The 72,089-nt window shown below is 36.2% G+C and overlaps 3 protein-coding genes across 3 annotated transcripts; 1 reads left to right on the forward strand and 2 right to left on the reverse strand.

The window, feature by feature from the left end:
* Positions 1-9,129: 9,129 nt before the first annotated feature.
* LOC130589860 (uncharacterized) lies at positions 9,130-10,469 on the reverse strand. The gene is made up of 4 exons (XM_057391474.1): positions 10,304-10,469; positions 10,008-10,183; positions 9,602-9,911; positions 9,130-9,425 (listed from the first exon to the last, which is right to left on the reverse strand). Exons 1-4 carry the CDS (start codon positions 10,467-10,469, stop codon positions 9,130-9,132), a joined length of 948 nt encoding a protein of 315 aa, XP_057247457.1.
* A 17,622-nt stretch (positions 10,470-28,091) lies between these two features.
* LOC125493336 (uncharacterized) lies at positions 28,092-28,574 on the forward strand. Its single transcript, XM_048636590.1, has one exon. It carries the CDS (start codon positions 28,092-28,094, stop codon positions 28,572-28,574), a length of 483 nt encoding a protein of 160 aa, XP_048492547.1.
* Positions 28,575-30,783: 2,209 nt separating this feature from the next.
* On the reverse strand, positions 30,784-43,327 carry LOC104899125 (pyrophosphate--fructose 6-phosphate 1-phosphotransferase subunit alpha). The gene is made up of 19 exons (XM_010686262.4): positions 43,133-43,327; positions 40,805-40,977; positions 40,067-40,179; positions 37,257-37,331; positions 37,058-37,171; positions 36,880-36,947; positions 36,581-36,664; positions 35,829-35,882; positions 34,794-34,874; positions 34,580-34,673; positions 34,429-34,502; positions 34,132-34,242; positions 33,993-34,037; positions 33,851-33,907; positions 32,738-32,842; positions 32,546-32,662; positions 32,314-32,417; positions 31,957-32,122; positions 30,784-31,290 (listed from the first exon to the last, which is right to left on the reverse strand). Exons 1-19 carry the CDS (start codon positions 43,220-43,222, stop codon positions 31,162-31,164), a joined length of 1,854 nt encoding a protein of 617 aa, XP_010684564.2. The 5' UTR covers positions 43,223-43,327; the 3' UTR covers positions 30,784-31,161.
* Between the last annotated feature and the right edge of the window lie 28,762 nt (positions 43,328-72,089).

Below are 72,089 nucleotides of genomic sequence, written 5' to 3' on the forward strand. Positions count from 1 at the left end.
CTTTATCATCATCAATTGCCCTAACCCATCGAACTCTTCACACTAGCAGAGACACAAATGGCACCCAAATATCTAACAAAAAAAAAGCTGCCTAATATAGTCATTAAATTTACTAGCTACACGAAAACAAATCTGCCTGTAATTAGCTTCAGTATCCAGAACAATTCCACTATAAATTTTTGCATTCCTTTGGAGCCAAATCTGGTACATTGCTTCTACAAACATCAAGCATTATAACTGGGCTATAGCACCTTTTACTCTTACACTTCATAGCAACAACCTGAATTTCTTCATCAAATTGTCTTCTGATCACAACAACCTTCAAGTGCCGCTGACAGACAGTTCAGATGCTTTGAGAGAATGTACATTCAAAGAATAAGTGGAGATAATCTCACAAGTTGCATTGCAAAGTGGACAACAATTATCCACTGTGACCCCCCAGGAGAACAATATGTCCTTGGTAGCAATTCTTCCATGGAGAATAAACCAAGTTACAAATAAAGTCTTAGGGCTTGCTTTATTGTTGCAAACAATTCTCTTCCACCTCACATGTTCATGCTCACCTTGCATTTGTAAGTAAAGCCTTTTGATAGAGAACTCCGCAGAATGGAGCATATGCATAGCTTGAAGGTCATGAAAAACCTCTCTGCTCTCAAGGACCTTCTTCATGGACCATGACAGCCTATTAGGTGCCGCCATAGTAAGAATATTTTGTTGTTTGATTAATAGTCATGCAGCCATTTAATCATAATTTGTCTTGCTTTTGACAAACAACCCAAAAGTGCTTTGCAATAGCAGCTTTATTCCATATAGCAAGATTTTTGATGCTCATACCCCGACAACTTTTAGGTAAGCACAGAGCTTCCCAAGCTATGGAAGCTTTCTTGGAAGAAGAATCCTGACCAGTCCATAGAAAAACTCTACAAATGTTTTGGATCTCTTTAAAAACCTTCTTAGGGAGTACAAAGATTTGACACCAGTAGAGTTGAAAACCATGAAGAATAGCATTAACAAGCTGTAGTCTTGCAGCATAAGAAAGCTTTTCAACAAAATAAACTCTAACACTAGTCATGGTCTTTTCAATCAGTGGTTTACACTCATTATAGAAAAGCTTTCTAGTTGTGAGTGGCACCCCTAAATACTTAAATGGAAAACTCCCACGAGGAATGTGCACAACAGATTGAAGAATATCTCTATATTCATCTCAACCCCTCCAATGTAAAGGTGACTTATATCCAAGTTTGCTTCCAGACCAGAAGCTTGTGAAAACTTAGAAAAAGCATCAAAAACATGCTGAAAGGAAGCACTATCTGCTCTAGCAAACATCAGGAGATCATCAACAAACATCAAGTGGGTAATGTTAATCTTTTAACATCTAGGATGGAACTTGAAGGTAGGAAAAGACTTCAACTGTCCCAGGCATCTAGACAAATACTCTATTCCTAAAGCAAAGAGGAAAGGAGACATAGGATCTCCTTGTCTTAAACCTTTTTTGGCAGGGAAAGGTTTGCATGGAATGCCATTTATAAGAATGGAGAAAGAAACAGAAGTAACGCAGGCCATAGTCCACTTCACAAATTGAGAAGGAAAACCAATCTCACACATGACAGTTTTAAGGAAGGACCATTCAATGGAGTCATAAGCTTTTTTCAAATCAACCTTCAACATGCATCTTGGAGGGACATGTTTAGTATTATAGCTCTTAATAAGCTCTGTAGCAACCAATATGTTATGTGATATATTTCGGCCAGGCATAAAGCCAGCTTGAGCCAGATCAACAACACTTCCAATCATACTCTACATCCTTTTTGTCAAGATCTTAGCAATTATATTTTACAACATTATACAACAAGCTATAGGTCTAAAGTCCTTAACAAGTGATGGGTTGAGAACCTTAGGAATAAGGGTAACAAGGGTACAATTAATTTCAGGCAATAGTACACTTGAATCAAAGAATTGAAGCACAGCAACACAAACATCATGTCTTACAACATGCAAGGCTTTCTTAAAAAAGTGGTTGTTAAAGCCATCAATACCTGAGCTTTATCATCATCAATTGCCCTAACCCATCGAACTCTTCACACTAGCAGAGACACAAATGGCACCCAAATATCTAACAAAAAAAAAGCTGCCTAATATAGTCATTAAATTTACTAGCTACACGAAAACAAATCTGCCTGTAATTAGCTTCAGTATCCAGAACAATTCCACTATAAATTTTTGCATTCCTTTGGAGCCAAATCTGGTACATTGCTTCCACAAACATCAAGCAATATAATTGGGCTATAGCAGCTTTCCTATTACTCTTCATAGCAACAACCTGAATTTCTTCATCAAATTATCTTCTGATCACAACAACCTTCAAGTGCCGTGACAGACAGTTCAGATGCTTTGAGAGAATGTACATTCAAAGAATAAGTGGGAGATAATCTCACAAGTTGCATTGCAAAGTGGACAACAATTATCCACTGTGACCCCCCAGGAGAACAATATGTCCTTGGTAGCAATTCTTCCATGGAGAATAAACCAAGTTACAAATAAAGTCTTAGGGCTTGCTTTATTGTTGCAAACAATTCTCTTCCACCTCACATGTTCATGCTCACCTTGCATTTGTAAGTAAAGCCTTTTGATAGAGAACCCGCAGAATGGAGCATATGCATAGCTTGAAGGTCATGAAAAACCTCTCTGCTCTCAAGGACCTTCTTCATGGACCATGACAGCCTATTAGGTGCCGCCATAGTAAGAATATTTTGTTGTTTGATGTAATAGTCATGCAGCCATTTAATCATAATTTGTCTTGCTTTTGACAAACAACCCAAAAGTGCTTTGCAATAGCAGCTTTATTCCATATAGCAAGATTTTTGATGCTCATACCCCGACACTTTTAGGTAAGCACAGAGCTTCCCAAGCTATGGAAGCTTTCTTGGAAGAAGAATCCTGACCAGTCCATAGAAAAATCTACAAATGTTTTGGATCTCTTTAAAAACCTTCTTAGGGAGTACAAAGATTTGACACCAGTAGAGTTGAAAACCATGAAGAATAGCATTAACAAGCTGTAGTCTTGCAGCATAAGAAAGCTTTTCAACAAAATAAACTCTAACACTAGTCATGGTCTTTTCAATCAGTGGTTTACACTCATTATAGAAAAGCTTTCTAGTTGTGAGTGGCACCCCTAAATACTTAAATGGAAAACTCCCACGAGGAATGTGCACAACAGATTGAAGAATATCTCTATGATTCATCTCAACCCCTCCAATGTAAAGGTGACTTATATCCAAGTTTGCTTCAGACCAGAAGCTTGTGAAAACTTAGAAAAAGCATCAAAAACATGCTGAAAGGAAGCACTATCTGCTCTAGCAAACATCAGGAGATCATCAACAAACATCAAGTGGGTAATGTTAATCTTTTAACATCTAGGATGGAACTTGAAGGTAGGAAAAGACTTCAACTGTCCCAGGCATCTAGACAAATACTCTATTCCTAAAGCAAAGAGGAAAGGAGACATAGGATCTCCTTGTCTTAAACCTTTTTGGCAGGGAAAGGTTTGCATGGAATGCCATTTATAAGAATGGAGAAAGAAACAGAAGTAACGCAGGCCATAGTCCACTTCACAAATTGAGAAGGAAAACCAATCTCACACATGACAGTTTTAAGGAAGGACCATTCAATGGAGTCATAAGCTTTTTTCAAATCAACCTTCAACATGCATCTTGGAGGGCATGTTTAGTATTATAGCTCTTAATAAGCTCTGTAGCAACCAATATGTTATGTGATATATTTCGGCCAGGCATAAAGCCAGCTTGAGCCAGATCAACAACACTTCCAATCATACTCTACATCCTTTTGTCAAGATCTTAGCAATTATATTTTACAACATTATACAACAAGCTATAGGTCTAAAGTCCTTAACAAGTGATGGGTTGAGAACCTTAGGAATAAGGGTAACAGGGTACAATTAATTTCAGGCAATAGTACACTTGAATCAAAGAATTGAAGCACAGCAACACAAACATCATGTCTTACAACATGCAAGGCTTTCTTAAAAAAGTGGTTGTTAAAGCCATCAATACCTGGAGCTTTATCATCATCAATTGCCCTAACCCATCTAACTCTTCACACTAGCAGAGACACAAATGGCACCCAAATATCTAACAAATAAGAAGCTGCCTAATATAGTCATTAAATTTATTAGCTACACGAAAACAAATCTGCCTGTAATTAGCTTCTCTATCCAGAACAATTCCACCATAAATTTTTGCAGTCCTTTGGAGCCAAATCTGGTACATTGCTTCCACAAAAATCAAGCAATATAACTGGGCTACAGCTTTCCTATTACTCTTCATAGCAACAACCTGAATTCTTCATCAATATTTCTGATCACAACAACCTTCAAGTGGCTGCGACAACAGTCAGATGCTTGAGAGAATGTACATTCAAAGAATAAGTGGGAGATAATCTCACAAGTAGCATTGCAAAGTGGACAACAATTATCCACTGTGACCCCCCAGGGGAACAATATGTCCGTGGTAGCAATTTTTCCATGGAGAATAAGCCAAGTTACAAATAAAGTCTTAGGGCTTGCTTTATTGTTGCAAACAATTCTCTTCCACCTCACATGTTCATGCTCACCTTGCATTTGTAAGTAAAGCCTTTGTTATGAGACTCAGCAGAATGGAGCATATGCATAGCCTGAAGGTCATGAAAAACCTCTCTCTCTCAGGCACCTTCTTCATGGACCATGACAGCCTATTAGGTGCGCCATAGTAAGAATATTTTGTTGTTTGATGTAATAGTCATGCAGCCATTTAATCATAATTTGTCTTGCTTTTGACAAACAACCCAAAAGTGCTTTGCAATAGCAGTTTATTCCATATAGCAAGATTTTTGATGCTCATCCCCGACACTTTTGGTAAGCACAGAGCTTCCCAAGCTATGGAAGCTTTCTTGGAAGAAGAATCCTGACCAGTCCATAGAAAAACTCTACAAATGTTTTGGATCTCTTTAAAAACCTTCTTAGGGAGTACAAAGATTTGACACCAGTAGAGTTGAAAACCATGAAGAATAGCATTAACAAGCTGTAGTCTTGCAGCATAAGAAAGCTTTTCAACAAACCACACTCTAACACTAGTCATGGTCTTTTCAATCAGTGGTTTACACTCATTATAGAAAAGCTTTCTTGTTGTGAGTGGCGCCCCTAAATACTTCAATGGAAAACTCCCAAGAGGAATGTGCACAACAGCTTGAAGAATATCTCTTTGATTCATCTCAACCCCTCCAATGTAAAGGTGACTTTATCCAAGTTTGCTTCCAGACCAGAAGCTTGTGAAAACTTAGAAAAAGCATCAAAACATGCTGAAAGGAAGACATATCTCTCTAGCAAACATCAGAGATCATCAACAAACATCAAGTGGGTAATGTTAATCTTTTAACATCTAGGATGGAACTTGAAGGTAGGAAAAGACTTCAACTGTCCCAGGCATCTAGACAAATACTCTATTCCTAAAGCAAAGCGGAAAGGAGACATAAGATCTCCTTGTCTCAAACCTTGTTTGGCAGGGAAAGAATTCCATGGAATGCCATTTATAAGAATAAAGAAAGAAACAGAAGTAACACAGGCTATAGTCCACTTCACAAATAGAGAAGGAAAACCAATCTCACACATGACAGTTTTAAGGAAGGACCATTCAATGGAGTCATAAGCTTTTCTAAAATCAACCTTCAACATGCATCTTGGAGAGACATGTTTAGTATTATAGCTCTTAATAAGCTCTGTAGCAACCAATATGTTATGTGATATATTTCGGCCAGGCATAAAGCCAGCTTGAGCAAGATCAACAACACTTCCAATCACACTCTGCATCCTTTTTGTCAAGATCTTAGCAATTATATTTTACAACATTGTACAACAAGCTATAGGTCTAAAGTCCTTAACAAGTGATGGGTTGAGAACCTTAGGAATAAGGGTAACAATGGTACAATTAATTTCAGGCAATAGTACACTTGAATCAAAGAATTGAAGCACAACAACACAAACATCATGTCTTACAAGATGCCAGGCTTTCTTAAAAAAGTGGTTGTTAAAGCCATCAATACCTGGAGCTTTATCATCATCAATTGCCCTAACCCATCTAACTCTTCACTGTAGCAGAGACACAAATGGCACCCAAATATCTAACAAATAAGAAGCTGCCAAATATAGTCATTGAATTTACTAGCTACACGAAAACAAATCTGCCTGTAATTAGCTTCAGTATCCAGAACAATTCCACCATAAATTTTTGCATTCCTTTGGAGCCAAATCTGGTACATTGCTTCACAAACATCAAGCAATATAATTGGGCTATAGCAGCTTTCCTATTACTCTTCATAGCAACAACCTGAATTTCTTCATCAAATTATCTTCTGATCACAACAACCTTCAAGTGCCGCTGACAGACAGTCCAGATGCTTTGAGAGAATGTACATTCAAAGAATAAGTGGGAGATAATCTCACAAGTAGCATTGCAAAGTGGACAACAATTATCCACTGTGACCCCCCAGGAGAACAATATGTCCTTGGTAGCAATTCTTCCATGGAGAATAAGCCAAGTTACAAATAAAGTCTTAGGGCTTGCTTTATTGTTGCAAACAATTCTCTTCCACCTCACATGTTCATGCTCACCTTGCATTTGTAAGTAAAGCCTTTTGATTGAGAACTCACAGAATGGAGCATATGCATAGCTGAAGGTCATGAAAAACCTCTCTCTCTCAGACCTTCTTCATGGACCATGACAGCCTATTAGGTGCGCCATATAAGAATATTTTGTTGTTTGTATGTAATAGTCATGCAGCCATTTAATCATAATTTGTCTTGCTTTTGACAAACAACCCAAAAGTGCTTTGCAATAGCAGTTTATTCCATATAGCAAGATTTTTGATGCTCATCCCGACATTTTAGGTAAGCACAGAGCTTCCCAAGCTATGGAAGCTTTCTTGGAAGAAGAATCCTGACCAGTCCATAGAAAAACTCTACAAATGTTTTGGATCTCTTTAAAAACCTTCTTAGGGAGTACAAAGATTTGACACCAGTAGAGTTGAAAACCATGAAGAATAGCATTAACAAGCTGTAGTCTTGCAGCATAAGAAAGCTTTTCAACAAACCAAACTCTAACACTAGTCATGGTCTTTTCAATCAGTGGTTTACACTCATTATAGAAAAGCTTTCTAGTTTGAGTGGCCCCCTAAATACTTAATGGAAAACTCCCAGAGGAATGTGCACAACAGATTGAAGAATATCTCTTTGATTCATCTCAACCCTCCAATGTAAAGGTGACTTTATCCAAGTTTGCTTCCAGACCAGAAGCTTGTGAAAACTTAGAAAAAGCATCAAAACATGCTGAAAGGAAGCATATCTGCTCAGCAAACATCAGGAGATCATCAACAAACATCAAGTGGATAATGTTAATCTTTTACATCTAGGATGGAACTTGAAGGTAGGAAAAGACTTCAACTGTCCCAGGCATCTAGACAAATACTCTATTCCTAAAGCAAAGAGGAAAGGAGACATAAGATCTCCTTGTCTCAAACCTTGTTTGGCAGGGAAAGGTTTCCATGGAATGCCATTTATAAGAATAAAGAAAGAAACAGAAGTAACATAGGCCATAGTCCACTTCACAAATAGAGAAGGAAAACCAATCTCACAAATGACAGTTTTAAGGAAGGACCATTCAATGGAGTCATAAGCTTTTTCAAATCAACCTTCAACATGCATCTTGGAGAGACATGTTTAGTATTATAGCTCTTAATAAGCTCTGTAGCAACCAATAGTTATGTGATATATTTCGGCCAGGCATAAAGCCAGCTTGAGCAGATCAACAACACTTCCAATCAACTCTGCATCCTTTTTTCAAGATCTTAGCAATTATATTTTACAACATTGTACAACAAGCTATAGGTCTAAAGTCCTTAACAAGTGATGGGTTGAGAACCTTAGGAATAAGGGTAACAAGGGTACAATTAATTTCAGGCAATAGTACACTTGAATCAAAGAATTGAAGCACAACAACACAAACATCATGTCTTACAAGATGCCAGGCTTTCTTAAAAAAGTGGTTGTTAAAGCCATCAATACCTGGAGCTTTATCATCATCAATTGCCCTAACCCATCTAACTCTTCACACTAGCAGAGACACAAATGGCACCCAAATATCTAACAAATAAGAAGCTGCCTAATATAGTCATTAAATTTACTAGCTACACGAAAACAAATCTGCCTGTAATTAGCTTCAGTATCCAGAACAATTCCACCATAAATTTTTGCAGTCCTTTGGAGCCAAATCTGGTACATTGCTTCCACAAACATCAAGCAATATAACTGGGCTATAGCAGCTTTCATATTACTCTTCATAGCAACAACCTGAATTTCTTCATCAAATTGTCTTCTGATCACAACAACCTTCAAGTGCCGCTGACAGACAGTCAGATGCTTTGAGAGAATGTACATTCAAAGAATAAGTGGGAGATAATCTCACAAGTTGCATTGCAAAGTGGACAACAATTATCCACTGTGACCCCCCAGGAGAACAATATGTCCTTGGTAGCAATTCTTCCATGGAGAATAAAGCCATGTTACAAATAAAGTCTTAGGGCTTGCTTTATTGTTGCAAACAATTCTCTTCCACCTCACATGTTCATGCTCACCTTGCATTTGTAAGTAAAGCCTTTTGATTGAGAACTCAGCAGAATGGAGCATATGCATAGCCTGAAGGTCATGAAAAACCTCTCTACTCTCCAGCACCTTCTTCATGGACCATGACAGCCTATTAGGTGCTGCCATAATAAGAATATTTTGTTGTTTGATGTAATAGTCATGCAGCCATTTAATCATAATTTGTCTTGCTTTTGACAAACAACCCAAAAGTGCTTTGCAATAGCAGCTTTATTCCATATAGCAAGATTTTTGATGCTCATACCCGACACTTTTAGGTAAGCACAGAGCTTCCCAAGCTATGGAAGCTTTCTTGGAAGAAGAATCCTGACCATCCATAGAAAAACCCTACAAATGTTTTGGATCTCTTTAAAAACCTTCTTAGGGAGTACAAAGATTTGACACCAGTAGAGTTGAAAACCATGAAGAATAGCATTAACAAGCTATAGTCTTGCAGCATAAGAAAGCTTTTCAACAAACCAAACTCTAACACTAGTCATGGTCTTTTCAATCAGTGGTTTACACTCATTATAGAAAAGCTTTCTAGTTGTGAGTGGCACCCCTAAATACTTAAATGGAAAACTCCCAAGAGGAATGTGCACAACAGATTGAAGAATATCTCTTTGATTCATCTCAACCCCTCCAATGTAAAGGTGACTTTTATCCAAGTTTGCTTCCAGACCAGAAGCTTGTGAAAACTTAGAAAAAGCATCAAAAACATGCTGAAAGGAAGCACTATCTGCTCTAGCAAACATCAGGAGATCATCAACAAACATCAAGTGGGTAATGTTAATCTTTTAACATCTAGGATGGAACTTGAAGGTAGGAAAAGACTTCAACTATCCCAGGCATCTAGACAAATACTATATTCCTAAAGCAAAGAGGAAAGGAGACATAGGATCTCCTTGTCCAAACCTTTTTTGGCAGGGAAAGGTTTGCATGGAATGCCATTTATAAGAATGGAGAAAGAAACAGAAGTAACACAGGCCATAGTCCACTTCACAAATTGAGAAGGAAAACCAATCTCACACATGACAGTTTTAAGGAAGGACCATTCAATGGAGTCATAAGCTTTTTTAAAATCAACCTTCAACATGCATCTTGGAGAGACATGTTTAGTATTATAGCTCTTAATAAGCTCTGTAGCAACCAATATGTTATTTGATATATTTCTGCCAGGCATAAAGCCAGCTTGAGCCAGATCAACAACACTTCTAATCATACTCTGCATCCTTTTTGTCAAGATCTTAGCAATTATATTTTACAACATTGTACAACAAGCTATAGGTCTAAAGTCCTTAACAAGTGATGGGTTGAGAACCTTAGGAATAAGGGTAACAAGGGTACAATTAATTTCAGGCAATAGTACACTTGAATCAAAGAATTGAAGCACAACAACACAAACATCATGTCTTACAACATGCCAGGCTTTCTTAAAAAAGTGGTTGTTAAAGCCATCAATACCTGGAGCTTTATCATCATCAATTACCCACAAAGCTGATTCAATTTATTGCACTGTAATGGTATGAGTTAGCATGGCAGCATCACTAGGGTGAACTTGAGGACCAGACCTCAGTAGTGAAATGTCCACAGTAGGAAGATTTGTAGCAAAAGTACCAAGAAGACTATGATAAAAATTAAGCACCTCAGCTTCAATATCAGGAGTAAAAGTTAACTTATCCCCAACAACATTATAGAGAACTTCAATACTATTATGCATAATTCTCTCTTTCATAGCATGAAAAAAGAATTGAGTATTAGAATCACCATGATTCAGCCACATAATTCTAGATGTTTGCCTTAGAGAAGACTCTTCCACATTCAAGAGTTTATGCAGTAACAGAGTGCACTCTTTTTCAGCATGAATGAGCTCAAGACATGAAGGAGACCTCTACAACTGAGTTTGAACACTCTGTAAACCCTCCCTAGTATTATCAAGCCTTGCACTCATATTTGCAAACTCAGCTTTGTGCATCATTTTAAGCTTAGATTTAACATTTTTAAGCTTTGACCACACTATCTTCATCCTATTCCCCCCTCTGTCAGGAACAGACCACTGCTCACTAACCACTTGTAAAAACTTTGTATGATCAGCCATATGGTTGAAGAATTTGAAGGGCCTACCTTTGCCTTGAGTCCTCTTAGCACAGTGAAACATCAGAGGAGAGTGATCTGAAAGTCCAGGATTCATGTAATCCACTACCAAATGAGGATACTTAGTTAACCATAGAGAATTAACTAAGGATCTATCAATTCTACTACTGATTCTAATATCACCATTACCTTTATTGGACCAAGAGAAAAAGTGACCACAGGATTTAAATTCACTAAGATCAGAGGTATTGAGCAGCTGATTAAAATCCTGAGTTTCATAATTAGAGACTAGAACACCATTAACCCTATCCCCAGCTGAAAGAACAACATTAAAGTCACCCATAATACACCAGGGCTCATGAATACTTTTATCAAGATTATTGAGATCCACCCAAAGACTTTTTCTATCATCCACAATGTGAAGGCCATACACCACTGTGAACAACCACTGATCACCTGACTATTTATCACCCACCCTACAATGCACTATTTGAGAAGTTTACACTGGCAGAATTCCAAGCAATCCAAATTCTTTCTCTACTAGAAGCTTCATAATTATGCACCCAGTTCCATCTATTACCAAACTTCTTCACTACTCTATATTTATTATGAGCTTTAACACGAGTTTCAAGCAAAGCTATGAGAGACACATGATGTTTTCCCATGAACTTTTTTATTTCACCTAGCTTGAGAGGGCTATCCAACCCCCTCACTATCATTATCCTTGAGTAAGAGTGAATGAGCTACTCCCAACTTCATCCACATTGTGAATAACCACACCAGGTCCTTCACCTTCTGTAACATCTTTTCCCTTCTTCCCTCTAGTGACAATATTCTAAACTGGAGCTTGTGGAGGAGCTTCACTCCTTAGAGCCTCACTAATAACCCCAGCTACTACCTCTTTAGGCTTGCCCTGAATCACTGCAGTAGCTCTAGTTGATTGCTGAACAACATCAACTGTAACAAACCCAGCTGCTACCTCTTTAGGCTTGCCCTGAATCACTGCAACATCACTAGCTGATTGCTGAACAACCTCAGCTACCTCCCTAATCATCTCTTGGCTACTTACATTAGCCCTTGCAGAGGTGACCTGTGCTATTTTAGGGACCCATCTCTAAGTTGGCTTGGACTCTTCTTTTCCTTGTGCAACTTTCTTTTTAGCACAATCATGCCCAATGGTGTCACACTTAATACAATAAGAAGGAGCCCACTCAAAATGAACTTTTTGTTCAATAACTCTCCTAGTACCATCTTCTATACTCACACTTTTAGGCATATCCTTAGTTACATCCACTTCCACCAACAGCATGGCAAAGGTAATTCTCTATTGTTGAGTTGTACATTCATCAGCAAAGAGAGGAACTTCAATCATACTACCAATTTGACTTAGAGATTCAGCACCCCAATAAATAAGGGGAAGATTATACAATCTAATCCAAAGAGGCACAACCCTTAAAACTTCAGCTTGAAAGTCAAAATCAGGGGACCAAGCCTTAATTATCATAGGTCTACTATTGATCATGTGAGGCCCAGCATATAGGATCTCCTTTCTATCATCAACTGAAGCAAACTTAATGATAAAATACCCTTTATCATGAAGGAATATCCTAGGTTTGCCTACATGATTCCAATGTTGTTCTATAAACCTAGTAAGAGCCCCAATAGAGGGAGTCTGACACACAACATACAAAATAACAACAGTAGACCAAGCTTCTGAAAGTGTGTCAACTTCAGATTGATCAAGTTTAGAAATTTTCTTACCTTCTTTGAGCGGAGGAGGAACAAACTTGAGAGACGCTCCCTTGGAAGTGAGAGACTTACCCGCTGCAACGTCAGCCCATTTTGGAGCAGAGACAGTCCTCTTAAGAACACCATTTCCCCCCATACTCACATTATGACTGCCTTCATTCTTCTCAACTGCACTCTCCATATTCTCAGTATGAGTATTCTCCTGCACCTCATTACCATCGGATAGAGGCAGAGGTCTTTCAGGTGTACTAGTAACCTCCACTTCATGGGTGCTAGTAGTAACTGCTTCAGGGGATTTACAAAGAATAACCGAAACCACCGGAGTTATGACAGCTTCTGGAGTGGTTTTATGAGCTCTAAAAGCCTCATTAATGGCATTTATCGCAGCCTGAATCGCAGTAGAAGAATACACAGGCAGCTCCCTGGTTACTGTTACATTGCCATGAGGATTCTTCTAACTCCCTAGTTAATGTTTGTGGCTCCTCACCTTGCTCAGATTGTGGAGGAAGTTGGGGTTTTTCCGACGGCCCATCGATGGTAGGCAACGGCTAGCTTAAACCCTACGTTATCGCCCTTTTACCATGGAGAGAAAACCCTAATATAAACTAAGATGTCTGATTTTTTCGATCCTGCCAAGCAAGTTAGTAGAGTTGCCAGGCAACTTAATAGAGTAGAAAGCCATCATGATCCTATTATAATAAGTGATGATGAAGGTGTTGGGAATAATACACCAGACCTAAGAGATATGTCTATTATAATACTGAGGACATAGATGAGTTTGAAAATGAGATCTTCACGCCTGAACGGGACAAGGAATCTAAGGACAAGAATGGTAATGTTGTACCTTAGATTACTATTTATGTATTTATGTTAAGGAAAAAAATTATAATATAATAATGTTTGATAGTTGGCCAACAGTGATTAGATTTATTTTATAGTACTTTTGTTTTTATTTTTAGGAAATATAATGTTATTACAAAAATTATTTAATAATATCCTTTTGGAGGAATAAAAGTTAAAAATTTATTTATTCGAGTGAGCAAGAATTTATTTTGGGCACGTGTTGGAAATCGTTTTACTATTTAAATTTTTTATTATGTGATTAGATTCTTGTTTGTTTCCATGTGTGTGTTTTGATGTGAATATTTTCTCATGGATGATTATGTGGTTGCTAAAGAACAATTTATGTTGTACTTGGAACTGTTTGAGAAATTGTTTGTTGATGTGATCTTGTTGATCAAATCAAATGTTCCCGTCTTAGATTGGCATATAAGTTATATTGAAAACTAAAGTAGAGTTACATTTATTTCAGGTCGCACAATAAGATGGCTAACAACAACGACCTAACTGCTGATATTCGCCTCTTGACGAAAAAATTGACTCAGGATAGAGCTGAGCGTCCCGATATTGCTAGGGACATGTTTGAGAGTTTCGATAAGGTTAAGCCACCATACTATAAGGGGCAATATGATCCTACCTTCCTAGAAAACTAGATTAGGGAGTTTGAGAAAATCTTTAGGACTGAACTGTCTTGAGGGTATGAGAGTAGGTCAGGTTGTGATGTACCTTAAGGATGAGGTTGACTTATGGTGGAGAGAAAATGGAGATAGATTGAGTGTTGTGGAAGGATTCACTTGGGATGCTTTTGTGATTGCCTTAAGGGGGAAGTTTTACCCTGCATTTATGAGGAAACAGAAGGCCCGGGAGTTCATTAACCTTAGGATGGGTAGTATGACATCTCTGAGTATTATAGAAATTCATAGCACTGTCGAGGTTTGCACCTTAGGATGTAGCTATTGAGGAATAGAAGGCTCGGAGGTTTGAGCAAGGGTTGACTGATTTCACCTCTAGGCTCCACGAGCTAATTATGCCAGCTACTCCTGTGTTTTGGATATATGTTACAAGAACTGCAATCTGCAACCATTACATTATAGTATAAATTTATGTATTTTATTTTTTGATAGGATTATGTATTTTGTTAGGCATACAAGTGGCCATGCAATATAATTGCACAGCACTAGGGAATGATCAATTGATCATGCTAATTTCGAATTTCGTATCCTACACTATGGTGTAATACATTATAGTATAAATTTATGTATTTTGTTAGGCATACAAGTTACCGTGCAATATAATTGCATGGCACTAGGGAATGATCAATTGATCATACTAATTCCGAATTTCAGATCCTGCACTATGGTGTAATACATTTTATCACATTTTTCTCGTGTTTATGAGATCATGTAAAATTGCACTTGGGGTCGGGTTTCATTATGGGAATATACAACATCAGTAGTTGCACAACCCAATAAGACAATAACATTCGGGGAACGCGGGCGTCAGCCAAGAGTGGGGATTGAGGCACAACTAACAAATTCCTAGCAGGTCAACAGATCCGGACAAGTGGGTTGTTAAATTTCGAATTATATGAAATGGGTCTGGGTAATCCAAACAAGGAGAGGAGATATTTGGTCCACTTTATAAGTCCAAAGGAGGTTTCATACTAAAACCAATTGGTGATAGTAGGAGTAACCCCTCTACCTTATAAAGTTTAACAATCTCTCCTCTTTCTCCAATGTGGGACACTCACAAGTGGGCTTTCAATGGGTTTCAACACACCCCCTCACTTGTGTCCTTAGAAATTCAGAACTAACTTGAAATGTTAGAGAAATAATCCTCTTAGGGGCTGGACATCCCTAGATATTGTGTACGGGAGAGTCGTCCACATTTATGGACTCTAGTCGAGGCGGGATAAAAAGAATGTTGTCGTAGGTAAGAAAAGGAAGGATTATAATGCCGAGGGAAACCAGGGGAATTTCAAGAGAAACAGGAATGGGAATTTTCAAGGGAGGAACAACCAGGATAACAACAATAGCGGCTAAGCTGAAAGCGTATATCACTGCAAGAAGTGTAACAACAAACACCCTGGTAGAGACTATAAGGGAGAGCAAGTGACTTGTAACTACTACTAGAAGAAGGGTCATAGGGAGTATGAGTGCTTTACTAAGCAAAAGAAGGAACAAAATGGCAATGGGAGTGGTAACTAGGTCAGATCGGGTTTTAACTATCAGGAAATCAAGGTTCTAAGCCTGTAGGGTCGCAGAACAACCAAGGGAACTATAGTAAGCCTGCAAGTGAGAACTTCAACCAGAATAAGGCTGCAGGTAGACTATACGTGATAAGTCGCAATGAAGCTGAAAGATATGCCGACGTAGTTTCTAGTACTTAATCTATTAACTCCGTGCTTGTTAAAACTGTTTGATTCAGGGGGGGACTTATTCTTTTGTGTCGCCATCTGTCCTTGAGAGTCTGGGGTTAGTAGATTATGAAGAAATTGACTTGTCTATCAGTATACCTATTATGGAGATCATAAGGTGTACCAAAGTATTTAAAAATCTGCCTCTAAAGATAATAGACTGTGTATTTCCATCTGATTTAATATAATTCAAATTGGGAGACCTAGATGTTATTCTTGGGATGAACTGGTTAAGCCTCTGCAAGGCCAATATAGACTGCAAGGTTCAGAAGGTAGTGTTGAGAAACCCTTTAGAAAATTGACCTCCTATAGACGTTTTAAGAAGCCTAAAAACTTTGGGGTTATCTGTGTGATTCAAGTGAGGAAGTTGATGAAAAAGGGGTGTGAATTATTTTTCTAGTAGTGTGCAGGATGTGAATAAGGAAGTTGGGGTGAATATCGAGGATGTCCCAATCGTGAAGAAGTTTATGGATGTACTTTCGAGCGAGATTTCGGGTATGCCACCTGCAAGAGCTATTGAGTTCACCATAGACTTAGTTCCTTGAACTACACCTATATCTAAGGCACCCTATAGAATGGCACCACCTGAGATGAGTAACCTGAAGATGCAATTGCAGGAGTTGCTGGAGGAGGGGTATATTAGGCCTAGTGCATCACCTTAGGGACCTCCTATGTTGTTTATGAAGAAAAAGGATGGGAGTATGAGGTTGTATATCTACTATAGGGAACTGAACAATGTAACTATCAAGAACAAGTATCCTTTGCCTAGAATAGATTACCTATTCGACCAGTTAAATGGAGCGAGTGTGTTTTTGAAGATTGATTTGCATTCGGGGTATCACCAGTTGAGTATAACTGATAAGGATGTACTTAAGACTGCCTTTAGGACATGTTATGGTCACTATGAGTTCACTGTAATGCCATTTGGGTTAACCAATGCTCCTGTCATATTTATGGACTTAATGAATAGGATTTTCCATGAGTTAATGGATAAGTTCTTGGTAGTTTTCATTGATAATATACTGATACATTTTAGTAACGAGGTGGTGCATGATGAGCACTTGAGAATTATTTTGGACACGCTTAGGAAGAATCAACTACATGCAAGGCTCTCTAAGTGTGAGTTCCGTTTGGAGAAGGTAGCATTTTTTGGTCAGTACGAGTCTAAGGAATGAGTCTCTATAGATCCTGCTAAGATTCAAGCTGTGAGTGAGTGGCCAACTCTAAAGAATGTGTTAGATATTCAAAGTTTCCTAGGTCTAGTTGGCTATTATAGGAGATTTGTGAGAGGTTTCTCGAAGATAGCAAGACCCATGACCAATTTGATGAAGAAAGAGTCAAAATTTGAGTGGAGTGAAAAGTGTGAAGAAGCCTTTCAGATTTTGAAGAAACGTTTAATATCTGCACCTGTTTTGACCCTGCCTTATGGGAATGAGGGATTTGAGGTGTATACTGATGCTTCAAAGAATGGTTTGGGATGTGTGTTACAACAGAGTGGGAAGATACTTAAGTATGCGTCACGTCAATTGAAGCCTTATTATGAGGCTAATTACGCTACCCACGACCTAGAGTTTGCTGCATAGTGTTTGCATTGAAGATTTGGAGACATTACCTCTATGAGGAAACTTGTAAGATATTTACCGATCATAAGAGCTTGAAGTACATTTTCACCCAAAAAGACCTTAATATGAGGCAGAGGAGATGGTTGGAATTGATTAAGGATTATGACCTAGACATCTAGTATCATGAGGGGAAAGCGAATGTAGTCGCCGATGCCTTGAGTAGAAAGTCGAGTCATAGCGTGAGTGCCTTGATAGTCCCTGAGGAGTTGTGACGAGATATGTAAAGGCTGAGCCTAGAAATTTTAAATCCTGGGGAAAGTGAGGCAAGACTGAGCCCTTTATCTTTGGGGTTCTCAGTTTTCGACGAGATAAAAAAGGGTCAAGTTGGGTATGAGCACCTAGATAAGATTAAGGAGAAAATGAAGCAAGGTAAGGAAGACGAATTTAAGATCCATGATGATGGAAGTTTGAGGTTTAAGGGAAGGTGTTGTGCAGCACAAAAGTGTCAAGACCTTAAGAGATGTCTTATGGATGAGGGGCATAACACTCCATATTCCGTGGACCCTTGGGGTGACAAGTTGTACAAAGACCTTAAGGGTATCTATTGGTGGCCAAACATGAATCGTGAGGTAGTCGAATATGTGTCTAAGTGCCTAACCTGTCATAAGGTGAAGATAGATCATAAGAGACCCACAGGGAAGGTTCAATCCTTAGAGGATCGTGGATGGAAGTGGGATTCTATTTCTATGGATTTTGTGACTGCTTTGCCTAGGACGAGGAGTGGTAATGATACTATTTGGGTTATTGTGGATAGATTGACGAAGTCCACCGTATTTATACCTATTAAGGAGACATGGAAAAAGAAGAAACCTGCAAAGATATACATTGGCATGTGGTGAGATTGCATGGGGTTCCAAGGGATATTATTTCATATCATGATTCAAGGTTTCTGTCGAAATTTTAGAAAAAGGTCCAACTAAATCTTGGGACAACATTAAAGATGAGTACAGCCTTTCACTCTGCGACTGATGGTCAGATTGAGGGGACTAACCAAACCATGGAGGGTATGTTGAAAGCGTGCACTATTGACTTCCAAGGTAGTTGGGAGGACCAATTAGACCTGATCGAATTTTCTTATAACAATAGCTATCATGCGAGAATTAAGATGGCACCTTTCGAGGCACTATATAGACGGAATTGTAGAAGTCCCATTTGCTGGAATGATTTTAGTAAAAATATAGTCTTGGGGACAGAATTTATTGAGGAAATCGTCAGTAATGTCAAACTAGTTCAGGCTAGAATCCAAGGTGCTCAAGATAGGCAAAAGAGTTATGCCGACCTAAAACGACGCGAAGATAAGTTTGCAATTGGTGATAAGGTATTTTTGAAAGTATGACCAACTAAGGGCGTCATGGGATTCGGGAAAAAGGGCAAATTAAGTGCCAAATATGTAGGCCCATATGAGATTTTGGAGCGAATTAAGAAAGTAGCCTATAGGTTGGCATTGCCAATGGAGTTTGAGAAGATGCATGATGTGCTCTATATCTCCAACTAAGCGATATATCCCTAATGAGTGTCATGTTTTGGAGACTGGACGGATCCAGATCGATAATAGCCTCATCTGAGAAAAGACCTGTTAAGATTCTTGACAGGAAGGTGCATTATGCACGCAATAAGGACGTCCATATCGTAAAAGTACTTTGTTTTAACCACGAGTCTGAAGAGGCAACGTGGAAGCCGAATCTGAAATGAAGAAGAAATATCCAGACTTGTTCCTTACGAGGGCGTAACTCATTTTTCTTTAAAGGGGATAGAATGCGATAGAATTTCGCGCGTTTTGCCTACTTTTATGAGATTTTTATGGATTTTTATACTTATTTTGGCGATTTGCACATATGGGTGCCAAATAAATAGAATTTCCGCATAAAGAGCATGTTCAAGAAGTAATGCAAGTATTTCTCAAATGAAAATTTAGATCAAATTTTTCGAAATATGGGAATTTTGTGTTAAGTTTCGGGACAAAACTTCTTTTGAGAGGGGTAGACTGTAATCCCCCGTAAATTTATGGATTTTATAAATATATTTTAGTATATATATACTTACATTTAAATATAATTTAGTTTAAAATAATTATTTATTTAAAAGGAGACTATTTTGAAAGTCAAAGGAAGTTAAAGTATTTTGTTAGGGCATGCTTCGTAAAATACTTGAAATACTAATTGGATTTGAAAAGGGATTTTAGATGGGTTTGAGTATTCCAAATACTAATTGGACTAGGAAAAGAAACTCCTAGTAATGTTAGGAGTTTATTCATCAATCTTATTCTTTGTTCTATCCTACTTAGGATCCAATTGCCTTTTTCTAAATCCAAAAGGAAAACTTGCCTATAAATATCATTAAGCCCAAATATTTTACCCACAAAAAAATATATATTCTCTCTCTCCTCTCCCTTCCACGTGATTCCTCTTGCTTTCTTTTCTTGTATTGGTTTGATTTCTTTTCTTCTTCCTCAAGTTTTGATTCAAGATTATGTTTTTATGTTTTGCTTTAGTACTAATTATGATTAGAAGCTTTAATTTACTGTATTAATGAGGAATCTATTATTATACAAATTATGTGTTGAAAGAATAAAATTTCAGATTTGGTTATTAGTTTACATTGGATTTTTAATCATCAAAGCATGGATTTTTAGGGTATTAAAAATTGCAAAATCATAGTAGCATGTTAAAAACTATGAAATTGATTTAACTATGTTTAAAGAGAGTTTTAATAGTTTATAAGTTGCTGGAATTTTAGAAAGATTGTTATTAATGGAGTTTTACGAATTTTCATGACTAAGTATAGTAGTACTATGCTACGGAATATGAGTAATTGAATTTTTAATGATAAAAACAACTTTTAAATATTTTGAAAGGAAATTTGAAGTATTTTAAAGTTGCTGGAATTATTTGGTATAAATTCTATTGGTTGTTTTAGGCGAGATTACTTTGTAGGCGACTTCTAAAGTGTTGAAAGTGGCCTATCAATTTGTCTACACATGGTATGTACATACCTATGTGTAGTTTGATGGAGTATCATAATTTTAGGAAGGACAAGTTATGTAGTATCATGTATAGGAACTCTGTGAGTTCATATATGATTACTATTATGATTGGATTTTACATGTTTTATGTCTGTGTGTGAACATGTTAAATATTAGATTTAATTAAGAGATACATATCATGTTTGTATGGAATATCGATGCAAGCATGTTGGTTGGGAACTTTTTATTAATTAACATGGGGGAATTAATATATTTATCAGTTGGATCATGATTGAATCATGTGGGGTCCCTTATATTATTATTTTCACTACTATATGAGGATTGTGGGCCTTATTTGGTAAGTTAACAATTTCTACCTTTGAAAGGTAAGTTGGTTGTTGGCTAGGTTCAACAAATAAAAAAGAATTGGATTAAAGATAGAATTAATCTTGGGTTGTAAGTTGTATGATCATTTATTTAATCCTAAGATAAAAAGGAATAAAGTTGTAAATGTTTGATTATGTATTATCTGTATTCCTTGTGTGTCATAACAAGTAATAGTTGGTAAATCATGTAAAGTGAAACTTGGATAGTAATAAACTTTAGACTGGTGCACGTCTGAAGTTGGACAATCAGATGTTGGGGTTCACGGTGGTCGTGCCATGGCTTTTTCTGGGAATTGGATCGATCACTGTTCCTATTTTTATTAAAAGGTTCCTGGATATCGTAGGTCATTATGGAGTACGGAGTCGCCCCCGTATTTCGTCTTTCAAAGGGAAGGCTTGTTTTAGATGACACAACTTGGTCCAATAACTATTCCATTAAAGTAATAAAAAGAGTGTTAAAGTTTAGTTCAAGAAAAGTTATCTGCAGCTTATTATGTTGTTATCTATTCATGCTTGTATTTATTAGTATCATGTTAGGAATGTTTATTTATTATTATGTAGTACTCATCTTTGCTGACTACGTGTTTTGTTTGTATATGTTGATCATGGCTTTGCCTTATTGATCTTGTGATGACCCATTCTTGGTGAGCAGATTCTTTAGTGCATTGACATCTACAGGTCTGCAGATGTTGCATCATGAGAATTTGGGAATGGAGAGCTTGTGTAACAGATTGATCTATTGATTATTTTATATCAGATATATTTACATTTAAGTTTGGTTTGAAGTTAAAGTTAACAATGTTGTATAGTTTTAAAGTTATTTCGTTATTTATTATATATTCTAATTTTAAAGTTCAATTATATTTTTCCACTACAAAGTTCTGAATAAGCCGATACGTTATCACACGGGCGATAATGCTTTGATGACTCTCTAAGTTTTATTTTGAATAGTATTTTTGAAAATTATTTAGAGAATTATCGGGATGTTACTAAGTGGTATCAGAGCTTTAGGTTATTTTCAAAAAATTTAGGCGCCTAACATGATCCAAACAAAGCACGTAGTCAGCAAAGTTGAGTACTACATAATAATAAATAAACATTCCTAACATAATACTAATAAATATATCCTTGCATGTTATTTATTAGTATCGTGTTAGGAATATTTATTTATTATTATGTAGTACTCAGCTCTGCTGATTACGTACTTTGTTTGTATGCATTGATCATGGCTTTGCCTTATTGATCCTGTGATGACACATTCTTGGTGAGCATATTCTTTAGTGCATTGACATTTATAGGTGTGCAAATGTTGAATCATGGGAATTTGGGAATAGAGAGCTTGTATAACATATTGATTTATTTATTATAGTAGATACATTTACATTTAAGTTTGGTTTGAAGTAAAAGTTAACAATGTTGGTTGGTTTTAAAGTTATTTCGTTATTTATTATATTTCAATTCTAAATTCAGTTATATGTTTTCCGCTGCAAAATTCTGAATAAGCCGATACATTATCACACGGGCGATAATGCTTTGATGATTCTCTAAGTTCAATATTGAAAAGATATTTTGGAAAAGAGAGAATTATCGAGGTGTTACACAGGTACTACCAAAGGGCAAAAGAAAGAAAAATACAAAAGCCTAAGAGCTCAGGGGAAGGTCAGATGCGCTGTCACCGACCAGCTCACTAGATCGGGCCACCTCGGTTGATGCATTGCGACTCGGGTCGGCCAGCGGATTCTCCTAGTCAACACCCTCGGCTTCCTCGGAGCCCTCCTCCTCTTCCGGGGACATCTCCGCCCGGATGGCAGCGTCCTCGACCTCAACAAACGCCTTGTACTTGGACCAGATCCGTCGGCCTAGGCTAGCTCAAGGTGGGACTCGACCAGTACTTTCTTCAATCAATCCAAGACCTCGTCCTCGCCCATCTTGTGAGCCTTGCTGCCCACCTCATTGGCGTAAACCTCGTAGGCCTCGGTCTGCTACCAGCCCCTGAACCACTGCTCCTGGGTTTTCACCAGCTTCTCAACCTCTGCAAGCCGACCCTCAAGATCGGTCACCTTCTGCTCATCCACCTTCACCTTGGCCTCAACATCGGCCTTAGTAGTGACAGCAGAGCCACAACAAGGATAAGATTGGCCTTCTCCTTGGCCCATAGCTCTCGTTCTTCTTTAAACCCCTGTTGGTCGACCTTAATGGCCTTCTCGGCATCCACGAGCTTAGACTCGGCAATGTGTTGGGCCTCCTTTGCCCGATAGAGGTCATCAAAGTGGGTCATGCCCTTCGCTTTCAGGACCTGCACCTCCTTAGCCAAATGAACTTGATTTTGGGCGACATTGGCCAATCGAGCGGAGAACTATCAATAGAATAAAACCACAGTTAGGCAAATGAAAAATCAAAGGGATTTAGTCTGAACGAAAAAAAGGAACTTACCTCAACCCACGAGCAGAACAACTCGTTCGTATCATTCTCCCCTCTCCCCCGTCCCCCCCCCCCCCATCGAATTGAAAGGTTCCTTTTTATTTTTGATGAAATTTTATGTTTTGAAGTCTAAAATCAGCTATCTTTAGAAACAAAAATATGATTTTTATAATATCTATGAATTAAGAAAATATTTATTAATTATCAAGAATATAAAAATTTATTAAAAAGACAATTAATTATCAGCAATGATTCATTGGGTTTATGAAAATGTGCTTGAAAATACAATAAATTATTATGAATAATTAATTAGGCTTTTAAAAGTGGGCATGGAATCATTTTGAATAAATAAATTTTTTGATGTTCCTCAAAATGGTTTTGCGCTTTAGCTTGTGTAGTTTCTCTGCCTTTGAACCGGACCAATTAGGACGACGATATGTTTCATCATCGGTTACTCAATGGGGAGACACGACGTTGTGTTTACAGCTATATAAAAAGTTGATAAATAATAATAATAATAATAATAATAATAATAATAATAATAATAATAATAATAATAATAATAATAATAATAATAATAATAATAATAATAATAATAATAATAATAATAATAATAATAATATATGGGGGAAATGATACAAGTTTGCTTAAAATTGACATAGAAATTAGTAAAACAAACACAAAAATAAATAATAATGATGTGATACCTAAATAGTTGACAAATAATAATAAATAGGGGGGAATGATAAGTGTGCTGAAAATTGACAGAGAAATGAGTAAAAACAACACAAAAATGAGTAACAATGATATGGTATATTATTAAAAAAAACTAATATGAACTGTGTCCAGTCTTGATGCGTATGAGAAGTGTTAATTATGTAGTATTCTAAATCTTTTAGAATTCTATGTAATTTAGGAGTTTTAATTTTTAGTTTGTTATGAGTTTGTTTATTTCCTAATTCTAGTAGGAATAGGACTCTTAAAATCCTAATCCTAATAGGATTAGAACTCCTAGTTTTGTTAGGAGTATATTAGTTTATGAATTCTAGTTAAGTTAGAAATCCAAATCCTAGTTGGATTAGGATTCCTAATTGGATTAGAATTATAGTTAAGTTAGAAAGTTATGTTATAGATAGATAGATTTATGTTTTACAAGATAAACATGTGGCTTGTACATGTTATCTTTAGGCGTGTGATTAGTAAGAGTTAGATTAGGATAAGTTTATGTTTTCCTAGTTAGATTAGCATAGATCTTTTATCTAGTCCTAGTTGGATTAGTATAGGTTGTACCCTATATATAGGGACCGACTTATTCAATAATAGATATAGATTAGATTTTGCTTAAAACCTTCTTGATTGTTTGCTTGCTTGCTTAACAATTGAAATCATTAATTATTCTTCAGGAGTGTTGAATACTTAGTGTTAAACATCTTAATTCAGGAGTGTTTTGAGAGTGTTTAGAGTCTTTATTTAAGTTTCAGGAGTGATCTTGAGTAAATTCATATCCTTGTTCGACTTTTATGCTTGGTTATTCGAAGTTCTTGGAGTTAATCTATTCAAGATTCACATTCATACTTGATTATTAGACTTCTTGGTTTAGTAATCATATCAAGTATCATGTGAGTTGTAATGATTACAACTCTCACTTTTTACCGCGTTCAGTCTTCCACTCTTTCTTCTCTCTCCTCTGATAACTTTTGTCTCCTTCTCTCTCCTATGATAACTTTTGTCTCCTTCTCTCTCCTTAGCTTCTCTCTCCTTCTCTCTCCTCTAATAACTTCTCTCTCCTCTGATAACTTCTTCTAACTTCGTTCTCTTTATAACTTCTGCATTTTCGCTCTCATAAATTAACTTCTTCATTTTCTCTCTGTTCAAGTTCGTACTATGTCTTTGAGTTTTTCCATTCATTTCTATTTCATTATGAAATAATTTAGTGTATTTTGAAATAATATAGTGTATTTTGAAATGATATATATAATGTATTTTGACATAATCTTGTTTTGCTGAGTTTTTTGGCGTGTGTTTTGCATGGTATAGTGTGTATTGACATGATAGAGTGTATTTTAAAATGATAGAGTGTATTTTGAAATGATATAGTGTGTTTTGACATGATAGTGTTTTGCTGTTTTTTTTTGGCATGATAGTGTTGCATGATATAGTGTATGTGGACATGATATAGTGTGTTTTGACATGATATAGTGTATATTGAAATGATATAGTGTTTTCCCGTGTTTTTTTTTACATGATAGTGTTGCATGATATAATGTATATGGACATGATATAGTGCATGTTTGTTCTAAACAATTGTTTTTGTATTATTGAAGAGAGAAAATCGCAACTTTTGGAAAATGGTAGTGAGTAGTTTGTAGCGGGTCGTCTGAGCCTGGTGCACAATATTTTTAGTGTGAACCGGGCCCACGCAAGTCGGATTGGGTATATTAAGAGTTTACAAATAATATAAAAGAAAATATGAGAAAATGATGTGAAAATGATGTAAGTTTGCTAAGAATGAGTAATAATGATATGGCTGGTATATAAAGAGTTGGCATATAATAATTAAGATGGAGAAAAATGATACAAGTTTGCCGAAAATGATATAGAAATGAATAAAAATGACATTGAAATGAGTTGAAAATTAATAATAAAATACGGGAAAATGAGATGAAACAGCTCCAAAATTATATAAGTTTGTTGTTATATGTCATAGAAGTCAATAATAATGATATGAAAGTGTTTTATAAATGACATGAGACAACTCCAAAATGATTTGAGATACACCAATAATGACATAAAATCAATAATAGTGATATGAAACCATCATATTAGTTAATACATGTGAGATGTTGCACGATAAGCTATGATGTAACATGTTACTCCCAAAAAGCACTAAAAATGTAATTGAGTTGTCTCAATAAAACTTGTCTAAAAATGACCCGATTCGAGAAGCCGACCTGACCTAATATGGCCCGATTTTCTTACGTTTTGAACAAAAGTTTTTGACCTAAAATTCAAAATGACTTGAGCCCAATGAACTCGTTAATTCTGAGTTAGAATTATGATTGAACTCAACATGACCTGGTTGGCTCTAAATTCTAACTAAATGTTAAACAAAATATTTTGAAAATGTATATTTGCATGAAATACATGCTGATTTTCACATTAACTTCCACATCTTTTTTTTTTTTTTTTGACATCAGATAAACTTGCATTAATAAAACTGAATTACAACCTAGGACATAGTAACCAAACATAAGGAAATCATCTTGAACAGGAGTAGTTACTAAAACAGGGGGGAAGGGGCATAACATTTCTTCCGACAAGGATAGCAGACGTCCTCAGTAAAGCAGTATGGACTTCGCTTGAGTCCAATGCGCACCCTGCAAAACAAAGGGTTAGAAAAAGAGGTACTTCGACGCTTTACCGTATTATGTTGGCTTTTGATATTGGAGTGCACACGAGAGGAGATTTTCATCTTGCTGGTAGACTGATTGTTGACCCGTGAAGTAGACTTTGCCGACGAACAAAATGAGGTGCTTGGAGGTAGTAACAAAGAGACGCAAGACGACTTTTCGGAATCCATACTTGTAGCCGCTACATCGGGGCTGAGAATACCATTACCATTATAAAGTTTACCAATTTTATTGGTTTAAAGCGTATATCTGTTACTAATATGAACGTCATATCAATGATATCATAATATTAAAGATTAAATAGCTGTTATATACAGAGCAATCATATTCTCATACCGGTTATGTGCCAATACCATGACATTTATGTAATTTTTATGACAAAAGTAATATTAAAAAATTATTTAAAAAAAATTCATTTTTTTTTTTGGGGGGGCTTGTTAGTTGAAATCTTAAATCATATCTGGGCTACATCAAATCATATCAGTTCGCTATTAAATCATATCTGAGCTACATCTAATCATATCAAGTAACTGATATGGGAAAAGTTGTCCCATACCGGGTATGGGACTATACTTTCTTGTTATATACACGAAAATACTCTTTTATATGATAAAATAGAAATATAAAAAGCTAATAAAAAAATAGTCATTAACATGCATTTTGACTTAAATATGATCCGCAACCTATATAACTGGCCAGTATTCTACCTAACCCAAAATAAACCTGACCTCCATTCACCGAACCAAAAACTTGCTCGCCCGACTTGTTAGATAGATAGTATATATTTTTCAAAATATCATCCTTTTATAATCTTTAATGATAAAAAATAAAGATATTATTGATCAAAGTCAAAAGACGAACTGATTATTTACTACCATAGGGTTTCTTCAATATCGTCTTTTATTATGGCGATCCCTCTAAGAGCTAGATGTTTACAAGACGAATTAACTTGGGCGTACTCTAAGGATGGCACTTATTCGGTGAAAACCGCTTACATGTTGGGTAAAGGTGGGAAATTGGATGATTTTCATAGAGTGTGGAACATCTTGTGGAGCTTAAATGTGTCGCCTAGGGTTCGTCATTTCATGTGGCGCGCTTGCACAAGCTCACTCCCGGTAAGGGCAGTGCTTAAGCGATGTCACCTCGTCAAAGAAGCTATTTGCCCCTGTTGTGCCAGAGAGGATGAGACGCAATCACATCTATTATATAGCTGCTCGATGTCGCTAAAGTTGTGGGAAGAGCTGGGTTGTCATATGTTATTGCAAGGGGTGGAAGATGAAGCCATGTGTGATACGCTCGTCAGATGGAGTGAGATGGATGCAAATGTGGTTCAAAAGGGCTGTTATATCCTATGGAATGTTTGGGGTGAAAGAAACAAGAAAGTGTTTGAGAATACTAGCCATCCCGCCACTGTTGTGTGCCAGAGAATAAGTTGATGAATTTAATTGCTATGTTGTGAGGATTTATGGTGGAATGCGATCCATAACAGCTCCGAGCCCAGCCCCATGGTATGCCCCCCTGCTGGAGCTATTAAATTGAACACAGATGCCAGCTTGGCCGATGAAGGTTGGGTGGGACTTGGCGTGGTAGCCCGCGATTCGGAAGGTAAGGTGTGCTTTGCTGCAGCTAGACGTGTGCGTGCCTTCTGGCCTCCCGAGGTAGCTGAATGTAAGGCAATTTATATGGCAACCCGCTTGGCCAAAACTCATGGGTATGGTGATTTGATTTTCGAGTCTGACTCTCTAGTAGCTACAAAAAAATTAACGAAAGCAGCAATTTTCTTCTCAGATTTAGATGTAATACTTGGGGACATTGTTTCTACGTGTAATGCCTTTTCTTCTGTTTCTTTTTCTCATGTTAGAAGGGATGGGAATTATGTTGACCATAACCTCGCTAGAGTAGTGTCGTTTGGTGTTGAGCAATGTTGGGAGCGTCATTGTCCTAGTGCTGTAACACCTTATGTACTTATGGGCACCTTGTCCCTTTGATTAATGCACTTCTCTTTCCCCTAAAAAAAATATCGTTTTTTTATTTTCAGTCTTCAATTCTTTTTGAAAAATAAAAACAAAAATAAGAAACCCAAATAAAGTAGTTTGTAGTCTATTATTATCAGCTTTCAAAATTGACATGTTTAGCATAAGTATGACTAATTTTAAGTGTATCACTAGTAGAATAAATGATATTTGCTGCGGTGGTATTGCTGCGGTTTTACCCATACGCAGCAATATATCACGTAAAAATAAAAGGAAAAATATAAAATAACCATATTGCTGCGGTTTCGGTCGAAAACCGCAGCAATATGGTTTCAACAGAAATTTTTTGAAATTTTTTTAACCATTTAACCAATCATATTGCTGCGATTTTTGACAAAAACCACAGCAATATATTAAAAAAATATTCTTTGGACCTATTGCTGTGGTTCCTACTAAAAACCGCAGCAATTGGATCTTAAAAAATTAAATGGATCCATCTAGGGTTACTCCTTTTCCTCTTATAAGTTACACGCCTTTCACTCTCTCTCCTCCTCTAATCCTCTCATCAATTACACGCCTATTTCTCATCTCCCCTCATCTTATCTCTCCCTCTAAACCCTATCATCCTCACGCCGGTCACTCATCTTCTCTCTCCCTCTAAACCCTCGCATCCTGTCACCCTCTCATCCACGCATCCTGTCACGCCGGTCGACCTCTAATGAACTTGCGAAAAAATTGCAGACCTCAATAAGCCAAACAATAGGTTTGGCATAAATGTACCCTTTAATTTACTAGAGTAGGAGAAAGAAATGGTCACTTAATAAAGTAAAAGGAATTTTCACCAAGTATCCCTTAGGTTTTACTAACTTTATGAGGTACCCTATTGCTTCAAAAACTTATTAGATAACCCTTAAGTTTGCATATAATGTACTAGACACCCTCTATAACTTAGTGGTGTTGATTTTGTTAACTTAAGTTTGCATATGAGGTATTCGAGGAGGACCGTTGTAGATTTTAAATCAGTGGTTGAGAATGCATAATAGGAATAAATAGAAGGATTTTATTATGAATAATTCACCAGATAACCTCGTGTAATTTGAATTTCACTAAATACCCTCCAATCATTCAAAATTCACCATATACCCTCAAATTCTGTAAGATTGACCATATGTCCTTGATGACTAATAACTATTGATTTTTTTAGTCACTAATCTCTAATTCCTTTACTAAAAAGCTAAATTCACCGCTATTGGACACATTTACCTTAATTGACAATTACAAAACAACTTCTATGGCTCCTTTTTTCACGCTTCATTTGTAACTCTCTTTCCTCATTTTTGGCCATAGATGTTTTAATGGTAGTTTGTTAGAGTAAATAATAGAAGTATACTAACTTCATTCTTTTTCTGTTACAATAATAGAGTTTTCACACTGTTAATAGCAATTTTAATTATTAATATCTTTGACTATATTTTAGTAAAAAAAATACAAATTAGATATTTTGAAAATATAATTAAGATGAACCTAACAAAATCGCACATGGCTTATATTTTTCCTTATGTAAAAATCACAAAAGATAATAAAAGTGTGGTGAATGAATAGTCTCATTATTATAATAGAAAAATAACAGAGGAAGTATATAATTGCGACTTTTTTAGCACTTCATTACTCAAATATACTTGGTCTAAAATCTGTTTGTTTTTATTATTAGCTTAAGGATCATTTATTTAAAATAGAATATGGATTAAAGAAAATGGAAATAATCGTAAGACAATTTGTCAGATCGAGAGATATTGCTACAATTTTTATCATACATTTGGGTACATAATGATCATGGTACGCTCAAAAATTATTTTTTGATCATTACTCATAACCTCCCAAATGTGCCAAAATTGCACAGTAGGAATAACTCCAAATGAGAAAAGGAGAAAAAAAAAACAGCTTTCGATGCTCCTTGCATATTCTACATCTGAGTGTACAAAAATACAATCATTGTATGATTGCCCAAAAAATTATTCGTTGTGCTGCATTGCCTAGTGCCAATGGCGAGACGATTATATAACCACCAACAAATATTGAGACGATTGTTTTCACTATCCATGGAGACAAATCTCCAAGGACAATTAGAATTTCTAGCCAATTCTCCAAACACTACAGGACACCGTAGAACATGATATGTGCTCCCTATGCTTTCCTAATTTTATTGGAAGATGTAAACACCAACTACAGCAAATACTAGCCCATCTGAGCTCTGTATTCAGGACAATTCATTCATTTCCTTAAATCGATGCCTCAAACTGACACAGATAATTGGACACTTAACCAAACAAAACAAATGTGCAACCATTTACCTGCAGTACATCTCGAACGGTTGGTTTTACAATGACCATCTGGCATTTATACTCATTGCAAAACTGCAATCTGTCCTTGCATAAATTATTTCACCCGGAATATCACAAATCTACAAGGAAAAAATTTAAATAGAAAAACAGGCTCCTAATGCTTATCAGATTTCTAACATAGCAACTCCTAATTCGACACAGAAGAAGACTGAAATAAAGCTGCTTTTGAAGATCTTCACAAACTGTATAGTTCACGTCAATTAGAGGACCTTTTGCCAACTGTTGGAGCTTGATGACATAACAGTCAGAATTTCTGTCACGGAAGCCATGGCACTGAGTGCTGCTTTCAGGACATCTTGTGGACATCCTGGCTTTACTATGGCTCGTACCTGGAAATAGCATTTGAAGTTGAGAAAACAATGAATAAGGTGCAGAAAGCGAATGCGAATTGCCCCCCAAAAGGAAGGGTCTCAACTCTCCACTCACGAGTGAAATAAACACAGTCGTGAGCATCATAAACGAGTGAAAACGAAGCCAGAATGTCCATAAAATTACTGCATGATTGCAAACGACAACAACATAATATGTATGTCTCTACAGTAAAAAAAATTAGTGTGGAGGTGAGATTTTCACAGGCCATATTCTACAAAGTGCAAACATGCTAGGTGTAGGAAAGATGGAAAAGTCATTTCTAGTTCAAAAGGGTCCCACTCACAAGGTGGAACAAGTGATCCAGTGATATGGATGAAATAAACTGTATTCCAATAAGAGTATTTGGAGAGAAATGAAGAGGAGAGAGAGTAATAGTTCCTCTATATGTATTTGAACTCGGAAAAGGTTAAGGGACAGAATATGGAAATATCCAATTTCCTTCCCCTTTTGATATCACCAAATCATTCCAAGTACGGAAAGATACTGGACAGCAAACCCACTGCTCCTTCCACTCCCCTCCCCTCCTTTCTTTCTCTTTATTTCCTCCCTCGCACCCAAGCAATGCTTATATAAACAGAGTAAGAGAGTAGTTAGTGACATCGTGTAGTCAAATGATCATGTACCTTGTCTAAATATTCTTGCAGCTGCTTGATACGGCCCATATAGTCCTGGTCTTCCACACAGAGGGTAACAGCCTTAGCATCAGCACCAGGACCATCAAATTGCAGTGGACCTGGATTTCTGTAGATATCTTCGACCAAAAATCTTGCAGCGTTCTGTCTCAAAAGCCTACAAAGCAGACACTAAATCAATACATATATTACAATGGAAATATAGGGTGACTGGGTGAAAGAGAATTGTAGAAGATAGTCTAGCATCCATGTGTTCACATACATTGGGAAAAGGTAACACACTACCGCTGCATAAAAATCACATGACTAAAATTTATTAGCATTTCCACCTGGATATGAGAGACTTACTCATATGCTTTTCCTTTCACATCCACTGTTGCAGGATGAATAGCAGGTTTCCCAATAGCCAATGAACCAGGACCTCGAGAATAGCGTTTCACAGTCATCATTGCCTGGATTATCAAGAAGTAACAAACAAGTTATAATTTTTTATAGTTCGTAAAGTTAGTCACTATATAAACTATAGTTGAATTATAAAACACTAGGCAATAAGATTGAACAGACAGTAAGTGAGCCTTACTGTCAAGGGAGCAGCACCACATTTCCACTTGTTCAAAGGATTTTTAAGGTTGGTAAGAGTTGCCATATAACCGTTTAAGCCAGCAGCAAGGACATGGTAGCATATATGACCAAGAACCTGCACAGATTCATTTAATTGTAAGCAAATTGCATACCACTGAAAAAACCGAATCTATAAGGATTCAGGGCATACATAAGCATAGTCACAGTCGAATTTTGATGGTAGAGAACCACGAGCTTGATAGCCAAAAAAGTGACAGATTGCATTGAACTTCTTTCCCTTGTATGTGCCTTCTTTCTGCCAAAGAAGTTAGAAGGGCCATTAAGGCATGCCAAAGCAAGATTGATCAAAGACCGCGGGAAATCAAAAGGCAGAACTAGTAATTCAACAGCCACCTAAGCATCACTCAATACAAGTGACCGCAACGGAAATGATAGCCTGAAATTTGTGGACCAAAAGCAAGCACACATTTTGGAAGCCTTCATTATAAAAACAGGTCTAAAATTCTTATATCAACGAGAAAATTGTCCAGAGCCCCTCATGGACTATGTTAGATAAAGATAAATGTCAATATGCACAAAAGACCCATTTCTGTTAGAAAATGTATTTGTGAAAATGCATGGATGCACAGAGAATCTAGCACATAGAGTACATTAGACGATAACGTTATTGATTATACAACTCTATTCATGCAAGTTTTTCCATGCACATTTTACTGTTTAAAAAAAACTGCATATAATTTAACTTGCATGCACAAATGTCACTTAATCAACACTGAGTTAAGTCACTTCACCAATTTCTCAGATTAGCCAAAACTATACATTTTTTACTTTAGGCACTTCAATTTTAAGCGAAACAATGCTGTTCCACAAAATCTTGTTACGGAACGCCAAAATTAAAATCACACAATTCTCACCGCGTTGCCCATTCCGTAACGTGAACTCGCCGCGTCAGAATGTTTTTATCCCCGTTACATCTATTCTTTTCAAACATTGGCCGAAAATATTTTATGAATTAATTATATAGTTGATGAAACATGATATTATGATAGATTTGATTATATTATGTTGTAATAATGCTTCATAAACTAAAACAATACAAATAAGGTTAGAACATATTAATGACCCGCGTCAGCCGCGATACGTTCCATTCATCTGTTATAAGCCGCTTCCACGATGACGCAAACATTGCCGAGACCGCATCAGCGAATTATTTCCTTGGTGCAAACTTAAACAAGAGTTCCAGGTAGCAATAAAAACCAACAGAAAAGGCATAAAAACCACCTATTATATTTAGTTTTCGTACCACACGTTTATTCATTTCTGCCTCCACAAGATGAGCTAGAAGTTTTTCTGTCTCAATCTGCATAAACAGTTAAAATTTCAATTTCATAAGAGCAACTAATAACTCAATTTACTTCAGAATACCAGAAGCTCTAAATCAGAACCTGTGACAGCTGTGCAGAATCATCTGATTCAGGGTGAAGGAGCAGCTGCAACATAATATTTCCTGTATTAGAATAATTACTCATGCTATAGACAGAAATTTCCAAATCCTAAAGAGATTTTGTATTAGGAATTCCAAACCTGTTTCTTAATGAAAGGTGGCAAAAACTCAAATAAGGCAGATGCCCAGGGAGAAAGCTGAGAAGACATAACGTCAACAGATACACCTTCTCGATGAAGACCATGAATTTCCTGCACCGTATCATCCGAAAACAGTCAATAACAGCAAAGACCAAGAAGCTTCAACAATGACAGGCCTCTGAACAAATAAAGGCTTAAGAAAAGTATCCCTCGCCTCTACCACTAAGTTCATTTAACCAAAACAAAGAAAAACATGGAGAAAATAAGATGCCAACAATATATCTTCGAATCATATACCTGCAGGAGAGCATAAATTTCAGGAATACTTTCAATAAGCCCCTCTGGAAGTAGGATGACCCCATGATTCTTATCTGGAATACGAAATCAACAAAACAAATCAGAAAGCAGCAATCATATGAACATAATCAAGACAAGGAAAGTATTGGACCTTTTTCTGCCCTGGTTTGGACCGCATCACAAATTTGTTTTGTCAGATCAAACAAAGTTAATTTTGATGCAGCCACCTCCTCCCCTAGAATAACCTAAATATAACACAATAAGAGTAAAAGAGTGGTCAGTATGTCCAACAGACACATTTGGCCCCATTAATGATTAAAAAATAAGATGGAACCATGTTTAGCAATACAGAAAAGACAGCTGACCAAATTGGGGTGTGACTGGAGAGTGCATTCCAAAGCAACATGTGATGCCTTTCTGCCCATGAGTCGAATAAAGTAATAATACTGGAAAAGAAATTACATTGATAAGCCTTTCAGACAGTACTAAAGATCCAAGAGAGCATAGGGTATGAGTTTGGGAACAGAAAGAGTTCAGAAGTTGGTGCAATATGTGTGTGGGTGAGCTTGTATGCTAGACAAGTGATTAACGAGAGCCTCTGAGTGAATAAAATGTGCCTATCACCAAATACCCTGCTCCAAAACCTGTTGAATTATATAAACTTATAGGATACTCTCTTAAAACATTCATCCATGTTTTAAATCAGCACCAACGGAAGTTTCACTGCCTCAAATAAGAAAAATTCTTAAAATGAGAAAAACAACTGTGCATCTTTTTTTAACTGAATACACATATTTTGGTTTTCGAATTGCATCTACATCTTCATGAGAAAAAAGATGCACATTTAGTTATAAAAAATGCACAGGATTATAAACATGTGCACATTCAATTCAAAGAACTAGCGAAAAAATCCTTCTCATCCTTCTCATTTTACGAATCTTCTCATTTTATCCTAAATCTATATATAAAGTGTGATCATCAATATACAATCATCCAAAGATCAAGCATTATTTAGCCAGATTATGATTAATACAGTCGTATTAAATAAGCCCAATTACGAAGACCCCAGCTTTGGCTATAAAAGAAAATAAAGACCCCAGCTTACATCTTCAATGCTGCCATTTATTACTCTTGCCTTATTTAGTAGGAGGGAAGTTTAGGAAAGCAATCCTGCTTCCATGAATACTACCTTAATTTTTATATTGATAATGCTGGATCACAATGTGCCGTGTGTGAATACTACTGGTACATCAATAGTCTCCCCCTTTACATATTCTTTTCCACTTTTACAATATACCATCTTACTGTTCCCAGTGAGTTCTAAATTTTATTTAGGTTATACTTTACCATGTATTATTTCTAAATAACTTCGCAATAATTTAACATGTACAAGAAATTACCTTCTCAGCAGACAACGCATCGGTGCAAACATTGCTAATGAGCTGAGAATTAACCTACATAGAAGCAAGAACATTTAGCTTTATAAAATAGGACGTGTCAGAAATATAAAAAGAGAAATTCTAATGATCTTCAAATCCAAATAAAACATATCAGCAGGGCACGGAATGCAGCACAAAGAGGATACAAGCCTAATGCAAGAAAAGGGAAATTGCCAAAGGAGATTTTAAATTTTAGAGGGTTCATGTAGATACTCAATCCAGTTCCAACGTTAAAGCCTACAACATACTTCCTCCTTTTTTGTATTTTACTTGAGACATTGAAGATATGGCCCAAGAATTTAGGAGAGGAGAGAAATAGAGTGAGATAAAAAGGACCCACACCTGTTAACACTAGGAGACGGAAAGAGAATATATTGCCAAAAATGTCAATGTTCCAACTACCTCATAAACTGAAAAATGGTGAAGTAAAAATAAAAGGCAGGAGGAAGTATGTCATAACTAGCCAAATGCCTTCCACAAGGCAACCACGGACAGAAAGACAATACAAAATTACAAAGCTTCATGACCTCAGGCCAAATGTTAATGAAGCATCATTCATCAGCACATCATGCAGGCAACTTCCGCCACTCTCTTCCATGCATTTGATTTTGATGTAGTATACATATGTGGAGAACCACTGCATAATCCATGAATTTCTACTGGAATTCTGTTGCAACTCATGAGTCATGAAGATTAAGCTTATAGAACCATACCTTGCATATGGTATCAAACCCAACATCAGTTTCAACAAACTGGTTCTTCAGATCTCCATTCAAGGTAACTGGAACTCCAACTACCTGCACATTTTTGACTTGTTAATTGAAGAAAAGGGTAAGATTGGGATGACAGCGTAGAACGAGGAAGTGAAGAACTGATTATAAAATATAGCTGTAACTTCAAAACTTAAAGCTTTCTCTTGTAGAGTCATCTACTATTAACTATATCATACTATGGTAAGAAAGATGCTGGTATTAAATTAGCACAAGGCAGAAACACCAAAAAGGTAGGACACCTTCGTTGGGCATTTTGCCTCTGCAAATGTTTCAGCAAGCTGGGCTGCATCAGTGTTTGATGTTACACCTTCAAAAGAAAACAAAAGACAAAAAAGAAGAAAAATTAGGGACCTATCATTTGACGAAGCTACATATTCATTAAAAACATCAACTTGGTAATCTTTCTATTATAAGTACCTCCAATAATTACAAGGCCATCCAGCTTCAAAGCCTTGCATGAAGCTAATGCAGCATTAACTTGCTCAATGGTTCTAATTTGATCTTTAGTCCTTCCCAGCAAGTCATAACCACCTTGAAAAAACAACATATAATAAATAGATTTATTAGAAAAAGTTAAGAAAGTTCCTTATGACCAACATCATATGATTACACTCACCTTGGTTTTTATAGGTGGACAGAATATCATCAGTTATCTCAAGAGTCTTTTGTGCAAATAAACCTTCTGTACCACCTGCAAGAGGCAAAAGTACAGTTACTTTTAAGTAAACAACAAGCTTTGATAAGGCCTAACAAGATATATATTACAACATGATGCAAAAGCAAGATGCTACTCCACTGCAGCCATGACTTGTGATTAAACAACTACAGCTCATCATGTCTGCTCAAACTATATAGACTAGCTACAAGCGAAAACAATCAAATTCTCTAGTACGTGCGCACCAATAAAACACTCTACATCCATTTTCCTGCCTCCACATAAAAGATAACGGCAAAGTAAAGACATAGCAATTTACCAAACATAAATTCTCAATGCGTAGGCATTCTCCACTCGAGTAAAACGAATATAGTATGTACGTATACCCTAAGGATTAGAGATGGCCAACAATGCGGGCCAATCCAGTCCATCCAGCCAGCCCACCTCGTAGGCCGTGTGGTTCGGGCTCGCAAAAAGCCTGGTCCAACCCAGCTCGAACCGTGAAATTGGTGGGTGGGCCGTGGGCCAAATTTCATGAGCCTAACCCGGGCCACGAAACCGGTTCAGCCCAGTCCATGAACTGGACTATCCCAGTCCAAGTAAATATTGAACCAAATTGTGTTTATTTTAATCAAATTGTATATATTTTAATCAAATTGCATATATTATAACCCAATCAAATTTTAAAAAAATGAAATTATTCATTAATATTAATAATTTGATATATTTTAATTCATTTTAAATATTTTATGTAACAATAATGAATAATTTCAACGATTAAATAATCTTGGAAAAAAAAATTCATGCCGGCCCGCCCGCCTGGTTCAGCCAACTAGACCCACGAACCGCTTCCCGAACCGTGAAAACCGATAACCAACCGGTGTGAGCCAAGATTTTTCAGCCTACGGACCAGCCCGTCTAACCCATGAATTTCACGGTCCAAGGCTGTGAAACCTCAGCCCAACCCGCTACGGCCCACGGCCCGGCCCACCCAGCCTGCACCACTGGCCATCACTACTAAGGATGTAACAAAAACAGAGCTCACAAAAGACAATGAACCAAGCTAAATGAGAAGTAGTTCACAACTTGATCATCACCACTTGAACTAAGGAGCCAGAGATGAGTTATACACCACATCAAGTTCCTATATTAAATGGTATATTCGACGAAACGGTGAGCATCAACCATCAATATGTCGAAGAGCTAGAGGAACTTCAAATGCCGTAAAAGTGACAACATGTCAAAGTATATATCAATTGTCTTAACCATCTTACAAGAGGTGTTTAAGTACCGATAAAATCATCTCAAAGGAAGATCAATTTACAAAAAGTACTCCCAGAAATAAATGAACACTTGGTTGGACACGTATTATAAGTTCATATGTTGTTGTGTGGTTATCACATATTATTTATTAGAAGGTAGATGTAATACTACCTCCGTTCTCTTTTAGTTGCAACGTTTGACAAATTGCACTATTCATGTTCTCTTATTTAACCACATTTATTGATTTATATGTTAAACAAAATATAGTCATGTGGGGTCTTGTTTGATTCGTTTCGATGTAAGCTTTCATAATATCAAATTTTTATAATTTTTACTTACATACAATTAGAGATAAAACGATTTGAAATTGTACATTGGCAAGCGTGAAAGTCAAAACGTTGCAACTAAATAAAAACAGAGGTAGTATGAGTTAGTGAGGTTTTTTTATTGAAGGAGAGAGAAAGTTGAGTAATTTATGAAGAAATAGGTATCTTATATAAGATATTATGATATATGGATATCTGCACGTGTTTAAATTGACTATTTAATATAATAAACATAACCCGCTTTACAATACAATCCTATTTTAGGAATTCTACAAAATGGTATTAAATTGAAAATTAAATAGGTAAAAATATCTCTTTTCTCCGAAAATCCTTTTTGTAACAATACAATAGAAAGATCAAAAAAGGTTAGGCAGGGGACCCATGTACTTTTACTTTTGAGATAAAGTGATGTTAGAGAGCTAATATGATAAAAGTGCGACCATGGAAAAAATGAAAGTGTTTAAACTGATATGGGACAAACGAAAAAGAGAAGTGTTCACTAAAGGGTAATGAGGGGAACAACATTACTTTCCTTTCTGAAGGGAACCAATACATCCTTTTTGATACAAGGATATGGAAAGGGTGAGCTAGTAGGACAGTGCCAAAGCCCTTTAAGTGTCCTATGTAATCGGTCACATTTCTAGGAGTCGGGTTTAGTATAATTAATCCCCACACGACGAGAAAGTAGTTTCCAAATAAGCTGATTAGTTGCTACATAGAGCTTTGAGGATCATGTACGCTATTTATCATTATTTTATGTTGTATATTGAAACCAATATATTAGTATACAATGTTTTTATACCAATATGGATATTATACAACGTCTTTTTCCTAGTATATTAGGTACTAGCCATTAACCATACGTCTAAGTATCATCACCAACTATACTTTAGTCAAAATACATTATTGCGCTCATATGCCATCCCCCTAGTCCAAACGTCTTTCTTTGTGCTTTTCCTCTGCTTCCCCAATTTGTTTCAAATATGCCTTCTCTCTTAGTAATTGCCCTATGTGATTATTATGCAAAATTGATGCATCTTTAAATCCCCAAACTAACCATAATGACGACAGAACAAACCTTTTACTACAATGTGCACATCATTTTAGACAAAACAAACAAAGCAATGTTCCAAAAGCTGAAAGTTGATGCTCTAATACATGAGCACTAATTATTCCTCTTACCTAGAAATCCAAGCAAAATGTTGTTTGTGTTGTGTATCTTGAGAGCATTATAAAGACCCCATACAACATTGTGTCCTCCTGGAGACTGTCGCCCACTGAAGACAATTCCCAACCTGCTCAAAAATTGGTTCAGGAATGACATGAATAACAAAATCTTCAATCGTTATCAGTGAAAAATATTACTCTTCCATGTTCATATGCATGCACAAAGAATCATTGTTGCCATAATCATCTGTAAAATGTCCGAAAGTCAACATGCAATAAATTATCATAGATTGTGAAAACAATACAAACATATAAAGAAAATATAACAGATCAACAATAACCGAGTTACTCAAATTGCTACCTTAAACACATTTAAAAAAATTCCCTCTTGTCTGCAGCAAGTTCACAACCTAGAGCCCCAATAAATGAGCAACAGAGCAAGGTATTTAATCTGCCAACATCACACTACATTATCAAGTTTAAAGAGATTTGTTGCAGGGGTCGACACACATATCTATAAATGGGATATAAGTGACTTTTAGGAATTTAGACATCTTAGTTGTAGGCAATTGCGGCAGACATATTGTATAGTGGCACAAGTAGGCTTAACTAGCAGCATGATTTATCTTAAAAGGAATTATTACTCATTCTTATTCTAAAAGCAGGCAGTAGAAAGAGTTAACACTCTGATAACCACCAAAAAGTGTCTGATAATGACACCAGAGAAAAGCAAATAAAATAGAGAACACAAACCTGATAGTTGGGTGCTCAGTTATAATTTGTGCATCAGGGACCTTAGCAGTTGCCCTGAGAAAATGGGCCAAGGGTTGACCATATGTGTGGGGGAAGTACCGACTGATGGCATGGACATCTGAAGGATCAATAGCAGTGGTTCCGTCACCATATTCTACCCTTACTGTAGTTCCCTGCAAATGCCATATTAAATAAGATCTGTCAAATGAAATATAAAGCTTAAAAAGGGATTTGGCTCTTAGTCTAGATGTTTTATTTTTCTTTGCTTTCGGGTATTTGTTTAGGGGCATAAGCAGAGTGGGATAGGGATATGGGGGTAGGGATATAAGAAACGGAGTGTCTATTTGGAGGATGGAGATGATAAAAGAGGGAGGTAAGACAATTTTATCCTCAGTGAAGAGGAAGAAAGAGAACTGGAGGGAGAGTTATCTTGATAAATTTTTGTCTTATCTCAATCTTATTCCCAAACCATACCAAGCAGTGAAAACACTCATTATATCAAATTCCCTATGTTTATTCCAAACTCACTCCCTTAGAGATAATCCATATCCCCCATAACAGATGTCATGTTAGTTCTTTGGATGATGTTGAGTTTGGTTTAATTAGTTTCAATGTCACATCATGCTGAACTCTTACTGTCTTTGAGTATTAAATGATTCAGGATTATTAGCTCCATGCACTAGGATATTGAACGAGAATTAATGAACACAAGACGACTTGACAAGGGTAACCCGTTGGTTTTATTCATTTGAACTAAAAACCTATGTAAGATTTCATATATGGTATATGAAGACAAGAAAGGAGGCCAGTGCACAGCACAATCATAGATGAGTTCACGTATGAACAGCTTTAATGCTAGCTTAATCAGCTGAAACTTGTTGAATAAGTTTTACAAAATGTAAACTTGGTTATAGACACATAAAGCAACAACTCTTAAATCACAGCAGCATCTGGAGGCCAGGGTATAACAATTGCATTTACATCAATCAACCGAGTATACGAGGCAAAGTTCAAGTGCGTATAAGCCGTATATACTCCTTTCGCTAGGTAATAGTAGAGTGCCAGTTATATTGTTGTGAACCCTCAATGCGACATTAACTACCAAAATCCCCTCGGCAACAGTAAGCTAACTTCCTTCTTCACTTTGGCACTCCTATTCCTTGATTCTCTACCTCTCCCCAACTCATCTAATTAATTACATCTACTTGTTCTCAAATAAACAGATCATATCATTCTTCTCAATGCTAATGCTTTAGTTTGTCAAAACTCGCTTATATTGGCTAGGCATAGTAGAACGGACTTTTTGAGAATATACTACCATAATTTTTGCTAAGCTTTTTTCACATTTAGATTAGTAATGATCTCAATTTAAATAGCCTTTAAATTTTCCGAGCTACTTGCATGTGATCTTTCCATGTTATGACATCAGGATAAGAAAAATGACTTGTTGAATCGAGTAATTAGACCTATTAAGACGAAGACAAACACAAGGCATTACAATTTCATAGCATCCATGCTCATAGTCATAAATCTCTGCTGTTTCAGAAAAAGCGAAATTGGATTTTTCGACTGCAAAACAAAACAGTCCTACCTACATGACTTATTATTACAAGACAGATAAAGTATACAATTACAACACCAGATCAATCACAAAGAAGCAAACTCAATATTCTTCTAAAAAGTATTCTCTCCGTTTCATTTTAATCTATACACTTAGACTTTTCACGCATGTCAATGCAAAACTTTGAGGACGTATATCTTTAGTTTTGTATTTGTAAAAATTATAAAAAGTACATATTAATAAAATACATGTTATGATGAATCTAACAAGATCCCAAATGACTATATTTTCATCCACTTATAAATCACAAATGATGGTCAGAGTAAAATTTGTAATAGTGTAAAATGTCAAAGTGTGTAATTAAAATGAAACAGATGGAGTAATAAACAACGGCGTTATGAAAGCAAAGCAAATTCATTAATCACTACTGTACAAGCTACTAAACTTTAAAAACACACAATCAATTAATCAAATATAATGTCTAAAACAACATACGTAATCTGATCTGCAACTGCAATTGAGCGATCCATCAACATTTCTACCATAAATCAATCAATCAATACATACATTACAAAAATATAAAAATAAAAAAGTTTATGCGATCTACACTGTAAGTAACACTGATTAATAAAACCTAAAAACAGATCTCTAGGCGTATAAATCTGAACAATTCAAACATTAATATTATATATATTATATATATATATATAATAAAATAAAAAATTGTGGCTGAAAAAGTGAGAAATAAAAGAGAAAAAAGGGGGAACCTGAAGGCAAGGCGGGAGTTCAGGTTGATAAAGAGAGCGTTGTTTCTGAAGGTCAGAGAGTTCTCTGGGGATTCCGAAATCTGAATCCATGAATATCGCTGTTCTTCTTTTTCGCGATGTTTGTTTGTGTGCTAACTGTTTTGAGTTAAGCAGTGTGAAGTGTGTTTACGGTTTACCTACTGCTATTTGCTAAAGCGATGGTCCTTTATATTGGCGATACAACCAACCCAAACCCAAACGAAACATTGGTTTTTAATTTTTTATTCTGCCTTTTTCAATAACTCGACTTGGTTTCAAGCATTATTTGCTATCCTGCCACTGGTAGTGGTATCCACGGTTAGTGTTTATTACCAACTTTCACCTTTATCTTCAAGTTTCAACCCATTTTCTGCTTGCGGCTTTCCGACGTTCCGCTCGTTGTTTAAGCTTTTACTGCCCACTCGTCTGCCCAACTATTATTAATCATACTATCTACTATAAGTGATAATCAAACCAATTAAACTTGGTCTAGTTGGTTGAACATTCTCCTACAAAGTACAATGGATTCGAATCTGTGAACTATCGTTCACACTATCTCAATCTTAACTAATAGACCAAGACATCCTATAATCTCTAATTGGTAGATGGTGAACTAGTGTCTACCATTAGAATGGTCAATACGGGCCAAAATGCAGCCTAAAAAAAATAAAATGCGTGAAACTAATGTACATCAGTTGTTCTCCAAAGAACATGTGAAACTAATGTACATCAACTGATCTCCAATGAACATCAATCTCAACGATTCTCCTTTGTTGACCTTTATCTTTATGTTTCTTAGTTTGTTTATTGCAAATATTTGTTTATACATTGTGTTTTCTTTGTCAGTTCATTGGTGTAAGAATAGTGACTTGAATGGTGCCTTGAAGGTGTTTGGTATAATGCGTGAAGAAGGAATGACATTAGGCTGACTTTGAATACACATACTCTCAATCTATAAATGTTTTTGATGTGATTCAAATTGGAGGTGATAGCTTGTTCCAAGAGCTTTCCAATGATAGGTCATATGCCCAATTCCGCTGAGAAACGAGAAAGTTATGATTGTTTTATGAAGAGCTGACGAGAGCTGATCGCGACTCGCAGTTCTGTGGATAGATTGCGACGAGTGTTTTCATTAATTGTTATTAGACGGGTTAAATTTTCGATTTACCCTTAGGTCGTTTTTTCGACTAAGATAGCCTATATAACATATGTAACTCTGTATTCCTCATATCATCATCATCAATAAAATATTATCTCTCTCTGCCGTGGACGTAGCCAAATTGGTGAACCACGTAAATCTGTTGTCTGTTTTTATTGTTTTTGAGTTTATTATTTATTTCTCTCTCACATCTGTTATAACAAATTGGTATCAAGAGCTTTGGTGTTCGATCTGTGTGAGAAAGATGTCTGGGATGAAGGTCAATATTGACAAATTTACTGAGAGGAATAGTTTTAGTCTGTGGCAAATCAAGATGCAGGCTTTACTGAAGCAACAGGGATTGTGGGCACCGTTGGCAAAGAAGGCAACGGATTTAGTTACCGTAAGATGCAAATTCTGGAGGAAAAGGCGCATTCAATAATTATGTTGTGTCTGTCTGACGACATAATTACTGATGTTGCGGAGCAGAAAACTGCTGCTGGTCTGTGGTTGAAGTTAGACAGTTTATACATGACGAAAACTCTAACCAACAAGTTGATGATGAAGCAACGTCTGTTCAGCCTGCGTTTGTAGGAAGGTACGTCTCTAAGGGATCACTTAGATAAATTGAATACTATCTTACTAGATCTTCGTAATATTGATGTTAAAGTAAATGATGAGGATGCTGCTTTAATTCTGTTAGTATCTTTGCCTTCGTCGTATGAAAATTTTGTGGATTCTTTTATTGTTGGGAAAGATAGTCTGTCATTAGAAGACGTAAGATCTGCACTTCACACTAGAGAGATTCGTCATAAGGCGTCTGGTACAGGTACAGTCGATCAGGCTGCTGGATTAGTAGCCAGTAGTACTGGACAGGAGAATTCGGAGAAAAAATCCAGGAAACCGTTTTCTAGAGATCCTAAATCTAGTGATGTCTGTAATTACTGTAAGGAAACGGGGCATTGGAAAAGGGAGTGTCCTAAGAAAAAGAAGCAGCAGGACAAGAATGAAGGTTCTGCTGCTCTGGCAGAAACTGGAGGTGATTCTGAGGAAGATCTTCCCCTAGTAGCTAATAGCCAGTCACATTGTAGGGATGTGTGGGTTCTTGATTCTAGGGCGTCTTGTCATATGTGTTCACGCAGGGAGTGGTTTATGAACTATAAACAGGTTGATGGAAGTGTTATTATGGCCAACAGTGAGGTCTGTAAGACAGTTGGTATAAGGTCCATCAGAATTAGGACATGTAATGGCAAAGTCTGTACTTTGAATGATGTTAGGCATATTCCACATGTCACAAAGAATCTGATTTCACTTAGTCTGTTAGACAAGAAAGGGTTCAGTTTCAAAGGTGAGGGTGGAGGGTTGTATGTCTACAAGGGTTCGAAGATGATTCTGAAAGGGATTAAACGAGAGACATTGTATGTGTTGCAAGGGTCTACGTTATCTGAGTCTGGGGTTGCTACATTGGCTGTTTGTGATAGTGTTGAGAAACAGGCGGAGCATAGAGGCACTCTAGGTTGGAGTGGTGGTTCACGTCAGGGAGAAATCTGTCAACACTCACAATCTGAATCTGAAATTCCGTGTTCTTCGTCATCAAAGTTGGATCAGTCAAACTTGGCTCTTGGTCAGCATGAAATCTTTAGGCACTCTCTCCAAAAGGACGGTTGTGAAGACATGGTGGGTTTTGCACTGTATGTCGGAGAGGTGAATATTTTTGGGCCGTCCAAGGAAGGTATTACTTGTGCTAGAAAAGGGTATAAGGAACACATCTGTTCGAATATGATTCCATAGGGTAAGTTTCAAGGTTGCTTGGACTTACAAGCTGATCGTGATTATTAGTGGCCCTTAGGGGGCTAATCTGGTCTGGGGTCCGTAGGGACTAATCTGTTCTGGTTGTCTTTTGGGACAAAGCTGGTTGTAGGGAGATTCTGGGTAGTGTGATCAATGCATCTGTTTTCGGGCTTATTGTGAGAGGATTCAAGTCATGGTGGAGATTTGTAAGAATAGTGACTTGAATGGTGCCTTGAAAGTGTTTGGTATGATGCGTGAAGAAGGAATGACATTAGGCTGACTTTGAATGCACATATCTCTCAATCTATAAATCGTTTTGATGTGTTTCAAATTAGAGGTGATAGCTTGTTCCAAGAGCTTTCCAACGATATGTCATATGCCCAATTCCGCTGAGAAACGAGAAAGTTATGATTGTTTTACGAAGAGCTGACGAGAGCTGATCGCGACTCGCGCATCTGTGGAAAGATTGCGACGAGTGTTTTCATTAATTGTTATTAGACGGGTTAAATTTCCGATTTACCCTTAGGTCGTTTATTCGACTAAGATAGCCTATATAACATTTGTAACTCTGTATTCCTCATATCATCATCATCAATAAAATATTCTCTTTCTCTGCAGTGGACGTAGCCAAATTTGTGAACCACGTAAATCTGTTGTCTGTTTTTATTGTTTTTGAGTTCATTATTTGTTTCTCTCTCACATCCGTTATAACAATTAGGTTAAGTGGTTGTTCATCAGATATTTCCTCTTATGTTCATCTTTTTTTCTTGTTGTTCATTGCTGATTCAGATGTTCATTGAGTCTCATGTGTTGTTCTTTTGTTTTACTTTCATCTTCATGTTGCTTAGTTTGTTCATTGGGGATGTTGTTTTGTTCATTGTATTATAAATGCGAAACGACGCTGTATAGGATGGTGCGCACCATTTAGATGGTAGACTCGTGCCTACCATCTAATTTGTGTATAATCTCTTAATAAGTACTTCAACAGGATTAAATTTTACAATTTTTACTAGTACGTACTATATACCACAATATTATTATTCAAATATATACATTGGCAAATGCGCAAGTCAAACTATGAAAATGAATAAGGAACGTAGGGAGTATATGATTAGTAATATCAACTACTATTTATATGCCTCATAAAAGAACTACTTTTTGTATCACCTAAACGTTCATATTTAGTTATTTACCACGAATACATGTACTTCCTGCGTTCTAAAATAAATGAAACGTATGGAGCACGTGGATTTAGGAGAACATCGAGATAGAAATAAATAAAAAAGAGGGACATGTAATAAGGAGAGAGGCAGAGTGAAGTAAATATTAAATTAAGTAACGTTTCATTTATTTTGAAATGGACTAAAAATAAGTGTTTCGTTTATTTCATATTGGAGAAAAAATATATTATTGTGAAAATTATACGTGGTTCAGAAGTATCAATTATTTTTCATATACTTCATTATGTTTTTTCCTAAAATATATTGGGACACTTGGGATTGAAAAGAAGTGCCAAGTATTTAATATTGAGTGATGGCCTTTATATAATATACACTGGATTTGTGGACCGTATTTACACGAGATACAAGATAGTAGTATATTTCTTTGCTGAAACGACCAGCATAAATTTTAGTGGTTATTTGGTCACTAGTACTGAAAAAATGATTTGCGTCAGATGCGAGGCGCCTATTTGCGTCGGACATGGGTCCGACGCCACAGGCCTCGATGCAGATCAGAATACAGGATCTGCGTCGGACAACGACGTGACGCATTTAATTAGCTATCTTCGTCGGACTCCGCCTACCATACGACGCAGATGAATCCTCACCCATGTGATAGAGGCAAGACTCATCTGCGTCGCATGAAGACTAAAATGCGACGCAGATGACTCATGTGCGTCGCACATAGCACTACATGCGACGCACATGAGGCTTTTCAATCCCAGCAGCCAAGCTCACATGCGTCGCATGTAGCGCTATGTGCGACGCACATGAGGCTAATCAACCACGCACAATTCATCCACAACGAGGCTAATTCATCAGCAGCATAATTCACGCCCAATTCATCCACAACTTAATAATAATGAATTCAAATCAGCAATTCAGAAACTAAATCGGAAAAAAGTTGGATTTTTAGATTGGATATAAATTGTATTTTTACAAAACCTAATTACAGAATAATATAAAAATTACAGAATAATACAAAAATTACAGAAAATGAAAATAAAAAATTACAGAATTATACAAAAATTACAGAAAAATAAGCAAATCAACAAAAAGGAAAAAAAAAAAATTCAATTACACAGTTACAGAAATTATATAAAAACATAAATAAATTTTTACATCTGATGAGATGCAAACTAAAAAAAGTTAAACCTGACCTTTTACTTGACTTTCTAGAAATAAAACTAATTACAAAATCATGCCTCTTCATCTTCATCCTATTCAAACTCAAAATCAGTGGATTGAAAGTCGAATCTCAAACAACGAATTCAAGGCTAATGCTCGACGCTAGCCTGATGAACAAAAAAAGCTCTCTCTGATGGACATGAAAGTGGAGAGTAAGAGGGGAACAAGATGTCAACATATGCGAACTCAATTTCCTATTCTTGTCACCTTCCTGCCCATTCTTATTCAATTACCCTTGCATTTTTCTCCTTCTTCACCCTCCACCATCAATTTCAACCCTAATTTTCGCAAAAATTAATCGTACCTTCAATAAACTCAATCTCAGCTACACAAAACCCTAAATTACTCTTCTGGCGATTGAAAATTAGGGTTAACTTTTCTTCTTCCTTTTCCCCCAATAAATTAGGGATTGAAAAGGTAGATAGCTTCAGATCCAGTGAAACAACAAGTTAGTGAAGAAAATCCGAAATGGAAAAATGGAAAAATGAGAGAGAGAGAGGGGAAAAGTGATGAGAGACGTTGCTCGTGTCTTTTAGGGTTTAAGGGTTTGAGGGTGAGAGGGTGAGAGGCTGTATTTTTAGGGTTTGATGGTGAGAGAGAGACATGAGAGCTTTAAAAAAACGCGCTAGGGTTAAAAATAAGTGAGTTGGGCTTTTGGGTTAAGCTACCTCGGATGGGCCAAGGGTCCGACGCACATTACCCTTTTGCAACACACATTAGTTAAGTGCGACGCAGATAGGGCTTCAAATTTTGCGTCGCATATGGGCCTCAATGTCCGACGCACATGAGCTATATGCGTCGCACATCAGTAGGGTACGACGCATATAGCTCGTATCTGGTGCTTATGCAATGATGTTTTGCATCGCACTCCTCATAACATGCGACGCAAATTAAGTTTTTGCGTCGTTTTCCTTCCATGCGATGCAAATGGGGCGACGCAAATTGTAATTTTCTACTAGTGGGTATACATGGAAATTTAATTCCAATAGGATATTCTATTTTCTAGGAAGTTATTTCCTTTATGTAATTCCTACAAAATGAATCTAATATGTTTGGTTTGACATCAAGGAACTTGCACTTCACATGATATGACGTGAGAATTCTGAATGACCAAGAGGGAGGTGGGTGAATAAATTTCCACGTTTGTGGGAATTTCAATTTTTTCAAGGAATTTTAATTGCCCCCATTTTCCCCACATTCTGTCAACCAAACAACTACTTAAATAAGAAAATCATGAGAATTTCTATTACCTGTATCATTTCTTGTATACCAAACAACCACTTAATTTCTTTGATGAAAAAAAATATAAAGAAGTTATTAAACAAACACATCAATTTATCTTAAATAAATATGCATGTTATGGAAAGTACATGGTTAGTAGTATTAGCTAGTAATTTCAACTACTCCTCATGATATATCTACAGATTTTCATTTACTACATTTACATATTAGTTGTAATCCCCCGTAATTTTAAAGGATTTTATAAATATATTTTAGTATATATATATATATGTGTGTGTGTGTGTGTGTGTGTGTGTGTGTGTGTGTGTGTGTGTGTGTGTGTGTGTGTGTGTGTGTGTGTAAACATAATCTAGTTTTTAAAATAAATTGACTATTTAAAAAGGTTGACTATTTTAAAAGAAATGAAATTATTTTAAGGATTTAAAGAAGTTAAAAATATTTTAATTAAGCATGCTTTGATAAAAATTTTAAATACTAATTTCTATTGGAAAAGAAGTCTAATGGACTTGAGGCACCCAATAAGGATAAGGAGTCATATTGATGATAAATGTTCTAATTTGTTTATGTAATCCCCCACAATTTTAAAGGATTTTCATAAATATATTAAAGTATTTATGTAGTTATATTTAAATCCAAATGAGTTTGGAAAATGATTTGCCTTTTGAAAAGGGTTGACTATTTTAAAAGTCAACTAAAAATATTTTTCATACCTTAATAAAATTTGTAATGTTTAATTAAGCATGTTTTAATAAGAGTTTTAATTATTAAAAGCATATTTGAAAAGAAAGCTTAATGGAATCGAAAGCCCAAAAGTAATAAAAAGGGAAAGGATTAATTGATGACTAAAGTCCTAATAAGCCCATCTTATTAGTCATCAAAGTTTTATTTATTGAAATCTCTTTTCCTAAGCCCAAAAGGATTAACCTCTATTTAAATATCCTAAAAACCCAAAATTTTACCCTACACTCTACTTTCTCTCTCCTCCTTGCACGTGACTTTCTTTTCTTCCTCTCTCACCCGGCGTTTCTCTCTCTTCTTCTTTTCTTTGTGCGTAATTTTCATATTTTTCCCTCAAAAGTTTATTTCTTCTTCGCCAAGTAACGTTTCTTGTTGAAAAAGAAACGTCACAAAACCTTGATTGAGCCAAGAAACCACTGCCGCCGTCCCTTGCTGATGTCACAGCCGTCCGGCCCTTCCTTTCCTCCTTGTTGTGGTTGTTTTTCTTTTCTTCTTCTCTAAGATTCCATTAAAGTATTAGTTTTTATATTATTTTATTATTTATTAGCATGTTTATGATTTAAATTATGGTTTTATATGCAAAATATATTTCGGCTGTCATATATGTAAAAAAAATAAATTTCAGATTTATTATTTTCAGTTTTTATTATGAAAGATATAGTTTTTAGGGTTTTTAATCACTAGAAACTATATATTTAAAGTATAAATCATGAGATTTGGTTAGCATATAATTTTATATGTATTAAATATATTTTCAGAAGATTTATAAATTTTTATAAGTGCTGTAATTTCAGAAAATATGTATTTTAAGGGTTTTTAATGATTTTTAATCACTAGAATAGTTGTACAATACTAGGGAATAAAAATAACGAAAGTTTGATGCGTAAAAACGATTATAAAACACGTTTAAGGGGTTTGGGTCGTTTTTAAAGATGCTGTAAATTTTTAGTTCAAGGTATTTATTTCATTATTTTATTTTCTAGGCGGAGAATTCGTAGTAGGAGACTTTTAGAGCGTAAAAGTGGCCTACAGATTTGTTTATACAAGGTACGTACATAGTCTATGTGCTATATGATTTAGAAACATGCTTTAGGGATGTTTTATTTATTAGTATCATGTATAGGACTCTGTTGTTCATATATATGATTTACTGGAATTGTTTTACATGTTATTTGCCTGTGTGCTACATGTAAACTAGAAGTATTTATGAGTATGTATGTTTGTATGGAAGTTTGATGCAAGCAGATAAGTCTAGTTTAAGTATTAATTCGTGAGTGAATTAATGTAAGTAAGTTTGAATCATGTGTTACATAGATTCGTGAGTATTATTTATTTATCTTATAAGAACCGTGGATCTTATTTGGTAAGTATGAGTTATACCTATATAAAGGTACAGTTTACTATTGGCTAGGTTCAACAGGCAAGTTAGTAAAGAATAAAAAGAAGTTAAAGGAGTCTTGATTGATAAGTTGTGAACACTTGTTAATTCTGAGATAAAAAGGATTTCTGTGATGATTATGTGATTATTAGTTATGTGTTATGTGCTTGGTTGGTCTCAACACAAGTATTAAAATGTATGCAACGTAAAGTGAAACGAGAATAGGTTATAGACTTTAGACTAGTGCACGTCTAGAGTTGGACACTAAGGGTTGGGATTCATGGTGAGCGTGCCGTGGGTTTTCCTAGGATTGGATTGATCACCTTTCCTCATTAGTTAAAGGTCCCTCGATATCGCAGGTCATTTTGGATTACGGAGTCGTGACCGTATTTCCTATTTCAGTATAGACAACTCGTCCCATAACTATTCCATTTAAAGAAAGAAATAAAAGTTTAGAGTCTAGTTCAGTAGGAGTCGTCTGCAGATTGTTATATGTTTATTATTATTTATTCCTGCAAGATATATTTTTGTAGTATATATCATGTTTAGGGTTATGTATGTCTGATATGTAATACTCAGCTTTGCTGATTACGTGCTTGTCTGTGTTTGTGATCATGGCTTTGCCTATTGATCCTGTGGTGATCCTTCGGGGGAGCAGAGTTGAGACGGCATTGACAATACAGGTTCGAAGATGCATATCATTGGGGAATCTGGAATGGAGAGGCTCTTGTAATATTAGTTTTAAGCTGTTTTCTAGGAGTTTATGTTTTCAGACATTAGTTTAAGTTGGTGTGTTTAGTTTCTGACATTGTCTTTTGGTTTCATCAGTTTTAATAAAGTTGTTTTTAATAAGTTGTTTTCCGCTGCAAAATTCTGAGTAAGTCGAAATGTTATCACACGGGCGATAATGCCTGGGTAATTCTCTAAGGTTATTATAAAAGTGTTTTCAAGAAAAAGAGAATTATCGGGGTGTTACAAAGTGGTATCAGAGCTTTAGGTTAGTTTAAGACTTATAGACGCCTAACTAACTAGCTTATTAAGTGACTTTAGCTTATTAAGTTACCTAGCTTATTGGTTAATTGGAGGAAACCTTAGTATTGCTCCTATGTTTTGATTTCAGAAACTTTTTATAAAAACCGAAATTTTTTTTCCGGAAGAATAGGGCTTTGAATTTCGAGTTCGGCGAAAAAAAAAATTTTCAAAAAGTGCTGAGTCCGAAAAAAAAAAATTTCGAGTGAAGATTTTTTTTTTCGAGTGACTAGGTGGTCCGAAATCGTTTTGTTTTTTCGAAAAGTTATTTTCAGGCACTGGAGTAATATTATTTACAAAAAGTGTCTGCATTATTTTTCATGCCTTTAAGGTTTATAGTATTGCATTGTGAGAATGGGTAGTATAAGAAGGGCATATAAGATAGAAATATTATATGTTTGTATCAGGAAGTTAGTTCAGCATCATTATTATTTTTCTTCCCTGCAAATCTGCACATTATCATTTTTTTTGTAATAAGTGCATTATTATTATACTTCCCTGCTATTGATGCATAATATTTTTCTTCCCTGCTAACTGTTTATAATTCTTGCCTGCAAAGTGTATATTTACATGCCTTTGTTTTGTTTACCTCTTGTTATTTGTGGGAACACGTCAGGGAGAGTGCTAAACCTTTTGGTTTATTGTGTTGTAGCTCTACGAATATGGCTGCTAATCTAGGAAACTATTTTAACCCCATCGTTCTGACTGACGATGAAGCCGACGACCGTCATCCACCCATTGACCATAGGGAGTATGAAGAACTGCATTGGATAATGTGTTGTATTTTGAGGAAAGAATTTGCTAGGGATGATGAAGTCATCATAGAGATGGACCGTGCTAGAGGTACTACTAGGGAGGATATTTATGATGCATGTATGAGGATTGAATCCACCTGAAGAGGACGAAGACACCATACCTATTAGAAGTCTAAGATTCAGAGGAAGTTCATCGATTACTATGAGGATGAGAGGATGAAGCTAGTGATGAAACCTTCATACCTGAGCAATATAAGGAAGACAAGGATAAGGATGGCAATGTAGTGCCATAGGTATATATACTTATATACTTTTTATTTTATATATACATATAGTATACATAAGGTTTTAGTATAAGAATAATGTTGGATATGTGCCAACAAGACAAAGGTGTTTTATAGATTATCATTTTAGGAAAAATATAGATACTGTGTGTTTTTTATTTCACATTATTTTCCCTTCTATGGAAGAATAAAATATAGTTTATTTATTGAGGAGTAAGAATTTATTTCTGGGCACGTAATGGGAAATATTTTTATTTATTTTATTTTCATTATGTGATTGTATTTTTCTTGCTCAATTCATTTCATGTTGATATGAATTTAATTACATGAACAATTATGTGTATATTAGAGACATTTCATATTGAACTTAGTGGAATTGTTGTTGATGCGATCTTTAATGATCAAATCAAGTGTTGCCTTGCTTAGATGACTATGTAAGTTTTCTGGAACCTGAGTAGAGTTATATTACTTTCAGGTCCCGAAGTAGAATGGCTAACAACACTGAACTAGCTGATGCTATTCGCCTCTTGGCGGAGAAACTGAATCAGGACAAGGTCGAACGTCCAGAGACTGCTGGGGAGATGTTCGAAAGACTGGCCAAAGTGAAACCACCTTATTTTAAGGGACAAGCTAACCCTACCTTCCTATAGAACTGGATTAGGGAATTTGAGAAATTATTTGAGGTATGAATTGCCCTGCTAATGAGAGTAGGCAGGCTGTTTTATACCTAAAAGATGAGGCTGATTTGTGGTGGAGAGAAAACGGGGCTAGATTGAGTGCTGCTGAGGGATTCAATTGGGAAGCCTTTGTAGTTGTGCTGAGAGGAAAGTTTTACCCTGCCTTCATGAGAAAACAGAAAGCTCAAGAGTTCATTAACCTTAGAATGGGTAGTATGACTATCTCTGAATACTATAGTAAGTTCATAACCCTGTCTAGGTTTGCACCTGAGGTGGTAGCTACTGAGGAGCTTAAGGCTCAGAGGTTCGAACAAGGGTTGACTGATGAAATCCAGCTGGGATTAGGGGGTGAGACCTTTACATCTTAGATGTGTGTATGGGAGAGCTTCACATATTTATGGTTGCAATCAAGGAGGGAAGAAATGGGATAGTTGGTGAAAAGAGAAAAGAGGTTAGTACTGGGGGAAACCAAGGTAACTTTAAGAAAAACCGGAATGGAAATGGGAATTTCAAGGAAGGAACAACCAGGATAACCGTAGTCAGGGTAGACCTGAGAGTTCACAATTGCAAGTGTGTGACAAAAACCATCCTGGGAGAGACTGTAAGGAGATAGTGACCTGTCATTATTGCCAGAAAAGGGTCACAGAGAGTATGAGTGCTCCTAAGCACGGAAAAGGTTGAAGACTCGGGAAATGGTAATCAGGCAATCGGGTCAATCAGATAGGGAACCAGGGTCCTAAGCCTGGAGGTCAGAATAACCAAGGAACTATAGTAGGCCTGCTGCTAATGATAATCCTACCCAGAACAACCTGCGGAAAAGTGTTCGTGATGAGTCATAGCGAAGCAGAGAGTCTGCGGATGTGGTAACTGGTAATTTCTCTATTAATTCAGTTTTCGTTAAAACGTTATTTGATTCGGGGGCGACCTATTCTTTTATTTCGCCTTCTGTTCTAAAGAGTCTGGGATTAGTAGAGTATGAGTTAATTGACTTGTCTGTTAGTATTCCTACTGGGGAAGTCGTTAAGTGTACTAAGTTGTTCAAGAACTTCCTTTGAAGATAGGAGGGAGTGTCTTTCCATCCGATTTAATCGAGTTTAACTTAGGAGATTAGATGTGATTCTTGGGATGAACTGGTTGAGTCATTACAAGGCCAGGATGATTGTGAAGTTCAAAAGTAGTGTTGAGAAACCCTTCGGGAAAATTGACCTCATATAGACGATTTGGGAAACCAAGAATTTGGAGTGATCTCTGCTATGCAAGTGCAGAAGTTGATGAGAAAGGGGTGTGAGCTATTTTTCTGTAGTGTGCAAGATGTGAGTAAGGAAGCTGAGTTAAAACTTGAGGATGTTCCATAGTGAATGAGTTTATGGACGTATTTCCGAGTGAAATTTCAGGTATGCCGCCTGCAAGAGCGTTGAGTTTACCATAGACTTAGTTCCTGGAACTGCACCTATATCTAAGGCACCTTATAGAATGGCACCTCCTGAGATGAGTGAGTTAAAGACGCAATTGCAAGAACTTTTGGATAAGGTTATATCAGCCTAGTGCATCGCCTTGGGGAGCTCTGTATTGTTCGTGAAGAAAAAGGATGGGAGTATGAGATTATGTATCGACTATAGGGAGTTGAACAATGTTACCATCAAGAACAAGTACCCTTTGCCTAGAATAGATGACCTATTCGATCAACTGAATGGAGCGAGTGTGTTCTCGAAGATTGACTTACGTTCAGGATATCATCAATTGAGGGTAGCGATAAGGATGTACCTAAGACTGCCTTTAGAACGCGTTATGGTCACTACGAGTTCACTGTAATGCCATTTGGGTTAACCAATGCTCCTGCATATTTATGGACTTGATGAATAGATCTTTCATGAGTTTTTGATAAGTTCGTAGTGGTTTTCATTGATGACATTTTGATATATTCGAGGAATGAAACCGAGCATGATGAACATTTAGGATTATTTTGGAGACTTTGAGAAGAAACCCTATATGCCAAGTTCTCTAAGTGTGAGTTTCGTTTGGAGAAAGTAGCTTTTGGGTCATTTTGTGTCTAAGGAAGGAGTCTAGTAGATCCTGCAAGATTCAAGCTGTGAGTGAGTGGCCAACTCCAAAGAGTGTGTCTGACATTAGGAGTTTCTTGGGTTTAGCTGGCTATTATAGGAGATTTGTGAGAGATTTCTCGAAGATAGCAAGACCTATGACTAATTTGATGAAAAAGGAGTCCAAGTTTGAGTGGAATGAGAAGTGTGAGGAAGCTTTCAGATCTTGAAAGATCGTTTAACCACTGCACCTGTTTTAACCCTACCTGATGGGAATGAGGGATTTGAGGTCTATAGTGATGCTTCGAAAAATGGTTTGGGTTGTGTGTTGCAACAGAATGGTAAGGTAATAGCTTATGCGTCGCGTCAATTGAAACCTTATGAGGCTAATTACCCTACCCATGATCTAGAGTTAGCTGCCATAGTGTTTGCATTGAAGATTTGGAGACATTATCTTTATGGAGCAACTTGCAAGATATTTACAGACCATAAGAGTTTGAAGTACATATTTACCCAAAAAGACTTGAATATGAGGCAAAGAAGATGGCTAGAGTTGATTAAGGATTATGATCTAGATATCCAGTATCATGAGGGGAAAGAAATGTGGTTGCTGACGCCTTGAGTCGAAAATCGAGTCATAGCTTGAGTGCTTTGATAGTCCCTGAGGAGTTTGTAGAGATATGCAAAGGTTGACCTAGAAATTTTAAATCCTGGGGAAAGTGAGGCTAGACTTAGTAATCTTTCTTTGGGAGTGTCAGTTTTCGACGAGATTATTGAGGGTCAAGTCGGGGATGAGCATCTAGACAAGATTAAGGAGAAAATGAAGCAAGGTAAGGAAGTAGACTTCAAGATTCATGAGGATGGGAGTCTAATGTTTAAAGGGAGATGGTGCGTACCACAGAAGTGCAATGACCTTAAGAGACGTCTTATGGACGAGGGGCACAATACTCCATATTCTGTGCACCCTGGGGGTGACAAGCTGTAAAGACCTTAAGGTGATCTATTGGTGGCCAACATGAAGCGAGAAGTAGCGGAGTATGTGTCTAAGTGTCTAACCTGTCAGAAAGTGAAGATAGACCATAAGAGACCCATGGGGAAAAGTTCAATCACTAGAGGTTCCTGGATGGAAGTGGGATTCTATTTATATGGACTTTGTGACTGCCTTACCCAAGACGAGAGTGGAAATGATACCATTTGGGTTATTGTGGATAGACTGACCAAGTCCGCTGTTTTCATACCTATTAAGGAGACATGAATAAAGAAGCAACTCGCTACAACCTATATCAAGCATGTAGTGAGATTGCATGGAGTTCCAAAGGACATTATCTTCGGATCGTGACTCTAGATTTCTATCTAAGTTTTGGAAAAAGGTCCAATAAACCTTGGGACAACATTAAAATGAGTACCGCCTTTCACCCTGCGACCGATGGTCAGACTGAGAGGACTAACAACTATGGAGATATGTTGAGAGCTTGTGCATAGATTTTCAAGGAAGTTGGGAGGACCAATTAGATTTGATTGATTTTCTTACAACAATAGTTACCATGCGAGTATAAAGATGGCACCTTTGAGGCATTATATGGACGGAAGTGTAGAAGTCCCATTTGCTGGAATGACTTTAGTGAAATATAGTTTTGGGGACTGAATTCATTGAGGAGACCGTTAAGAATGTGATATTCAGGCTCGAATTCAAGCTGCGCAAGATAGGCAGAAGAGTTATGCAGATTAAAACGTCGCGAAGATGAGTTGCTGTAGGTGATAAAGTATTCCTGAAAGTATCACCCACTAAAGGCGTTATGAGATTTGGGAAAAAGGGCAAGCTAAGTGCTAAATATGTAGGCCCATATGAGATTTTAGAGCGCATTGGGAAAGTAGCTTATAGATTGGCATTTCCAATGGAGTTTGAAAGGATGCATGATGTGTTTCATATATCCCAACTAAAGCGCTATATCCCTGATGAGCGCCATGTGTTAGAGCCTGAAAGAGTTCAGATAGATAGTAGCCTCACTATGAGGAAAGACCTGTCAAGATTCTCGACAGGAAAGTGCGTAGTACGCGTAACAAGGATGTTCATATTGTCAAAGTTCTTTGGTCTAACCACGAGTCAGAAGAGGCAACGTGGGAAGCCGAAGAGGATATGAAGAAAAAGTATCCAGACCTATTCCTTGAGGTGAGTTACGAGGGCGTAACTCGTTTTCTTTAAGGGGGTAGAATGCGATAAATTTCGCGCTTTTGTCTATTTTTATGAGATTTTCATGCATATGTATGCCTATGTTGGGCAATTTGCACATGTTAGTGCAAAAGAAGTAGAGTCTCCGCATAAGAAAAGTGTTCATAAGTAACACAAGTGTTTTAAAAATGGGAAAGTGCACGAGAGGCACTACCTTTTCTCAAAAGTTTTCGAAATGTTAGTTCAAACTTTTGAAAGTACGAGGGTTTTGTGTTAAGTTTCGGGACGAAACTTCTTTTAGGGGGGTAGACTGTAATCCCCCACATTTTAAAGATTTTCATAAATATATTAAGTATTTATGTAGTTATATTTAAATCCAAATGAGTTTGGAAAATGATTTGACTTTTAAAAAGGGTTGACTATTTTAAAAGTCAACTAAAAATATTTTTCTAGCTTAATAAAATTTTAAATTTAATTAAGCATGTTTTAATAAGAGTTTTAATTATTAAAACATATTTGAAAAGAAAGCTTAATGGAATCGAAAGCCCAAAAGTAATAAAAAGGGAAAGGATTAATTTGATGACTAAAGTCCTAATAAGCCCATCTTTTAGTCATCAAAGTTTTAATTATTGAAATCTCTTTCCTAAGCCCAAAAGGATTAGCTCTATTTAAATATCCTAAAAACCCAAATTTTACCCTACACTTATTTCTCTCTCCTCCTTGCACGTGACTTTCTTTCTTCCTCTCTCCCGCGTTTTCTCTCTCTTCTTCTTTTGTGCGTATTTCATATTTTCCTCTCAAAAGATTGTTTCTTCTTCGCAAGTAACGTTTCTTGTTGAACAAGAAACGTCACAAAACTTTTGAGCCAAGAAACCACTGCCGCCGTCCTTGCTGCTGTCACAGCCGTCGGCCCTTCCTTTCCTCCTTGTTTGTGGTTGTTTTTCTTTTCTCTTCTCTAAGATTCCATTAAAGTATTAGTTTTTATATATTTATTATTTATTAGCATGTTTATGATTTATATTATGTTTTATATGAAAATATATTTCGGCTGTCTATATGTAAAAATAATAAATTTCAGATTTATTATTTTCAGTTTTATTATGAAATATATAGTTTTAGGGTTTTAATCACTAGAAATATATATTTAAAGTATAAATATGATTTGGTTAGATATAATTTTATATGTATTAAATTTTTTCAGAAGTTTATAAATTTTATAAGTGCTGAATTTCAGAAATATGTATTTTAAGGTTTTTAATGATTTTTAATCACTAGAATAGTTGTACTATACTAGGGTTATAAAATAACAAAAGTTTGATCTAAAAACGATTTTAAAAACGTTTAAGGGTTTGGGCGTTTTTAAAGTTGCTGTAAATTTTTAGTTCAGAATATTTATTTCATTTTATTTTTCTAGGCGGAGAATTCGTAGTAGGAGACTTTTAGAGCGTAAAAGTGGCCTACAGATTTGTTTATACAAGGTACGTACATAGTCTACGTGCTATAGATTTAGAAACATGCTTTAGGGATGTTTTATTTATTAGTATCATGTATAGGACTCTGTTGTTCATATATATGATTTACTGGAATTGTTTTACATGTTATTTGCCTGTGTGCTACATGTAAACTAGAATATTTATGAGTATGTATGTTTGTATGGAAGTTTGATGCAAGCAGATAGTCAGTTTAGTATTAATTCGTGAGTGAATTAATGTAAGTAAGTTGAATCATGTGTTACATAGATTCTGAGTATTATTTATTTATCTTATAAGAACCGTGGATCTTATTTGGTAAGTATGAGTTATACCTATATAAAGGTACAGTTTACTGTTGGCTAGGTTCAACAGGCAAGTTAGTAAAGAATAAAAAGAAGTTAAAGGAGTCTTGATTGATAAGTTGTGAACACTTGTTAATTCTAAGATAAAAAGGATTTGTGATGATTATGTGATTATTAGTTATGTGTTATGTGCTTGGTTGGTGTCAACACAAGTATTAAAATGTATGCAACGTAAAGTGAAACGAGAATAGGTTATAGACTTTAGACTGGTGCACGTCTAGAGTTGGACACTAAGGGTTGGGATTCATGGTGAGCGTGCCGTGGTTTCCTAGGATTGGATTGATCACCTTTCCTCATTAGTTAAAGGTTCCTCGATATCGTAGGTCATTTTTGATTACGGAGTCATGACTGTATTTCCTATTTCAGTATAGGCAACTCGTCCCATAACTATTCCATTTAAAGAAAGAAATAAAAGTTTAGAGTCTAGTTCAGTAGGAGTCGTCTGCAGATTGTTATATGTTTATTATTATTTATTCCTGCAAGATATATTTTTAGTATATATCATGTTTAGGGTTATGTATGTCTGATATGTAGTACTCAGCTTTGCTGATTACGTGCTTGTCTGTGTTTGTGATCATGGCTTTGCCTATTGATCCTGTGGTGATCCTTCGGGGAGCAGAGTTGAGACGGCATTGACATTACAGGTTCGAAGATGCATATCATTGGGGAATCTGGAATGGAGAGGCTCTTGTAATATTAGTTTTAAGTTGTTTTCTAGGAGTTTATGTTTTCAGACATTAGTTTAAGTTGGTGTGTTTAGTTTCTGACATTGTCTTTTGGTTTCATCAGTTTTAATAAAGTTGTTTTTAATAAGTTGTTTTCCGCTGCAAAATTCTGAGTAAGCCGAAACGTTATCACACGGGCGATAATGCCTGGGTAATTCTCTAAGGTTATTATAAAAGTGTTTTCTAGAAAAAGAGAATTATCGGGGTGTTACAGTTTATCCTATTCATCATCAATTATCATTAAGCCCAATCTCCTTTTCCTAAGCTCAAAAGCAAAGCTTCCTTATAAATATCCTATCACTCAATTATTTTACCCCACACAAAGAATATTTTCTCTCTCCTCTTTCTCAAACCACACGGCATTCTATCCCTCCTCTTCCACGGTTTTTCTTTTCTTTTTCTCTTCCAAGTTCTTTCTTTCTTCTTATCAAGTAACGTTTCTTCTTCAACAATAAATGTCACAAGCCTTCCAAAACCACCGTGAGTTGCGCCACTGTGCTGCTGCCGTGGTCCTCCAATCTCCGATGCTCTCTTGTTCTTCTTCTTGTGGTTGTTTTCTTTTCTTCTTCCTCAAGTTTCAATTAAAGACTATGTTTTATGCTTTGTTTTAATGTTAACCATGATTATTGATTTTAATTTACTGTTTTGATAAATAATCTTGATTCATATATATATATATTATGTTATAAGAATAAAAATTCAGATTTGTTATTATGGTTAGATTGTGGTTTTAATCATTAAAGCATGGATTTTTAGGGGGTTAATTACTAGAAAACTATAGTAGCATATTAGATACTATGAGACTAATTTAGATTATGATTTTAAACATGTTTACATATATTTAAAGAGGGTTTTACGATTTTTAAAGTTGTTGAACTTTCAGAAAGGATTTTATGGAGTTTTAAGAATTTTAATTACTAGTATGGTAGTACTATGCTAGGAATTAAAAGTAATTGAAGTCTTGATACTAAAATCAACTTTTGAATATATTTTGAAGGGATATTAAATATTTTAGTGTTGCTGTATTTTTTTATTTAAGAGTATTGATTTTAGTTATATTGATTTCTAGGCGGAGAATATTCTGTAGGAGACTTTTAAGGAGTTAAAAGTGGCATGCCGACTAGTTTACACAAGGTACGTACATACTTGTGTGCTATGTGATTAGTATCATGATTTAATGAGAAAGAAATTTTAGTATCATGTATAGGAACTTATTATGTTCATATATGATTTCTAGTATTTGATGGTTACATGTTTTATATCTGTGTGCAAGCATGTGATTTGAGATTTATCATGAGTACTAGATTGTATGTTTGTATGGAATATTTGATACAAGCATGAAAAAGGAGTTTTATTTATTAATTCGCATGAGGAATTAACATATGGTATAGAGATTGAATCATGTTATTCATGTATTCCCTGACAAGTTTTATTTTCACTATCTTGTGAGGATTGTGGGCCTTATTTGGTAAGTTGAGAAGTTATGCCTTTTTAAAGGTAAGATTATTGTTGGCTAGGTTCAACAAGTAAGAAAGTTGAGAATAAAAAGAAAGTAAGACTTGGATTGTAAGTTGTGATCACTTATTAAATCCTAAGATAAAAGAAGTTCAGTTGTGACTACTTGTTTATTATTCCTGTGTTGCTTGTATGTATGTCATAACAAGTGATAATTGGTAATTAACATAAAGTGTAACGAGAATAGTTATAGACTTTAGACTGGTGCACGTCTAGAGTTTGACATTAAGGGTTGGAGTACATGGTGGTAGCCCATGGCTTTTGTAGGAGATGGATTGATCACCATCCCTCTTCTATTTCAAAAGTTCCTCGATATCGCATGTCATTCTGGAATACGGAGTCGCACCCGTATTTCGTGTTCTTAATGAAGACATTAGTAGATAAGTCAACTCAGTTCCAATAACTATTCCATTTAAGTATTAAAAAGATGTTTAGAGTTTAGTTCAGTTAAAGTTATCTGCAGATTGTTATATGATTATATTATTATTCATCCCTGCATGTTATTTATTAGTATCATGTTAGGAATGCTTATGTTTAGTATCCAGTACTCAGCTTTGTTGATTACGTGCTTTGTTTGTGATTCTGATCATGGCTTTGCCTTATTGATCCTGTGATGACCCATTTTGGTGAACAGATTCAGTATAGCATTGACATTACAGGTTTGCAGATGTGCATCATTGGAAATCTGGAATGGAGAGATTGTGTAACTAGTATAATTTATTTTCTGCATTAATAAGAACATATTTTATTATGTTGTTGAGTAGACTCATTTAGATTGGCTGTTTTAAATACTTATTTATTTATAATAAAGTTTAAAGTTTAGTTATATGTTTTCTGCTGCAAAATTCTGAATAAGCCGATACGTTATCACACGGGCGATAATACTTGGGTAATTCTCTAAGTTTTGTATAATAAAGGTATTTCTGAAAAGAGAGAATTATCGGGGTGTTACAAAGTGGTAACAGAGCTTTAGTTTATTTTCAAAACTTATAGGCGCCTAATTAACTAACTAGCTTACTAGTTATTTGAATAAACTTTAGAATTTTTTCCTACTTATTCGTTTTGAAAAAAACCTTATAGGAATATATTATTATATGAATTTAGAGGTTCGAAATTTTTTTTTAAGAGTCCGCATTTTTTTTTCCGGAAATTTTATTGTCGAAATTTTTTTTCCTTCTCTTTTCGAAATAATATTAATTCGGAAATTTCGGATTCCCGAAATTTTCAAGAAATCAAAATTTTATTTTTAGTTTTTTTTTATTTTTATTATTAGACTTTTATAGATTTTTTTTAAGACACTTAATTATTAATATTTTATAAAAGAGTGTCTGCGTTATTTTTCATGCCTTCAAAGTTTAAATTGTTGCATTGTGAGAATGGGTAGTATAGGAAGGGCATATAAAATAGAAATATTATATGCCTGTATTGAATAGTTAGTTAAGCATCATTATTTTTTCTTCCCTGCTAATGATGCATTATTATTTTTCTTCACTGCAAATGAGGTATGATTATTTTTCTTGCCAGCTAACTGTTTATATTTTCTTCCCTGCTAACTGTTTATATCTTTTTTCTGTGCTAAGTGTTATATTCTTATGCCTATGATGTTAATGGCAACCTTGATTATTATTGTTGGGAATTGCGTTTAGGGAGAGTACTAAGTATATCCATTGGAATAGGTTTATTTGTTGAAGATCCCTAACCATATCCGCCAGACAAATTAATAGAGTTGTCTGGCAAGTTAATAGAGTAGGAAGCTATCATAACCCAAATGTACTGAGTGATGATGAGAATGTTCGATGTCATGAGCCTGGAAGTTATAGTTACACTAGCCTAGAGATCATTATGCATTATGTGTTAAAAGTAGGCATCCATGTTAGCGATATATGAAGAAATTCAAGAGTTTGATCATAGTAGAGCGCAAACCTGAAAGGACATCTACAATATTATTTGAAGACCTTATCTGAGCGATGTGAGTGATTTAGAGGTGGATGTAAATGGACATCAACCCAAAAGGATTCGAAGATCTACTAGATCTAGGATTTTAGGTTATTATTAATTATTATTATTATTATTATTATTATTATTATTATTATTATTAGCTTATTATTATTATTATTATTATTATTATTATTATTATTATTATTATTATTGTGTTGTTGTGTTGTTGTTGTTGTTGTTGTTGTTGTTGTTGTTATTATTATATTATTATTATTATTATTATTATTATTATTATTATTATTATTATTATTATTATTATTATTATTATTATTATTATTATTATTATTATTATTATTATTATAGTGAAGACTCTAGAGACTTTGAAGATGAAATGTTTACTCCACAAAAGTATAAAGGAAATAAGGATATGGATGATAATGTAACTCCATAAGAGTATTTAATTGTGCTTTAAGATTAGTTATTGGAAAGTAGTCAAACTACAATGGTTTAAATTTCCTTCTTTAGCATCTTTACATTGTTGAGGAATAAGTTGGTTATTTTGGATTGGAAAATATTCTTATTATCGTTTGAGGAATAAAAGTTAATTATTTATTTATATGAGTGAGAAAGAATTTATTTTGGGCACGTGATGGATTTTTTTTTATTATTTAAATTTTCATTATATGATTAAATGCTTGTTGTTTCCACGTGTATGCTTTGATGTGAATATTTTCTCATGGATGATTATGTGCTTACTTGTAATAGCCCTATTTTTAAGAGCGTTTATTTAAACGTTAAATATATTTATTGAGTTTATGTTTCGGAAATTTTATTTTATTTGAGTTGTAGAGTATTATTTCTATTTGTCTTGTTATAATGTATTATTTATTTAATTATATGAGATTATTATTATTCTTTTATATTTTCGGATTTTAAGTTTAAGTTGTGTGGTATTTGGCCAAATAGGGAAATTAGAGGCGGTATATTTTCATTTCCCTTGTCGGTTTTGACTTGCAAACCCAAAAGAACCAAAACCCATATTCACTCTCGAACATCCTCGTCACTTCCCAGTGAAACCCAAAACCCCAATATTTTTTCTTTCTCTCTCTCTCTCGCGTCCTGCTCGAGCTCCACCGACGAACGATCGTCGGACTTGCGCTGCTGCTGCTCGTCGGTGTTCGCCTATTGTCGCGTCTTCCCTTCGCCGGAGTTTCATCTGCTTTGCCGTTCTGTAGCCCCTGTTCCTCTCTCCGTCGTTGTTGTGTTGTTGTTGTTCGTATTTGGTGCTGTTTTGCGTCGCACCAGGAACCACCGCGAACTGCCAGAGCTCTCTGCTCCTTTGTTTGTCCCTGCTCAACAGAGCAGAGGTATAATATACCTCTTCCTCTTGTTTATGATTTTCTATTTGTAAATTAAAGCCCAAGTTGCTGTTGTTATTGTTGTTGTCCAGTTCTTCTGTCTCCTTAGTTTGTGGGCTGTTATGGTGCAATTTTGCTCTACGGAACGCCGTTGTTTCACGTTGTTGCTACTGTCATTTTATGGTGGTGGCTATTGTGATTCTTGAATTATTGTTGCAGTTATTATGTTATTGTTATGTTGCTGTAGTATTGTTGTTGTTGGGTTGCCGTTGTTTAGTTGTTGGGTTTGTTGGTGGTGATGAAGCATTGTTGCAGTGGTTGTTGTTTGGTTGTTCCTAGTTATGATTATGAATTAAGGATTATGGAATTAGGTTGTTAAAGGTTGATAATTTCTGGATTGAGAATTTGTGAGAATGGTTAGTAATTAGTCTTGTTATTATTATTTTGAGGTTAATGTTGGAGGATTGTTATGGATTTCAAGAGAGTTGATGGAGTTGTGAAGTTCTCAAAGTTCTTATTGTCGGAGCTAAGGGATTGGATTGCAGTTCAGGTAACTTTTATGTTCAGTAAAATGTATTGCCCATGTGTGTGTGGAGTGTTTTATTTTCATATATAAGTTCGTACTATGGCCATAGATATGAATGTGATGATAAAATGCCATTGTTTGATTATGATTATGAAACTGTTTTGCTGGTTTAGTTTATGAACTGAAAATAGAAAGTGGGCAAGATATGGGTGGAGGATGGTTACTTCTTTTGACCTGATATGGTCGGCTATGCTCCATATCAAACCTTGGGGGTAGTATTGCTGGGCTCCATAACGAACCTTGGAGGCAGCCTTTGTCCTTTATCCAAGCCCGTACTTGGCACTAATTTGTTTAAGAGAGTGAACTATGCCAGCGTTGTAACGAGATGAGAATAATTTGAGAAATAAAATGTTTATAACGGGCTGAAGTAAAGGTTAAGAGTTTTCCACTCATTTTGGAATTTTGTTTGTTTTGTATTTTCTCCCCGAATTTGCAGGTTTGGTGTTGTGAGCTCGGAATTGGAAGTGGAGCGAGATGTTGATGTTGTCGTAGATTGTAGATTGAGTTTGTATCTAGTTAGTTGATTCAAGAATAGTTATCAGTATTTCACTGTATATCATTTTGGGAATTTAGTTCAATTATTGGTGTAATTAAGGATATTTATTTTTCCGCTGCGAAGTAATTTAATTAAGAGTTAATTCTAATTTATGAATGTTAAGTGTGTTTCACTAGCAGCTCGGAAGAGCGGGCTGTTACATTACTAGAGAACAATTCATGTGAAATTGAAACTAGTTGAGAAATTGTTTGTTGATGCGATCTTTAATGATCAAATCAAATGTTGCCTTCTTAGATGAACATATAAGTTATGACTGGAACCTAAAGTAGAGTTATGTTACTTTCAGGTCCCGAAGTAGAATGGCCAGCAACACCAACCTAGCTGCTACTATTCGCCTCTTGGCGGAGAATTTGACTCAGGAGAGAGCTGAGCGTCCTGAGACTACTGGGGAAATGTTTGAAAGATTCGCTACGGTTAAGCTACCCTACTATAAGGGGCAATATGACCCGACCTTCTTAGAGAATTGGATTAGGGAGTTTGAGAAGCTATTTGAGGTTGTAAACTGCCTTGGAGATATGAGAGTGGGTCAGGCTGTGCTGTATCGGAAGGATGAGGCTGATCTATGGTGGAGAGAGAGTGGGGCTAGACTGAGTGCGACTGAAGGATTCAATGGGGATGCATTTGTGATTGTCTTGAGAGGGAAGTTTTACCCTGTCTTTATGAGGAATCAAAAAACCAAGAATTCATTAACCTTAGGATGGGTAGTATGACCATCTATGAGTACTAAGGCAAATTCATAGCCCTGTCTAGATTTGCACCTGAGGTTGTAGCTACTGAGGAGCTTAAGGCCTAGAGGTTTGAGTAAGGTTTAACTAAGGAGATACAATTGGGATTAGGAGGTGAGACCTTTACATCTCTGGATGTTGTGTATGGAAGAGCATCTCATATTTATGGTTTACAGTCAAGGAGAGAAAAGAAAAATGGTGTAGTAGGTGAAAAAAAGGAAGGACTTTAATGCTGGGGGAACCCAAGGGAATTTCAAGAGAAACCGAAATGGTAATGGGAATTTCCAAGGGAGGAACAACCAGGATAACCGCAACAAGGGTAGACCTGAGAGAGTGCACCACTGCAAGTTCTGCGACAAAAACCATCTTGGGAAAGACTTTAAGGGGGAGATAGTGGTTTGCAACTACTGCCAGAAGAAGGGACATAGAGAGTATGAGTGCTATTCTAAGCATGGTAAAGATCAGAAGAGTCAGGGGAATGGTAACCAGGTTAGGTCAGGGTCCAACCAGTTAGAGAACCAAGGTCCTAGGCCTGGAGGACAGCAGAATAATCAGGGGAACTATAATAAACCTGCAAGTGAGAACCCCAACCAGAGTAAGCATGCGGGAAAAATGTACGTGATGAGTCGGAAGGAAGCTGAGAAATCTGCCGACGTAGTTACTGGTAATTTTTCTATTAACTCAGTCCTTGTTAAAACATTGTTTGATTCGGGGGCAACTTATTCTTTTATATCATCATCCGTCCTAAAAAGTCTGGGGTTAGTAGATTATGAAGCAATTGATTTTTCTATTAGTATTCCTACAGGAGAAATCGTAAGGTGTGCCAAGTTGTTTAGAAATTTGCCATTGAAGTTAGGAGGCTGTGTCTTTCTGTCTGACTTAATAGAATTTAATTTAGGAGACCTGGATGTGATTCTAGGAATGAACTGGATAAGTCTTTACAAGGCTAATATCGACTGTGAGATTCAGAAAGTAGTATTGAGAAACCCTTTGGGAAAATCGACCTCCTATAGACGTTTTGGGAAATCTAAGAAGTTTGGAGTTATCTCTGCTATGCAAGTGAAGAAATTGATGAAAAAGGGGTGTGAGTTATTCTTCTGTAGTGTGCAGGATGTGAGTAAGGAAGTTGAAGTAAAACTTGAGAATGTCCCAATTGTGAACGAATTTATGGATGTGTTTCCAAGTGAGATTTCAGGTATGCCACCTGCTAGAGCTATTTAGTTCACTATAGACTTAGTTCCTGGAACTGCACCTATATGTAAAGCACCTTATAGAATGGCACCTCCTGAGATGAATGAGTTGAAGATGCAATTACAAGAATTACTGGATAAAGGTTATATTAGGCCCAGTGCATCACCTTGGGGAGCTCCTGTGTTATTTGTGAAGAAAAAGGATGGAAGTATGACGCTATGTATTGATTATAGGGAGTTGAATAATGTAACCATCAAAAACAAATATCCTTTGCCTAGATTGACCTATTCGACCAGTTGAATGGAGCGAGTGTGTTCTCAAAGATTGACTTAAGTTTAGGATATCACCAATTGAGGGTAGCTGATAAGGATGTACTTAAGACTGCCTTTAGAACGCGTTATGGTCATTATGAGTTCACTATAATGCCATTTGGGTTAACCAATGCTCCTGCTATATTTATGGATTTAATGAATAGGATCTTTCATGAGTTTGTAGACAATTTTGTGGTGGTTTTCATTAATGACATCCTACTATATTCGAGGAATGAAGCTGAGCATGATGAGCACATGAGGATTGTTTTGGAGACATTGAGGAAACACCAATTATATACCAAGTTCTCTAAGTGTGAGTTTTCTTTGGAGAAAGTAGTGTTTTTGGGTCACTATGTGTCTAAGGAAGGAGTCTCAGTAGATCCTGCTAAGATTCAAGCTGTGAGTGAGTGGCCAACTCCAAAGAACGTGTTAGATATTAGAAGTTTCTTAGGTCTAGCTAGCTATTATAGAAGATTTGTGAGAGATTTCTTGAAGATAGCAAGATCTATGACCAACTTGATGAAAAAGGTGTCCAAATTTGAGTAGAGTGAAAAGTGTGAAGAAGACTTTCAAATTTTGAAGGATCGTTTAACCTCTGCACCTGTTTTAACCCTGCCTGATGGGAATGAGGAATTTGAGGTATATAGTGATGCTTCGAAGAATGGTCTAGGATGCGTGTTACAGCAGAATGGGAAGGTAATAGCGTATGCGTCGCGCCAATCGAAATCTTATGAGGCTAATTACCCTACCCATGATTCAGAGTTAGCTGCCATAGTATCTGCATTGAAAATTTGGAGACATTACCTCTATGGAGCGACTTGTAAGATATTCACAGACCATAAGAGCTTGAAGTACATTTTCACCCAAAAAGACCTGAATATGAGGCAAAGAAGATGGGTAGAGTTAATTAAGGATTATAACTTAAATATCCAGTATCATGAGGGGAAAGCAAATGTGGTTTCTGATGCCTTGAGTAGAAAATCGAGTCATAGTTTGAATGCCTTGATAGTTCCCGAGGAGTTGTGTAGAGATATGCAAAGGCTGAGCTTAGAAAGTTTAAATCATGAGGAAAGTGAGGCAAACTTAGTACTCTTTCTTTGGGTTTGTCAGTCTTCGATGAGATCATAGAGGGTCAAGTTGGGGATGAGCACCTAAATAAAATCAAGGAGAAAATGAAGCAAGATAAGGAAGCTGATTTTAAGATTCATATGATGGGAGTCTAAGGTTTAAAGGGAGGTGGTGTGTACCACAGAAGTGTAATGACCTTCAGAGACGCCTTATGGATGAGGGGAAAAATACTCCATATCCTGTGCACCCTAGAGGTGATAAATTGTATAAAGACCTTAAAGGTATCTATTGGTGGCCAAATATGAAGCGAGAGGTAGCTGAGTATGTGTCTAAGTGCCTAACCTGTCAGAAGGTGAAGATAGACATAAGAGACCTATGGGGAAGGTTCAATCTTTAGAGGTTCCTGGATGGAAGTGGGAGTCTATTTCTATGGACTTTGTGACTGCCTTACCTAAGACGAGAAGTGGAAATGACACTATTTGGGTTATTGTGGATAGATTGACCAAATCCGCCGTGTTTATACCTATTAAGGAGACATGGAAAAAGAAGCAGCTCGCTAAGACTTACATAAGCATGTGGTGAGACTACATGGAGTTCCAAAGGATATATTTCTGACCGTGACTCTAGGTTTCTTTCGAAATTTTGGAAAAGGTCCAATTAAATCTTGGGACAACATTGAAAATGAGTACAACCTTTCACCCTGCAACTAATGGTAAGACTGAGAGGACTAATCAAACTATGGAGGACATGTTAAGTGTTATTGACTTTCAAGGTAGTTGGGAGGACCAATTAGATTTGATTGAGTTTTCCTATAACAATAGTTATCATGCGAGCATAAAGATGGCATCTTTTGATGCGTTATATGGACGGAAATGTAGAGTCCCATTTGCTGGAAGACTTTAGAAAATATAGTCTTGGGGACAATTTATTGAGGAAACCGTCAAGAATGTCAGACTAATTCAGGCTAGAATTCAAGTGCGCAAGATAGGCAGAAAAGTTATGCTGACTTGAAAGAGCGAGGATGAGTTCGCTATGATAAGGTGTTCTTGAAAGTATCACCCACTAAAGGCGTCATGAGATTTGGGAAAAAGGGTAAGCTAAGTGCTAAGTATGTAGGCCCATATGAAAATTTAAAGCGCATTGGGAAAGTAGCTTATAGATTGGCATTGCCAATGGAGTTTGAGAAGATGCACGACGTATTCCATATTTCCCAACTTAAGCGCTATATCCCTGATGAGCGTCATGTCCTAGAGCCTGAATGAGTTCAGATCGATAGTAGCCTCGCATATGAGGAAAGACCTGTCAAGATTCTCGACAGGAAAGTGCGTATTACACGCAATAAGGATGTTCACATCGTGAAATTCCTTTGGTCTAACCACGAGTCTGAAGAGGCAACGTGGGAAGCCGAAGATGATATGAGAAAGAAGTATCCAGACTTATTCCTTGAGGTGAGTTACGAGGGCGTAACTCGTTTTCTTTAAGG

The sequence above is a fragment of the Beta vulgaris genome, chromosome 1 (assembly GCF_026745355.1).
Source record: "Beta vulgaris subsp. vulgaris cultivar EL10 chromosome 1, EL10.2, whole genome shotgun sequence".
Lineage (NCBI taxonomy): Eukaryota > Viridiplantae > Streptophyta > Magnoliopsida > Caryophyllales > Amaranthaceae > Beta > Beta vulgaris.

Bases quoted from the DNA above. Each gene is read 5' to 3' on its own strand.
- LOC130589860 (XM_057391474.1), bottom strand. From the start codon at position 10,469: ATGTGGCTGAATCATGGTGATTCTAATACTCAATTCTTTTTTCATGCT. The intron at 10,184-10,303 runs GTACTTTTGCTA...AAATTGAATCAG, and splicing joins TTTTTATCATAGTCTTCTTG to CTTTGTGGGTAATTGATGAT. The intron at 9,912-10,007 runs GTTCTCAACCCA...AAAAGGATGCAG, and splicing joins TTGTTACCCTTATTCCTAAG to AGTATGATTAGAAGTGTTGT.
- LOC125493336 (XM_048636590.1), top strand. From the start codon at position 28,092: ATGGTATGCCCCCCTGCTGGAGCTATTAAATTGAACACAGATGCCAGC.
- LOC104899125 (XM_010686262.4), bottom strand. From the start codon at position 43,222: ATGGATTCAGATTTCGGAATCCCCAGAGAACTCTCTGACCTTCAGAAA. The intron at 34,875-35,828 runs GTAATTTCTTGT...TTTCTTTTCCAG, and splicing joins ATGCGTTGTCTGCTGAGAAG to TATTATTACTTTATTCGACT. The intron at 31,291-31,956 runs GTACATGATCAT...TGCTATTTCCAG, and splicing joins TGCAAGAATATTTAGACAAG to GTACGAGCCATAGTAAAGCC.